Source organism: Brachypodium distachyon, chromosome 4 (assembly GCF_000005505.3).
Source record: "Brachypodium distachyon strain Bd21 chromosome 4, Brachypodium_distachyon_v3.0, whole genome shotgun sequence".
Taxonomy (NCBI): Eukaryota; Viridiplantae; Streptophyta; class Magnoliopsida; order Poales; family Poaceae; genus Brachypodium; species Brachypodium distachyon.
In genome coordinates this window covers 21,169,521-21,240,827 of record NC_016134.3, presented here as the reverse complement: position 1 = coordinate 21,240,827, position 71,307 = coordinate 21,169,521, and the positions used below count along the sequence as shown (strand labels likewise).

General features: G+C 43.0%; 3 protein-coding genes, 2 long non-coding RNA genes and 1 pseudogene across 10 annotated transcripts; all 6 read left to right on the top strand.

The window, feature by feature from the left end:
* Positions 1 to 14,854: 14,854 nt before the first annotated feature.
* On the top strand, positions 14,855 to 18,088 carry LOC100842487 (zinc finger protein 511). The gene is made up of 4 exons (XM_003577504.4): positions 14,855 to 15,180; positions 15,607 to 15,671; positions 16,618 to 16,816; positions 17,101 to 18,088. The coding sequence occupies exons 1-4, from the start codon at positions 15,001 to 15,003 to the stop codon at positions 17,569 to 17,571; spliced, it is 915 nt and encodes a 304-aa protein (XP_003577552.1). The 5' UTR covers positions 14,855 to 15,000; the 3' UTR covers positions 17,572 to 18,088.
* Positions 18,089 to 34,440: 16,352 nt separating this feature from the next.
* Positions 34,441 to 35,736, top strand: LOC100842177 (HVA22-like protein e). Its single transcript, XM_003577503.4, has 4 exons — positions 34,441 to 34,622; positions 34,775 to 34,801; positions 34,907 to 35,029; positions 35,151 to 35,736. The coding sequence occupies exons 1-4, from the start codon at positions 34,576 to 34,578 to the stop codon at positions 35,410 to 35,412; spliced, it is 459 nt and encodes a 152-aa protein (XP_003577551.1). The 5' UTR covers positions 34,441 to 34,575; the 3' UTR covers positions 35,413 to 35,736.
* A 5,036-nt stretch (positions 35,737 to 40,772) lies between these two features.
* On the top strand, positions 40,773 to 48,360 carry LOC104584551. 5 transcript variants are annotated; one of them, XR_001407403.2, is made up of 9 exons: positions 40,773 to 41,020; positions 42,960 to 43,076; positions 45,345 to 45,464; positions 46,384 to 46,581; positions 46,676 to 46,747; positions 46,849 to 47,455; positions 47,559 to 47,616; positions 47,744 to 47,797; positions 47,963 to 48,360. It is a non-coding gene; the product is annotated as an uncharacterized LOC104584551 (long non-coding RNA). The 5 variants fall into 5 exon arrangements; XR_001407404.2 differs by lacking the exons at positions 40,773 to 41,020; positions 42,960 to 43,076 and adding an exon at positions 44,505 to 44,782; XR_002960365.1 differs by lacking the exons at positions 40,773 to 41,020; positions 42,960 to 43,076 and adding an exon at positions 44,505 to 44,800.
* Positions 48,361 to 53,366: 5,006 nt separating this feature from the next.
* LOC112269056 lies at positions 53,367 to 53,465 on the top strand (annotated as a pseudogene).
* A 1,284-nt stretch (positions 53,466 to 54,749) lies between these two features.
* Positions 54,750 to 61,087, top strand: LOC112268796. 2 transcript variants are annotated; one of them, XR_002960267.1, is made up of 3 exons: positions 54,750 to 54,887; positions 55,511 to 55,623; positions 60,961 to 61,087. It is a non-coding gene; the product is annotated as an uncharacterized LOC112268796 (long non-coding RNA). The 2 variants fall into 2 exon arrangements; XR_002960266.1 differs by lacking the exon at positions 60,961 to 61,087 and adding an exon at positions 55,704 to 55,898.
* A 1,515-nt stretch (positions 61,088 to 62,602) lies between these two features.
* On the top strand, positions 62,603 to 66,507 carry LOC100841883 (11-beta-hydroxysteroid dehydrogenase 1B). The gene is made up of 6 exons (XM_003577502.4): positions 62,603 to 62,926; positions 64,467 to 64,659; positions 65,248 to 65,333; positions 65,468 to 65,599; positions 65,770 to 65,934; positions 66,034 to 66,507. Exons 1-6 carry the CDS (start codon positions 62,729 to 62,731, stop codon positions 66,322 to 66,324), a joined length of 1,065 nt encoding a protein of 354 aa, XP_003577550.1. The 5' UTR covers positions 62,603 to 62,728; the 3' UTR covers positions 66,325 to 66,507.
* The last annotated feature ends 4,800 nt before the right edge of the window (positions 66,508 to 71,307 follow it).

Here is a 71,307-nt window from a genome sequence, read left to right as displayed (position 1 = left end):
CTTTTAAAATTTCTTCTTTTAACTCTTCTTTCCATATTTTTGAGGTATCTTCTAATACTTCGTTTTTCTTCAGATCTATATATTCAGAATCTAAAGGATCCACTCCTTTTATTAGGCAGTCTTTGTATGTTTGATATTTAGGAGATTCTTCTTTTACATTCTTTAATATTAATGTTTCTTCTTTTACATTCTTCGTATTTGATGAAGAAAAAATTTCTTCACCTTTGATCTTCTGGATATATTCTTCGGCTTTCGGTTCTATGTAATAATTTTCACCTATCATACTTCTTGTTTTACTCAAGGCTTCATTGACATCAACATATTTCTTCCATGTTATGTCCTCTTTCGTTTTCCTTGCGTCTAGCTTTTCTTTTATTATTTCTTCAAAGGTCATATATATTCTAGGTTTGATTCCATCAAACAGTACATATAATGGCTTATATTCTTGCACTGCAATATTTGCTAATATTGGTAACTTCTTGTTCATCATATTGAAATATTCTGCTAGACTATTCAGAATTGATAGCATATAGCCTTTTTCTTCTCTTTTATTATTATATTGGAACCAGAAATTGTCAAGTATGCATTTTTTGAATTTCATCGAGGGCAGTATGTCCCTTAGATTTGAATTTAAATGTATCCGGGGGAAATATTTTCAGTGTGTTTTCATTTCCAAAGGTAAATACTTCCACCCCATTGGGAAGCAATCCATGCTTCATTCCTGCAAAATTGATGAACGGGAGAATATGTTAGGTAAACAATTATCTTTTCCCTTAATATGCTCAAAAACAACTTTATATCCATTTCCAGTTATGATATCTTCAAATAAAACCCATCTTCTAGTAGAACTTTTCTTACTATTGATTTGATTATAGTATCTACATATTGCTTCACAACCAGTGCGTACTGTAAATTCTTTAAATCCCAAGTATAGCCTAAACACGTTTATTGCATGGACTACCGCGAGGATTTCTCTATCAATATTATTTACTGTTTTTAATTACTTCCTGAGGCATACCTACATATCTTTTCTTCTGCCTTTGGAGAGTACTTATTAGGTTTTTGCTTTAATATAGCACCCCAACCTACTTTAGATGCATCGGTTTTGATTATAAAGTAATAATCTTCTAATGGCAATTCTAAAGGTTTCAAATTTTTGACCTTTTCTTTTATGGCCTTGACTAACTTTATGTCCTCAGAATTAAAATACCTTTGCCCATTCTTTTTTAATTTAGCATATAAAGGTCTAGCTAGTTTTGCTAGATTATCTATATAATTTCTCGCATAATTTACAATTCCTAAGAATTGTTGTGGGACCTTTTTGTCATTCATAGAATCAGGAAATTGTAAAATTTTCTTAGCAATATGCTTTAGCAGGTGTATTTTTCCTTCTCCTATCTCATGCCCGAGAAAATTTATTTTCTCTTTACAAATCTCCATTTTCTTTTTAGATAAGATTAGACCGTTTTATTCTACCTTTCTAAAGAAGACTTCAAGGTGAGCAATATGCTCCTTGTATGATTTTGAGAAAACCAATAAATCATCTACATATACTAATACAAATGCTTGATTCTCATTAAATATATTTTGCATCTTCCTTTGAAATAATGCAGGCGCATTTTTTAATCCTAAGGGCATTACCAGCCATTCATAATGACCTTGAGGGCATGTAAATGCTGTCCAACGAATAGATTCCTCAACCATTTTTACTTGCCAAAACCCGGCCTTTAAATCAAACTTAGAAAAATATTTGCTTCCTTGTATTCTATTAATCCATTCTTGCTTATTGGATATATTGAATGCATCGTCTATTGCATTATCATTAAGTCTCTTGTAATTAATAACCGTTCTAGAATTTTTCCTGACTTCCTCAACGTGATTCCTAACTATAAAGGCAGCTGACCTATGAGGGCTTCTGCTCTCCCTGATGGCTTTTAATTTCAATAACTCTTCAATATGCATTTTGAATTCTTCTATATCCTTGGGAGTAGCTTCTATTGGTCCTGACTTGATTATGTAATCAGGGTTGATAATATTTATCTTGCAGACTATGGAGTTCTTATCCCAATGTTTCATTGGTACTTCTCCAATGATTTGTATGTCTTCTAATTTTTGCACTATTTTGTCTATATCTTTCTTGGTTTTTATATCTCTATACCAATTTGCTGAGAATGATTGTAAACCTATACATTCTGTACATGTATTTTCAATATGGTATTCTTCTACGGCATTACTAAGCTCTTCTTCTTTGCAGATTTCAAGAGGGTCTTCATCGGCACTATATTCTTCATCTATATTAGATATTTCTGCATTTTGTATGGATTTTCTCTGTCTTATAATCTCAGATATGTATGGAACGTTATCTTGATATGGGATGAATGTAACTCCTTCTTCATGTATAATAGTGGTTTGTAAGGATTGTTGTAAAAATCTTAAACCCAGTATCATGTCATCCTTTATTACTGACAAATCTCTAATTGTAATTTCATCTATAATATATTTTGTTCCATTTATGTAAGATTCAATATTATAGGGCAATTGATTATGAATCTTTTGTATTCCTGACATGTCTGTGGAGACTTCAGCTTTATCGTTGTCTATAGTTTTAACTATTTCAGGGCATCTCGCAAAATACTTGTCATGAATGATGTTCTTTGTGCACCCTGTGTCTAATAGTGCTAATATTTTATAGGAAATATTTGGTTTTAATACTATTTTGACTGGGATTCTTATTCCCAAAACCTCCTTAAATGGTAAACGTACTATATATTTGTTTCCAAAACTAGTATTGGCGTCCTTTAGTTGGATAAGCCTGTCACCATTTGATCCTTTAATTCAATATTTTTGTCCATATTATCCTCTTGATATTGATTACCACTACTATTATTTTCTAAATTATATTTTACTTCTTCTAGATCTGCTTCTAGTTTATTTATTATATTCTCTAAATTTCTAACTCTACTAAATAGGATTCGTTCTTCTGGTTCACAATTTATTTCTTGTCTCCAGGCTTGATTTCTAGCCTTTAAACAAGAGGCACAAGCTTGTCTTAAGCATAAACTACATGTAGACCTATTTTCTTGGCTTGGGTAGTATATACAAAATGCACATTTTATATTATAATCTCCTTTACCTCTAATCCAATCGTGTTCACAATCTACTTGATTCATCATTTCAATTTTTAAACCGGCTAAATCATCTATTAGGTCTATTTTATCTTCACTTGATTCTTCTTTTAAAGTATCATTTTCTACTTCATCTGTTTCTATGATAGAGTATATCGACTCATCATCTTTTATTTCTTCATCGCATACTAGGATATTTTCATTAACACTATCTATAATTAACACTATTTCTTACTCTTCATATTTACTAGAGTACATTTTCTGATCTTTATTAGGACAAGTTTTACTTAGGTGATTTGGTGAATTACATATAAAACACCTACATGTTTTATCATAAGTTTTTCTAGGATCATATCTTCTTACATTTCTCTTATGTAGATAAGGAGCTCTATTATCAGATCTTCTTAGAAAATATCTTTTGTTTGTCCTAAAGTTCCTATTATCTCTCCTCTGGGGTTTGTAATATTTTTTATTTTTATGCCTATTTTCTCCGTATGTTAATGGTATTTGAACAATATTATTGCAAAAATTGTAGTCTGCTTTTTTCATAGATCTTTGGGCTTGTATACTCATACATACCTTTCTTAGTTGCTTAAAAACAAAATTAATGGCTTGAGATATATTTGAAACCGAACCCTCTTTTGTTTCTTATATTCCTCGAATATTATAGATCCTAAAGGGTCAGGTAATTTGTTAAAATATCTTTCTACTACCTCTTTATTAAAACCTTGTTTAGCGGTGGTAGCATTATATAAATAATGCTGAGGGAATTCTTTTATACCTTTCCAACTTGTTAATGTTAATTTTTCTATTTCTCGCAACCTCTCATTCTGCAATGTGGTATCTCCTAAATCTGGATCTTCTGCTATGACTATAAGTGATATAATATTAGCGAAGTTATGGGGATTACTTCCAGCTGCTTTTAATTCTTCATATTGACTAGGAAATGTTTCTATCCATTGTTCCCATAAAACTTTTACAGATTCTCCTAAAAAGGTTTCAAGATAGGTTATCATATCTTCCACATTATTGCCTATGCTATGCTGATTTTGTATATATTTTTGAACTATTAAACCTTTCCATATGCTAATTATATTAGGCCAGTCTATTGGGTCATGGGCTGCTAGATTTAATATTGCACCCTCATTCTTATAATTTTGAAATTGTACTGGTTTTTCAAAATCTCTTCTTTTAGTACCCATATATCTATATTGTTCAGAGATGTATGTTGGTTGGAAATCGTCTTTTTCTGGAGGCCATGTTCCGGCTGCCCTTCTTGGTCTTTCTCTCTCTCCTTCTCTTTTTACTGAAGTATCACCGTATGTCCTTCTTCTTTTGTTATTCATTTCTACTTCCATAGCTTCCATTGCATTTTCTAAATTGTGTATTCCTACATTACCTAGAGAGTTTATAAAATCACTATTTTCTTCAGATCCATCAAAAACTTCATCTTCTTTAAGCATATCTTTTATTAATTCTTCTTCTTCTTCAAAACTTTCAGTTAGTATTTTATTATTTATGTCCCTTGCTCCTCTTCACCTATATCTTTATTTTTATAGCTCTGGTCTGTATTATTGGTTTTACTACTACCAACCTTATTTTCTTCTATAGTTATGTTCTTATTTAGTTTGATTGAACTACCAATGGCAGGCTTTTTCTCATTTTTTAATCTTTTAAGTCTTGCAATCTCTCTAATGAAAAACAATTCCTTTTCTCTTATCTTAGGCCAATCTTTTGTCATAGAATTATTATATTCCCATTCTATATGTTTCAATTTTCCTTCATAATGAATTATTTCATCGTGTAAATCTGACTTTTCCATGTATTCAGTCACGCCACTATTTTTATTTTCATTAAACTCTGATTCAGAAGCAAAAGATTCAGTATCATCTATGGTTGCAGATTTATTATTTGTGAATCTAATGCTGCTGGTTCCTTCACAGTTTTGGTAACTTATGTAGTTATTAGGTTGCTTTAATTCCTTCTTTTCAATTAGCTCGCTTATTTTCCACTCTTCTCCAGCTCTTTCTTCAGAACTGATTTTAAGAGGACTCATGAATTTTATACCTTTTGATTGCATGCTTTCAATTACATCGTCTACATTTACTCTATATTTAGAGTTGCTTTTATTAGTTAGTCTTCCTATAAACTCTATACTTACTAATAGATTTGTACCTTTAAATTCTTCATAACCTTTAGTTTGGAACCCAAGACTCATCTTATCAATAAATTCCTTCACAGGCATCATTAAGTCTGGAGCTATATAGGTTATTAATATGTTTTCATTCATATCTCCTTTCATAAAGCCTAATGAAGCTTTATCTACTGATCCCCATCTTTTGTCTAATAATGTTATTAACACCTTTGCTCCTAATTTCTTTCTTGTCATTCCTTTAACTCCTATGATATACATACCTTGATGGATATATTTGTACCCACAATATTTGAGTTCATTTTTTCAATATTCTTACTCACAATTCTTAATTCTACTGGATGTGTTAACACACTTAACTCTACTTCTCTAGATATTCTATATAATCCACCTCTCCCTTCAAACAAACCCATGTGGCATACCTGCTGCGGTTTTATTTTTCTCAATGTATCTTTTTTATACCTTTCCAGATCTCTTTCTAACTCTATAACTTCTTCTAAACTATCGATGTCATCAGCCTTGCTGCATGACATCCTATGCATCATTGTTAGCGGCTTTGAATCTTGTCTTATTAATTGGAGGTTTCTGTCTCTTCTAATGAGGCTTTTAGATAAGTCCATTTTTCTGAATTAATATTCCTTGGTGATGCACTTATTTCAGATGATGCTAACACAATATCTTTGTTACTTTGTTCACTATTTAGCTTATCTAAAATCTGAATTAATAACTGCAGGATTGTATTTTTTGTCTTATTATTATTTTTGAGTCTTCCTTTGGAGAATCGTGGTCAGAAAAGCCAATTGACGGCGTTAAATATTTTTCTACTTCTTTTAATGCTTAGCTATATTCAGTCATACAAATTACGAGAGGATCAAAGTTTTTACCTCTTGTACCAGTCTTTTAATTTCAGTTATATCTTGTCTTGTTCCAGTGCTTGGTAAAGAGTCTTTATTTTTATTTAGACAGTGTCCTATGCTTTTTCCAATGGATAACACTTCTTCTTTAATGTAATCGTTATTCTTACAAACTATACTTTGTTTTGTTTTGGCTTCTTCTAGCTTATGCAGAACTATATCAATTTTATTATTCAAACTATAGTTTTTTCTGCAATTTTTTGGTATTCTTTAAGTATATTATCAAATTAAACTGCCTGAGGCAGGTTCTCGAGAACAATATTCAATCAAATTGAATAAGTCACTATATGGACTAAAACAATCTGGACGAATTTGGTATAATCGTCTCAGTGAATATTTGGCGAAAAAGGGTACAAAAATGATTCTATTTGTTCATGTATATTCAAAAAAAGATCCGGAGCTGAATTTGTGATAATAGTTGTATATGTTGATGATGTAAATCTGATTGTTACATCTCAAGGACCCTCCGAGGCAATGGATTGCTTGAAAAGGGAATTTGAGATGAAAGATCTTGGAAGACCAAATTTTGCCTTGGATTACAAATAGAACATGTCGCACCAGTGGCACCCGGGTACCACCGCCGCATGACGCGTGGGCCACCTCGCTTGCTCCCCGGAAGGATCGCACCCCGGGCAGCACCGCACAAGCTGCCCGGCAAGTCACCAGCCCGGCAGGGCTAGCCGGGCTGCGGGGGTTGCCCTGGAGGGCAGCGAGAGAATTCCTGCCTAGGCGCTCCGACAGAAAGGGGATTCACCATCCAGTCAGCCTACAGTGACTGGTCCGGTGTGAATTCTAGGCACGTAGCGCCCTAGCTGCAGGACTACTCATCATGCATGCAAGCCAGCACACCGAGGGCAAGCTGCCCTAGTTCTTTGCTCGCCACTTGTCACCCATGCACCAAGGCACCCGTGGTATCCCCTTGAGTATAAAAGGAGGACCATTGCCAACGGTCAAGGGGTTGGGTTCGGTTTTCTACTAGTTTTGGCCAGAAATAGCAAGTAGCTCTTAGCAGAAAAGGAGAGAACGCCTGGGAACTCCCCCGGCAACCTGTAAACCCTTGTTCATTGGCTAATAAGAACGCTGAAGTAAGACGTAGGGTTTTACACCTCAGGGTGGCCCGAACTTGGGTAAAAACGATTGTGTGCATCCTCACGCTTGACATTGGCTTCGCCGGCGATCGCCGAAACGATCCCCGACGCCCTATGCTGAACCTAAAAGGGGGTGCCGCTCACCCCCGGTGTCTACGCCCCGGGCTACGACAGAACATCTCAAAGATGGCATTCTTTTGCATCAGACAACTTATACATACAAAATTTTCAAACAATTTTACATGGATAAAGCACATCCATTGAGTACCCCAATGGTTGTCCGGTCACTTGATATAAGGAAAGATCCTTTTAGGCCCTCAGAGGATGACAATGAAGTTCTTGGCCTTGAGGTTCCTTACTTAAGTGCCATTGGAGCATTAATTAATGTATCTTTCTACTCATACACGACCTGATATTGCATTCTCCGTTAATTTGTTAGCAAGATATAGCTCTTGTCCTACAAGGCGACATTGGAACGGTGTGAAGCATATACCACGTTATCTTCAAGGTACAAAGGACATGGGTTTATATTTTTCTAACACAATCAAAGAAGAAATAGTTGGTTTTGCAGATGCAGGATATCTATCTGATCCACATAATGGTCGATCACAAACTGGATATGTCTTTATGTGTGGAGGCACATCAATCTCATGGCATTCAATGAAGCAAACTATAGCTGCAACTTCATCTAACCATGCAGAGATCTTATCAATCCATGAAGCTAGCCGAGAATGTGTGTGGTTGAGGAGTATGTCACATCATATTCGCAAAGAGTGTAACTTACTTTTGGGAAAGGAGGCGCCTGCAGTCATACACGAGGATAATATGGCTTGTATAACCCAACTAAAAGACGGATATATCAAAGGAGACAGAGTGAAGCATATCTCGCCAAAGTTTTTCTTCACTCATGATCTCCAGAAGGATGGTATTATAACAGTGCGGCAAATTCGTTCAAGTGAGAATCTAGCGGACTTGTTCACAAAGGCACTCCCTACTTCAGTATTCAAGAAATTGGTACATGGTATCGAATTGCGACGGCTGAAAGACATCAAGTGATGTTGCCATCAGGGGAGTGAATATGTGTGTACTCTTTTTTCCTTGACCATGGTTTTTTCCCACTAGGTTTTCCCTTGGCAAGGTTTTTAACGAGGCATGCAATTCACATGTTAATGGACATCCAAGGACGAGTGTTATGAAATAATGTGGATGTCCATAACCCCTATACCATCAAAGTTATAACCTTCTAGTTTAATGGCTTAACTCTCCTAGCATCAATGCTTGTAACTCCATCTCACATGTATGGCTATATATATGAGAGCTTATGTATTGGAAAGGCAATAAGAATTTCCAATTTCATCTCTCACTCTCTCCATTCTATATATTCCCTTACATTACAACTAGTTATTTTATAACACTGTGAATATTGTTCAGTACACAAGCTTGTATCTGATCTGAGAACCACAGTGGGTCTACTACACACAACAGGAAAGCATAAATTAGCTTCTTAGCTATCCAAGACAAATGGAAAGCAAAGCAGCATAACTCCGAATTCTTCTCGGAAGGTCAATATTTCCACACGGTCGTCTAGGCCTAAATCCAAATCTAAGAAAGTTAAAACATGAGAGGCATTTTTTGCAATAGCAGAGGTTTTAATGACCTGGCTAAACATCTCACGTTGCGGATTTAGTTAAAGAGCATGACCTGGATTTTATTGCCATTTTAGAAACCAGGAAACATGGGTTTTCTCACACTCACCAAAAAAATTTGGGGGCGGGCTGATATTTCTTATGGAGTTGGACTCCACCTCGAGGCCAATCTGGGGGTATTCTTTTGGGTGTTAACCTGTCGATTTTTTATGTGGCCTCAATTGAGTTGGATACATTCTTCATCAAATTCCGACTCCGTAATAAGGCGGATGGTTTTCAATGGATTTTGGTGGCCATTTATGGTGCAGCTCAGCCCGAATTTAAGCGGGATTTTTTTATCTGAGCTTGTCCGGGCTTGTAACAAGGAGATGCTGCCGCTTTTAGTGGGTGACGACTTCAATATTATTCGGCGTGAGGAGGAGAAAAACAATGATCACTTCAAACCTCATTGGCCTTTTCTTTTCAATGCGGTGATTGATAACCTCAACTTGCGTGAGGTAAATATGTCTGCTCGTCAGTTCATGTGGGCAAACTCGCTGGAGGAACCCACCTTTGAAAAACTCAACCGAGTTCTTATGAGCTCGTACTGGGAACATAAGTTTCCTTTGGTTTCCGTACGAGCTTTAACCCGTTTCCTCTCGGATCACACACCCTTGCTGGTCAATTCAGGGTCGGCCTCCCACTCTGGCAACCAACCTCTATTTCGTTTTGAACTAGCTTGGTTGGAATGCGAAGGTTTCTATGATATGGTTGCCTTTGTTTGGCACATGAAAATCGTGGGTCGTCGGCTGTGGAACGATGGCAGAACAAAATCGCGTGCTGCGGCAGTTTCTTAGGGGCTGGGCAAAAAATTTGCGCGGTAATTATAACAAAAAAAAAACAAAAACTTTTGGCTATCATTGATGATTTGGATATTAAAGCCGAATCCTCCTGTCTTTCTCATTTTCAATGGGGGGTAAAAAGGTGGTGTCAGGAGCGGGTGGCTTAGCTAGCCCGAGAAGAAGAGATTTATTGGCGTCAGAGGGCAAAAGTGCAAGACGTGAAAGAAGGTGATAGCAATACTAAATATTTTCACCTTGTTGCGAATGGTCGTCATCGTAATAAGAAATTTTTTAAACTTGAGCAGGATGAGGGCACCATTGAGGGGGAGGAAGCTCTCAAGTCCTATATTACTTCGTATTATAAAAATTTGTTTGGGCCTCCCGAGGAATGCCATGTATCATTAGATGAGTCTAGGAGGGATGACATTACCCAGGTGTCTCCGGTTGAAAACGCTATTTTAACGGCAGAATTCTCGGAGGACGAGGTGCGCGATGTGATTTTTCAAATGGAGCACAATAAATCCCCAGGCCCAAACAGCTTTCCAACTGAGTTTTATCAGACCTTTTGGGAGGTTATTAAAGAGGACCTCCTTGCACCCTTTGCAGATTTTCATAAGGCCATCTTGCCTCTTCATAGGCTCAATTTTGGATTATCACGCTGTTGCCGAAAGGGTCTGAGGCCACTAGAATTCAGCAGTATCGTCCCATTTGTCTCCTCAATGTGAGCTTTAAAATTTTCACGAAGGTGGCAAAAAATCGTGTTACAGCAGTAGCGCTCAACGTTATTCAACCCACTCAGACGGCATTTTTGCCAGGACGGTACATCATGGAGGGGGTCGTTATTCTTCACGAAACCATCCATGAGATGCACTCTCAAAAGCTTGATGGGGTTATTCTTAAAATAGATTTTGAAAAAGCTAATGACAAAGTAAGATGGCCTTTTTTGCCACAAACTTTAAAGCTAAAAGGCTTCTCCTCGGTGTGGTGCACCTGGGTTGAAAATTTTGTTAAAAAGGGTAGTGTTGGGATTAAGGTAAATGATAACGTTGGCCCTTTTTTTCAGACAAACAAGGGAGTGCGGCAAGGGAACCTTTATCCCCAATTATTTTTAACTCTGTCGCTGATATGCTGGCCACTCTCGTTAATAGAGCCAAAGCTGAGCGTCTGGTCGCTGGTGTTATCCCACATTTAGTAGACAATGGGTTGTCAATCCTTCAGTATGCGGATGATACGATCCTTTTTTTGGATCATGATTTGGCTAAGGCAGTAAACTTAAAACTTATCCTTTGTGTGTTCGAGCAACTCTCAGGGCTAAAAAATAATTTTCATAAAAGTGAGTTGTACTGTTTTGGTAATGCGAAAGATTTTGAAGATGATTATACTAGGTTGTTTGGCTGCGAAGTGGGTTCTTTCCCCTTTAAATACCTAGGCATTCCTATCCATTATCGTAAGCTTCGCAATCGAGATTGGAAATGTATAGAAGACCAATTTGAGAAACGACTGAGCAGTTGGCGTTCCAACAATCTTTTGTATGGGAGTCGTTTGGTACTCATTAACTCTGTCTTGAGTAGCCTCCCTATTTTCATGTTGTCCTTCTTAGAAATTCCAAAAGGGGTCAGGAAACGACTGGATTTTTATAGATCTCGTTTTTTTTGGCAATCTGACCAGCACAAAAAGAAATATAGGTTAGCGAAGTGGTGTATTTTGTGCCAACCTCGAGATCAAGGAGGTCTTGGCATAGTGGACCTTGAGGCTAAGAACCAGTGTCTTCTGAGCAAATGGTTGTTTAAACTGACTGAGGATGGTGTTTGGCAATCGCTTTTACGTATCAAATACCTCTTTCCCTAGTTAAATGTCGTCCTACGGATTCCCATTTCTGGAAGGGGCTAATGTGGGTCAAAAACACTTTTCTTCAATTTGGCGAGTTTAAGGTTGGTAATGGTGAATTGGTCCGTTTTTGGGAGGACACGTGGATTGGGGACATGCCTTTATGCAACAAGTACCCACGTTTGTTTAATATTGTGCGGAACAAGCATGTCTCGGTGGCTTCAGTTCTTGGAGCAACTATGTTGAATGTTGATTTTCGGCGGTCCTTGTTAGGACATCATCGTGAGGCTTGGAATGCCATTGTTGACTCTATCGCGTCTGTTACATTGTCGACAGAGCCAGACTCTTTTCATTGGAGTCTTCTTCCTAGTGGGATTTTTTCAGTTAAATCAATGTATTCAGCTCTTATGGATTCCTGAGTTCGAGTTAGATCGAGACTTCTTTGGCGACTCAATTTTCCACTCAAAATAAAAGTTTTTCTTTGGTTCCTTTGTAAGGGGGTCATTCTTACTAAGGATAATCTGCTCAAACGAAGTTGGCAAGGGGATACACGTTGTGCCTTCTGTTCTGAGCACGAATCGATTCAACATCTTTTTTTGATTGTGCAATGGGTAGACTTATGTGGACAACAATTCATTTGGCATTTAATATTTCGCCTCCAAATAATATGGCCCATATTTTTGGGGCATGGTTGCAGGGGGTTGACAAGACTTTGCGTCCTCTCATTTTAGTAGGGGCGGCGGCAGTTTTCTGGTCTATTTGGTTATGCCGTAATGACATTGTTTTTATAAAAAGAAAATGCACTCGATCATGTATGCAGGTTTTGCTCTTATGTACCAATTGGCTGCGATTATGGGCATTGCCACAAGGTGCAGCACAAGGAACCGATGGAGTCTGGCGCCAAGCGACTAGAGCGGATCACCAGGGAGTTTATGTCCCGGTTTGGGTGGCGTGCTAGCTCTAGACTTCTTACTTTGTAGATCGGTTCTCCGTGTGGCCTCTCACACTTGTGAATGTGGTCATGTTTTTTCAATTGTTGAGAATAATGTACGACTTTAGGCTGTATGCATTCTGAATGCAGAGGCCGGAGGTAATAAAGCTTCCATTATCTTAAAAAACTTAACCCGTCAATTCAAAGGGGGCATCGGCGGTCCTAAGCCTTGATTTGATTACGTTCACATGATGGAACTCTTCATGCTTTGTATTTTGGAGCAATTGTCGGATTTAAAAATTATTTTTTTGAGCAAACTATTTTCTTTCGCCTAGGTATTGACCTCTGCTCCGCGATATTCTGAGTTAGTTCGGTTGCGCGATTGGGACTTGCCCATTATTTACCTTGGCATCCCAATCTATCATCGAAAATTGCTTAATTCCGAATGTAATGGGCTGAAAGAGCGCCTTTAGAAAGACGATGGCACTGCTGCGCAGCGCTTGCTCACAAAGGTGGGGGCTGAGCTCCCCGCGGCGGTGATTCATATGGTGGTGGCACTGCAGGCTATGGCCGGGGGTGCGTGAAGTTGAGCGCCAGATTTGCTGCTGGATGGTGATGGCGTCGGCGTTCTCCGGAGGGTACACGGATTGTTCTCCTTGTCTTCCCGAATTGCGATGGCTGATCTGGGTCTCGGCCTTTGGCGATGCCAACATGTTTGTTTGTGTTCGTTGTGGGCGGGGACTTTGTCAAGAGGAGGTTGATATGGACATGCTAACTTTGAATACGACCTTTGGTACCCTCAATTCTATAATATTTGACAAGATTTATAATCAGGTGAATTCAAGTAATAATTGTTTTCATTGTCATATTTATGAAGTAATAATTCAAGATAGTACTACTATCTTGTCTCGTTTTATTACGTAGGCATCTTATTGAATTTTACAAGTCCAAAGTGAAGATGAAGTGTGATATCTGCAAAGGAAGATTCAAAGTGAAGCCTATCAAGTATACTTTCCAACAAATCAAATGACACATGATTCGGAGCTTACTAGAGAAAGATATCACGAATTAAAGTTGAATCCGATTCGGGTCCCAGGTGTCAGGAGACCCGAATTTGTTTTAGTCACTCAGGCCGCATCCGGAGTCCAAATTAAGCACATAAGTACTTGTTGGAAAGATAATTTCGAGATCTTTCCAAAGGATCCGGCCCCACCAGAAGATTCGACGCGAGCTGACCGTGACGGACAAAACAAGCTGACAGATATGTTTTTCTGTTTCCTAAAGAGTTGTTGTTTTGTTAGGAAACTTAGAGATAGAGTTGGATTTCGGCCCCATGCCCAAGTTGGCCGAAAATTCATCTTTCTCCTCCTTTATATACCTCATGAGCCCCCTTAAGGAGCCTTGAGTTTTGTTTAGTTAAAAGTTAGCCATCGCTACTACTTCGTGTAATCGCCTGTGTCGGTTAGACCACCTGCTTTACCGCTTTCAGAACCCCAACTTATCGTCTCATTGAGACATTGGTTTGATATAGTATATTCGCAATTTCAGATTGCATCCGCTATTTATCTTGTTCTTGCTTGTTCTTCGATTGCTTGCAGGAACAAAGACCTTCGTGGTCAGGTTGATCGTGCCCCGCTTGATTAATAACCCTTTGGAGTTGGTGTATCGATTGCTAAGGCGCTGCCTCTTAGGCTGTAGTTGGATCGTCAACGTCACCTCCTACCCAAATCGAGAGCTATCAATCTCATCGAAAGATCGGGCCACCCCGACCAACATCAGAGATGCTACGTACGACGACTCATGGTGAGGCACCAAGTTATGCAAGTTGCTGCTGGTCCGTAAGCGATATTTTGATGATGATTGCGCACTCCATTGAAAACACTTGATTTCAAGTTAGGCAATATCGTCGCGTGACTTCGTCGTGCCCTTGTTGAAGGTGGTGGATTGAAGTTTGGATTTGGGGATTAAAACCCCCTGTTCAATGTAAGGTCATTCGTCATCACCGGCACACGTGCGACGTTCCTTATTGAAGCCTTTGCTTAAGAAATGTGTTTTTTTTTTCTTTGCTTCGGCTTATACCATACGCATGGTGGATTCACTGTTTTGTCTTTTTTGATACATTTTGTTCGATTTTCTTGTCTGACTTTAATAAATAATATTTTCCTGTCCCACGTAGATTTGTATATGAATCTATACAAATCCATGTTTGGTGCAAGGACCGGGAGTTATACTCCATTTGGAAAAACCTACTGCAGTCAGCATGGGCTTGTGAAGGAGGGAATAGCGTAGCTGGGCCTGGGCTGCAGAACACATCACCTTCCCTGGGCCCATCCGTTGATTCCCCATATGAGCTGCATCTGCATCGCGGAATCCGACCATCCTTGTGAATTCGAATCGCCATTCCCCACCTCTGTCTCACGCTCTCTCCGGAAGAGGACGACACGGGAATCGACGCGGCGAGCGCAGCTGACCGATCGGCGGATCTAGAAGGGCAGGATGCAGCAGAAGCCGGCCGAGGCCATGGAGGTCTGCGCGCGGGGTGACGATGGGGAGACCGAGGCCCCTAAAGCGCTGGGGACGTCGCTAGGTTTTTGGGCGGGCACACGGCGGCGATTGGCTCCCGACGACCCCTTCTTCGCTGCCGGCGACATGGAACGCGAACTGCTCGCTAAACACGTATGCCCCCCCCCCCCCTCCCTCCCTCCCTCCTTGTAGGTTCCCCTATTTGACCCGGAAGATCTTCGCGATTTTTTTTTTTGACGGGCGATCTTCGCGATTTTGGAGAAACCTCAAGTTGAATTTACCTTTAAAAGTTGGTGCCTAATACTGCGTGGCACCTTCTTACTTGCAGGAACCATTCTTAAGTTTGTTCCTACAGTGTCCAATTATTTGTGCTGCCACTGAATTTACATAAAGAACCGCGATACAACTTAGAGTAGTTTGTATGTACTGAAACTTAGTGGATTTCTGTCTGTCCCAGACTCCCAGTTAGCATGCGTCTTCTGTACCTCGTTTTTTTTTCTTTGCGGGGGAGTCTTCTGTACTCGTTAACTGTATACTGTGCAAAATCGTACCCTCAAGTGTTTGTGTGGATGTTTGTAGGTTGCGCTGGATCTCTCAGATGATGACCGGTATCAACTTGAGAAGATGGATGTGGCAAGCGTGAGGTGGTTAATGATCTTTGGATGTCATTTACTGGTCATGGCGATTTGTTTTTAGATTATACATCATATCATTTCTTGTCATTTTGTATGTGCTGATGTTACTGTGCTAGTGACCTATAACCAGGATAATATTTGCAATTGCCTTAAGTCTTTTTCTGTTGTCCATTTCACAACACCAGACTTACCCTTCTCTCATATAGAGGAGGTTCAACATTAATCTGATAGTGAGAGGCAAATTGAAATTGGTTATTCAAATCAACAAGGGCCCTTGCCGTGCGAGCAATTTCTCATCTATCCACAAAATTAGTGTGATTCTGCATTGCTTCGCTCAGAAGGCTACATGGAAATTGTAAGCCATATGATGGAACTGGGTGACGTTGGATTAGAATAGAAGATAATCATGTGGAGCTATTTGGTATATTTTGATTTCTATCCTATATAGGTACTCCACAATACAGTTCTGACAGGTATGAGTCGTCTCATATGCACTGCAATATCTACTGGATATAGAAAAATCTAGTTAAACTAACACTATATTCTTGTCTTCATTATGACTGTGTCTTGTAGATCAAAAATGGAATGTGTGCATTATATATCTATTTATTTGCATGTCAGACACATAAATTCGTTGCGTGCAATAATTGTAAATGTTTGAGCAAATGACAATTGGGCATCTACAAACTTAACTCTCCTAGGTTCATACCCCCTCCGATCCATAAAAAGTGTCGCTCACTTAGTACAAAATTTATACTTAGTACAAAATGGGCGACACTTTTTATGGATCGGAGGGAGTACTTCACAATTCCTCAAAAAAAAAAGGTTCATACTTCACAATGATAGGTGTGTGTTTTATCCTGATAGCTGCTAATACTGCAGTTCCTGTCTTCATGTTATGAACTATATTTGGTATTGTTCCTTTGATTCATCACGTGTGTAAAAATTCCTGCAGCACGGTGTGTTGTCCAATTGCTGGTTGCGGTGCCCATCTAGATTGCTTGGAAGACTTTGAAGACCACTACAGCACTCGGCATACTGCTTCATGCTCTGTATGTTCAAGAGTATATCCAACTTCAAGGTTGCTGAGTATTCATATTTCTGAGGCACATGATTCCTTCTTCGAAGCAAAAGTTGCTCATGGTTTTCCAATGGTAATAGCATCTACTCCTTTGCCGCACAAGTAATTGTTGACATATTAATTTAATTGGACAATGGTAGATTTGACACAAACTCGATATTTCCAGTATAATGTGTTTTTGGAAGGTTATCTTAAAATTATTTTTAGTTATCAGTTGCGGCATCCATTAGCATTCACATAGTTATGTTGTCCTTTTCAGCTATTTGAGCATATACCTGCATTTCACACTTCTGCAAATTTACCGATATGACTTTGGACTACCCTTTATATGCTGAAATTATGCTTTTTTTTAAACAGTATGAGTGTTTGGTGGAGGGTTGTGTGGTGAAGTTGAAGACCTACAAAAGTCGGCAGCAGCACCTTATTGATAAGCATCAGTTTCCCAAGTCATTTGAATTCTTTAAAAAGGCGCAACCTTCCCAGCGCCATCGTCAGAAGTACCATTGGAGGTACAAGGGAGAAGAGACGCGGGATACTTTGATGGATGTTGATGGAAAGAGCCCAAGGCAAACGAAATGGAGATATCGACCCAAGCAACACGACCATAAGGAGTCAATAGAAAACAAACATCACCATAAGGAGGCCAAGGATAATGATATGGAGGTCGAACAGAAGATGGATGAGCTTACCTCAGCTGTATCAAAGCTGAGCACCGCAGATTCGACTCCTTCAAGCATCACCTTCGGCCACCGTCGTTCTCGTGGTCTTACTTTTGTCCCGAGGTCAATTAAGCAGAACAAGCAGGTCTCCCAGCCAGAAGCAAAATGACGACACTTGCTGCCACTCTCTTTATTATGACAGCCTGACTATTTGCAAGTATCATTTTTTGTACGGACAAATATTCTTCAGGGCACAAGCGCAAATTGGCAGGCGCTGGAGCATATTCTGCTGCTGCTAGAAGCCAGATCCATGCAGACTCCAAGGTTGCTCTCGCGTTGAAGAGGAGGAAGGCTGTTTCAATGCCAATGTGTGCTTGTCAGGGTCTACAGGCTCAATCCCTGAAGGACGCCTCTGCTGCAAGTGAATGGTCCACTCCTGAAGGCTGTCCTATTCTTGCTATACTCTGAGGTTGGCTGGATGCCGAGAAGCTGGAAGTTTGCTGTCTGTCTATTGCAGTTTCTCTGCTCATTTTGGGCTGTAATAACGTTTAGCTTTTGCGAATTGAACTAGATGCTTTTTGGCTTGTCGGTTGCGCTACAAACCGTCTAAACTGGATATTGTTTCATTTATCGAGATGAATGGAACGGGGGCGAGGCCCTTTTGCTCTAAAAAAAAATATTCTTCAGGGTGCACTTGTGTCTGGACGTTCAAAGTTTCCGGTGTCACTGATATACTTGCATCACGCGACTTGTACCCATTTGGTCTTCAAGCTGCTACCATCTTTGCATATGGATGAAACTAAGTTTGCCATGACGCTACTGACGCAGAACAAATTGTTTTGGAGCTGAACGCATGGCGATGATGTAGGCGTTACTCGTTAGCCGCCTTGAACTAGTATAGTACTCCGTGGATGTGCGCTGTGGTTGCTGGTCGCCGGTCGGCACCATTTTACACATCCATTGGTAGAAAAAGGGAGCAAAAGTGGTACCCAGTATTCTTCACACCAGATTAACAATTCATGCGACGTATTGGTTTAGCAATGCTGGTAAGCAAAGGATCAGCCAAGTCATCTTCAGATCATTTGGTGTTAGGTAGTTGTGTACCCTGAAGATAGAATTATCGTTTCCTTTTCATTATGTGGAAACACTGTAACAGATCCACTAGGTTGGATTCGAAAGCTGATGACATGAATCTCTAGGATGGTGATGGCTTTGATAATGAACTAAACTTTTTCTGTATTTCAATTTTCCATCCCTTAACTTTTTTCCTAGTTCTACCTTTGTGGGGGAAATAAACTCTAATCGGGAAATCCCTTTTCTTCGTACGCACAACCAAGACACACATCCACGGAGCATAACAGTTGATGTAGACCGAGGACAAATTTAGGAATCTCATCAATACATTATGAGGAAATTGCATGCTGGGTAGATTAACTTGGCAGGATGTTCACTTTCATCCATAAACCAACAAATTTGAAAAGCGGATCCATGAACTTGGCCGAGACGTTCGCTTTAGTCCAAATGGTCAAATTCATGCATAAATTAGCGACACATGCTGCCGACGTTGACATGCAGGGTGTTAATCATAATTTTGCGTGCGATGGAACTTCGCATTTACCTTCCCTGCCAAACCTAGGTCGTCTATCTGTGGTTCAGCCAGACACGTCGTTCAAAACTTTTGCCGTAATACCCTTCTCTTCAGTTGTTGTCCACCATCGGATTCCTCTTCCTCCTCTGTTCCACCGCCTTGAGGAGACAAAGTGACGCAAGGCGATCGTCGATGAACACTCGACCACGGCATCGACTACCTGCACATGAACTGTTGGAAATATGCCCTAGAGGCAATAATAAATTTGTTATTATTCATATTTCCGTGTTCTTGATAAAGCTTTATTATCCATGCTATAATTGTATTAACAAGAAACTAAATACATGTGTGGATAAATAAACAAATACCGTGTCCCTAATACGCCTCTACTAGATTAGCTCGTTGATTAAAAGATGGTTAACGTTTCCTAACCATAGACATGTGTTGTCATTTAATAACGAGATCATATCATTATGAGTGATGTGATGGACAGACCCAAACCTAAGCATAGCTTTTGATCGTGTCATTTAAATTTAAATTGCTAATGCTTTTATTATGTCAAGTATCGTTTCCTTAGACCATGAGATCATGCCACTCCCTGGTACCAGAAGAATACTTTGTGGACATCAACCGTCATCTCGTAACTGGGTGATCATAAAGGTGTTCTTCAGGTATCTCGGAAGGTGCTTGTTGGGTTGTATGGATCAAGATTGGGATTTGTCACACCATGTGACGTAGAGATATCTATGGGCCCTCTCGGTAATATAACATCCTAATGAGCTTGCAAGCATGTGACTAATGTGTTTAGTCACAGGATATTATATTGTAGTACGAGTAAAGAGAACTTGGCGGTAACGAGATTGAACTAGGTATGGTGATACCGACGATCAAATCTCAGGCAAGTAATATATCGCGAGAAAAGAGAATAGAATACCGGATTAATTGAATCCTCAACATCGTGGTTCAACCGATGAGATCTTCGTGGAATATGTGGGAATCATTATGCACATCCAGGTCCCGCTATTGGTTATTGATCGGAGAGGTGTCTCGGTCATGTCCACATGTTCTCGAACCCGTAGGGTCACACACTTAACGCTTAATGTCGCTAGGGTTTGATGAGATAATAAATGGTGATATCAAATATTGATTCGGAGTCTCGGATGGGATCCAGGACATCATGAGGAGCTTCAGAATGGTCCGGAGATAAAGAATTATATATGGGAAAGCTGTTTCAGGGTTTCAGAAAAGTTTGGGATATTTTCCGGTATCGACGGGGAATGTTCTAGAAGGTTCCGAAAGTTCCCAAAAGGTTCTGGAATGCTCCAGAATATTTCTGAGAATTTAATTGGGCCTTTATATTAATTAATTAGAGCAATCTAATTAGTTATCCCCTAATGGGCCTAGACCCATTAGGGGGAAAGGGGAGGAACAACTCCACCGTACCGTGGAGAACTGTACGTGGGGGAGGAGTTCGTGGGGAGGGAGTCCTCCCGGGGACTCCTTTCCCCCCCCCCCCCCGGCCGGTCCTACCTCTTTCTTGGAGGAGGGGCAAACCCTGGCCACCACCCCCTATATAAATAGAGGTGAGGGGCGGAGGAGAGAACACACCAAGCCCTCAGCTGGATCTCTCTCCCCTGAGCCACTCTCCTCCTCTCTCGCGCGCAGCAAAGCCTGCCCGTGGAGCTCTCCACCATAGCCACCATCACGTCGTCGTGATGCTGGAATCTCATCGACCTCTTCCCCTCGCTTGCTGGATCAAGAAGGAGGAGACGACGTGAAGCTGAACGTATGGATACCAAGGAGGTGTCGTCGGTTCTGCACTGAGATTGATCTCATCGAAAGTTCCACTACGCCTACAACGATCCCGTGATCGTAACGCTTTGTGGTCTATGAGGGTATGATGCTCATAATTCCTCTCGTTGCTTACATCTAGTATATATGATCTTGGGTTTCTTCCACACTTCTCGTAGGAAAATTTTTGTTTTCCATGCACCGAACCCATCAATGGTATCAGAGCTAAATCTATGCGTAGATGTTTTGTACGAGTAGAACACAACTTGGTTGTGGGCGTTGATGTTCATGTTGCTACCTCTTTGTGCACTTCAGATTTTGCGGGATAGTGGGATGAAACGGCTCGGACCAACCTTACTTGTCATCGCACAAGAGACCGGTTCCACAATTGACATGCAACTTGTATTGCATATGCGGCTAGTGGGTGTCTGTCTCTCCCACTATAGTTGAAATCTGATTTGCAATGGGAGGCCTATATGGTTAATAAGCAATTTGTATATCACCGTTGTGACTTTTGCGTAAGTAAGAACGGTTCTTTTAGTGCAGCCCCTAAAGCCACGTAAAACATGCAACAACAAAGTAGAAGCGTCTAACTTGTTTTTGCAGGGGCATGCGATGTGGTATGGCCAAGATATGATATGATATATTTGATGTATGAGATGATCATGTTTTGTAATATTTCACGACTTGCATGTCGATGAGTTTGGCAACCGGCAGGAGCCGTAGGTTGTCTCATTAATTATTGTATGACCTTCGTGTCAATGTTTTTATCGCCATGCAATTGCTTTACTTTATCGCTAGTAGTAGCAATAGTTGTAGTAGCAATAGTTGGTGGAGGCAACTATACTTGACGCCCGAGGACCTAGGCGACAGGCTGGTGATGATGGAGATCATGCTCGTGCTTTGGAGATGGAGATCAAAGGCACATGAAGAAAGGCCATATCATGTCACATTATTTATGCATGTGATGTTTATCCCTTTTATGCATCTTATTTTGCTTAGTTGACGACGGTAGCATTATAAGTTGATCCCTCATTATTAATATCAAGATAATAATGTGTTCTCCCTTAGTATGCACCGTTGCAAAAGTTCATCGTTTTGAAGCACCACGTGATGATCGAGTGTTATAAACTCTACGTTCACATACAATGGGTGTAAGCCAGTTTTACACATGCAGAAATACTTTGGTTAACTTGACGAGCCTAGCATGTACAGACATGGCCTCGGAACACAAGGAACCAAAAGGTTAAACATGAGTCATATGAATGATATGATCAACATGTTGATGTTCGCCATTGAAGCTACTCCATCTCACGTGATGATCGGACTTGGTGTAGTGGATTTGGATCATGTGTCACTAAACAACCCGAGGGATGTTGATTTTCGTGGGAGTTCATAAGTAATTTGATTAGCTTGAACTAATTATCATGAACATAGTCTAATTGTCTTTGCAAATATGTTGTAGATCAATGGATCGTACTACGTTCAATATGAATACTCTCCTAGAGAAAGATAAACTAAAGTCCAATGGAAGCAACTTTACGGACTGGTTTCGTAATGTGAGGATTATCCTTGAAGCTGACAAAAAGGTCTATGTTTTTGATGCAGCACTTGGTGCAGAACCCGCAGCAATTGAGTCTGCTGACGTTAGGAATGTCTGGCTGACTCAATCTGAGGACCACAATGCAGTTAGGTGCGGCCTCTTGCTTGGTATGGAACCTGAGCTTCAAAAGCGTTTTGAGCACCACACGGCATTTGCTATGATTGGGGAAATGAAAACTTTGTTTCAGACCCAAGCCCGTGCGGAGAGGTATGAAGCCTCCAAAAAATTCTTTAACTGCAAGATGGAGGAGAACAGCTCCGTTAGCGAGCACGTGCTCAGAATGTCTGGGTACGCCGACCGCTTGAAACATCTGGGAATTGTGATTCCTAATGAATTAGGCATTGACCGGGTTCTTCAGTCACTACCACCTAGCTATAAAAGCTTTGTGGTGAACTACAATATGCAAGGGATGCATAGGACACTTCCTGAGCTCCTCACGATGTTAAAAACCGCAGAGGTGGAAATCAAGAAGGAGCATCAAGTGTTGATGGTCAATAAAACCACCAGTTTCAAGAAGGCAAAGGAAAAGAAGGGAAACTTCAAGAAGGGTGGCAAAACTGTTGCCACTCCCGCGAAGAAGCCCAAAGCTGGACCTAAACCGGACACTGAGTGCTTCTACTACAAGGGGACTGGTCACTGGAAGCGTAACTGCCCCAAGTACTTGGCAGATAAGAAGGCTGGCAACGTCAAAGGTATATTTGATATACATGTTACTGATGTGTACCTTACTAGTACTCGTAGTAGCTCCTGGGTATTTGATACTGGTTCAGTTGCTCACATTTATAACTCGAAACAAGAGCTACAGAATAAACGAAAACTAGCACGAGATGAGGTGACCATGCACGTCGGGAATGAATCAAAAGTTGATGTGATTGCCGTCGGCACGCTTCCTCTACATTTACCTTCGGGATTAGTTTTAAACCTTAATAATTGTTATTTGGTGCCTGCGTCGAGCATGAACATTATATCAGGATCTTGTTTAATGTGAGACGGTTATTCATTTAAGTCAGAGAATAATGGTTGTTCGATTTATATGAGTAATATCTTTTATGGTCATGCACCAGTTGTGAATAGTTTATTTCTATTAAGTCTCGATAGTAGTGATACATTTCATCATGTTAATGCCAAAAGGTGCAAAGTGGATAATGATAGTTCCACATATTTGTGGCACTGCCGTCTAGGTCATATTGGTATAAAACGCATGAAAAAAAACTCCATTCTGATGGACTACTTGAATCACTTGATTTTGAATCATTTGATACATGTGAACTATGCCTCATGGGTAAGATGACTAGAACCCCGTTTTCAGGCATAATGGAACCGGCGAGTGACTTGTTGGAAATCATACATACTGATGTGTGCGGACCAATGAGTGTTACAACGCGCGGTGGATATCGTTCTTTCCTAACCTTCACAGATGACTTAAGTAGATATGGGTATATTTACTTAATGAAACACAAGTCTGAAACATTTGAAAAGTTCAAGAAATTTCAGAATGAAGTGGAGAACCATCGTAACAAGAAAATTAAATTTCTACGATCGGATCGTGGAGGTGAATATTTGAGTTACGAGTTTGGCACGCATTTAAGACAATGTGAAATTGTTTCACAACTTACGCCGCCTGGAACACCACAATGTAATGGTGTGTCCAAACGTCGTAATCGTACTTTATTAGATATGGTACGGTCTATGATGTCTCTTACTGATTTGCCACTGTCGTTTTGGGGTTATGCATTAGAGAGAGCCGCATTCACTTTAAAAGGGCACCATCTAAATCCGTTGAAATAACACCGTATGAATTATGGTTTGGCAAGAAACCTAAGCTGTCATTTCTTAAAGTTTGGGGATGCGACGCTTATGTCAAAAGGTTACAACCTGATAAGCTCGAACCCAAGTCAGAAAGATGCATCTTCATAGGATACCCTAAAGAAACAATTGGGTACACCTTCTATCACAGATCCGAAGGCAAAGTGTTTGTCGCTAAGAACGGTCCTTTCTAGGGAAGGAGTTTCTTTAGAAAGAAGTGAGTGGGAGGAAAGTAGAACTCGACGAGGTTCTTGAACCTTCTCTCGAATTTGAGAGTAGCGCAGCGCCATAAAATGTTCCCGTGCAGCCTACGCCAGCTAGAGAGGAAGCAAATGATAATGATCATGAAGCTTCAAACGAGACTACTACAAAACTTCGCAGGTCGACAAGAACATGTACCACTCCTGAGTGGCAAATGATCATGTCATGAATGTTATGTTGTTAGACAATGATGAACTTACGAATTATGAGGAAGCGATGATGAGCCCAGACTCCGAAAAATGGTTAGCCGCCATGAAATCCGAAATGGGATCCATGTACAAAAACCAAGTATGGACTTTGGTAGACTTACCCAATGACCGAAAGGCCGTTGAGAACAAATGGATTTTCAAGAAGAAAACAGACGTTGATGGTAATATTACCGTCTATAAAGCTCGACTTGTCACCCGTAGCGATGCTAAAGTCTGTTCGGATTATGTTAGCAATTGCTGCATTTTTCAATTACAAAATCTGGTAGATGGATGTCAAAACCGCGTTCCTTAATTGTCACATTGAGGAAGAGTTGTACATAGTGCAACCCAAAGGTTTTTTCGATCCTAAGGATGCTAATAAGGTCTGCAAACTTCAGCGTTCCAGTTATTGGCTGAAGCAGCATCTCGGAGTTGGAATCTCCGTTTTGATGAGGTGATCAAACGGTTTGGATTGTCCAAACTCATGGAGAAGTTTGTATTTACAAGAAAATAAGTAGGAGCTCTGTAGCATTTCTGATACTGTATGTGGATGACATATTGTTGATCGGAAATGATATAGAACTTCTTAAAAGTGTTAAAGGCTATTCGAATAAAAGTTTTTCAATGAAAGACCTTGGTGAGGCAGCTTATATATTAGGCATCAACATTTATAGAGATATATCAAGACGCCTGATAGGGCTTACACAAAGTACATACCTTGACAAAGTTCTGAAAAAGTTCAGAATGGATCAAGCAAAGGAAGGGTTCTTGCCCATGTTGCAAGGTAAGATATTGAGTAAGACTCAGTGTCCAGCTACGGCAGAAGATAGAGAAAAGATGAATAGTATCCCCTATGCTTCAGCCATAGGCTCTATTATGTATGCTATGCTGTGTAGTAGACCGGACATGTCTCATGCTGTTAGTTTGACTAGCAGGTACCAAAGTGATTCAGGAAAGGAGCACTGGACAGTGGTTAAGAATATCCTTAAGTACCTAAAGAGGACTAAGGAAATGTTTCTCGTTTATGGAGGTGACGAACAGCTCGTCGTAAAGGGTTACGTCGATGTTAGTTTTGACACTGATCCGGATGACTCTAAGTCTCAATCTGGATACGTATTTATTTTGAATGGTGGTGCTGTTAGCTGGAGGAGTTCCAAACAGAGCGTTGTGGCAACATCAACAACTGAGGCGGAATATATGGCTGCTTCAGAAGCGGCGCAGGAAGGGGTTTGGATGGAGGAGTTCATATCCGAACTAGATGTGGTTCCGAGTGCGTTGGATCCTATGGACATCTACTATGACAACACTAGTGCCATAGCCAACGCCAAGGAGCCAAGGTCTCACAAGAATTCCAAGCATATTAAACGCCGGTTTCACACTATTCGTGAATATGTCAAGGATGGTGACATAAAGATTTGCAAAGTACATATGGATCTGAATGTCGCAGACCCATTGGCTAAACCTCTTCCACGAGCAAAACATGATCAGCACGAAGACTCCATGGGTGTTAGATTTATTACAATGTAAACTAGATTATTGACTCTAGTGCAAGTGGGAAACTGTTGAAAATATGCCCTAGAGGCAATAATAAATTTGTTATTATTCATATTTCCTTGTTCTTGATAAAGGTTTATTATCCATGCTATAATTGTATTAACAGGAAACTAAATACATGTGTGGATAAATAAACAAATACCGTGTCCCTAATACGCCTCTACTAGATTAGCTCATTGATTAAAAGATGGTTAAGGTTTCCTAACCATAGACATGTGTTGTCATTTAATAACGAGGTCATATCATTAGGAGAATGATGTGATGGACAGACCTAAATCTAAGCATAACTTTTGACCGTGTCACTTAAGTTTAAATTGCTAATGCTTTTATGATGTCAAGTATCGTTTCCTTAGACCATGAGATCATGCCACTCCCTGGTACTAGAAGAATACTTTGTGGACATCAACCGTCATCTCGTAACTGGGTGATCATAAAGGTGTTCTTCAGGTACCTCGGAAGGTGCTTGTTGGGTTGTATGAATCAAGATTGGGATTTGTCACACCATGTGACGGAGAGATATCTATTGGCCCTCTCGGTAATATAACATCCTAATGAGTTTGCAAGCATGTGACTAATGTGTTTAGTCACAGGATATTATATTGCAGTACGAGTAAAGAGAACTTGGCGGTAACGAGATTGAACTAGGTATGGTGATACCGACGATCAAATCTCAGGCAAGTAATATATCGCGAGACAAAGAGAATAGAATACCGGTTTAATTGAATCCTCGACATCGTGGTTCAACCGATGAGATCTTCGTGGAATATGTGGGAACCATAATGGACATCTAGGTCCCGCTATTGGTTATTGATCGGAGAGGTGTCTCGGTCATGTCCACATGTTCTCGAACCCGTAGGGTCACACACTTAACGCTTAATGTCGCTAGGGTTTGATGAGATAATAAATGGTGATATCGAATATTGATTCGGAGTCTCGGATGGGATCCAAGACATCACAAGGAGCTTCGGAATGGTCCGGAGATAAAGAATTATATATGGGAAAGCTGTTTCAGGGTTTCAGAAAAGTTTGGGATATTTTCCAGTATCGACGGGGAATGTTCTAGAAGGTTCCAAAAGTTCTCAAAAGGTTTTGGAATGTTCCAGAATATTTCTGAGAATTTAATCGGGTCTTTATATTAAGTAATTAGAGCAATCTAATTAGTTATCCCCTAATGGGCCTAGACCCTTCTCTTCAGTTGTTGTCCACCATCAGATCCCTCTTCCTCCTCTGTTCCACCGCCTTGAGGAGACAAAGTGACGCAAGGCGATCGTCGATGAACACTCGACCACGGCGTCGACAACCTGCACATGAACCTCCGGATTTAGGTAGGTTCGATTCTCTCGTCCTCTCGGTTTCAACATCCATGGTTGGGGTTTTTTTATTTGAGGTTTCCTATGATCAGAGAGTGGTGGATGTTCATGTGGTAGATTACATGGTTCATTACCGTTCTTGGCCCAAATTACTTAGGTATTCACTGGTTTTTGTTTTGTTAGACTAGCACTTGCATTAGGGATTTAGGGTTTTGGTGGTTTTCAAATTTGCAAAGTTAAGATATTTTAGAAGAGAAAAAGAGCCTGTTTTGTTGATGTGCTCTTGAGAAGTACTCCCTCCATTCCACAATATAACTCATATAGATTTTTCTCATATGTTCCATAATACAACTCATTTTTGTCTTGATATCCGCACCCGGCCAATAACTACTCAAATCTATTTAATATTAATCCAATATGAGTGATCAGGCACTAGAAACGAAGATTGTCTTGATCCAAGTGCACAAATCTATATGAGGTGTACTATATTTTGGAATGGAGGGAGTATCAAAGGACTCCCTTTTTCCCAATTTAAACGTCGTTTTAGTTTTTTTTTCATACAAAATGTCGTGTTAGCCGTAATTAAGTTTGGCCAGCATGCAAATGCTTTGATTCCTCCTCATCGTTTTAAATACTACTCAAATGGCGCTGCATGCAGTCCGTCGGGCTTGTGCTAGGCCCATCCCTTCCCCGCATGCATGCTGATCCTTTATTAGTAGAGGTTTTCGATGCCATTGGAGGTATTAATCAGGTACTAGTCCTATGTGGAGGAGAGAGATCTCAAAATAGATAATACTAGTTACTTGCAGAAATAACAACTTGTGCACAGGTACCAAGAATGGATAGAGGATGACACGTGAGTCCACTAGAAGAAAGAAGGAAATAAAAAAAAGTAAGAGGAAAGAGAAGCCATGAGATGAAAGTTAGTATCGACTTCCATTGAAGTTGCACTAATGCCTTGTTCAGCTAATCTAGTGATGCCCAGCAACTTCCTTATATCTCAGAAATGTCTAAAATGACGTTTAAATTGGGAAGGAGGGAGTAATCCATAAGTGGCGATAATCTGGTGCATTGCATGGCAATCAAGTCTTCGACGGTGATGGCTTCGCCTGTGCAGCCGGCAGCAGTTGCTTCGGGAGAAAGAGGATGCGAAAAGATTTGGGAATTTGGGATTTTGTGTCCCTAGGGTTAGGGACTTAAGGTTTTGGTAGGATGGGCCGCGGGTTGGGTACCAGGAGTTTTCGGGGGTTACATGCAAAATTGTAGAACCAGAAAATAGCGAAAAGACCCCTCTCGAGCTAGGCCAACTCCACGTCGGTTGCCAGCTTGGGTGAGTTTGGACCGAATTCGTCAATTTGGACTAATTTGACCAATTTGCCAAGGTCATGGATCTGCTTTTCAACTCTACAAGTTAATGGATAAAAATGAACATCATTGCCTAGTTAAACAACCCAACATGGAATTTCTTCAAACTTTACTAATCACTCGTATGTAAATGTAGCATAAGGAGTTGAATTGTTTGGTGGAATGAGGAGTGTTGAAAATTGGTTTCTTAAAACCGTGAAAAACATGTCACATTTTCCTATTCATTTTCTGAACTAAGCCAAAATGCCAAACTGGTCAATATACGTTTGTGTTCTACCGTACATGCTGCTAGAGTTGGACAGTTTTTCTAGCAGTACAAACTGCCAAGTTGGACGTTTTCCGCTGACCCATTTTCTAACACTCTTAAGTGAAAATATACTTTGATTCCCAAGAATTTTAAAGCGCATAAATGAAAAATAGAAAAAATCTTTTTAGGACGTCACATTTTAATTTCTCTTTTTTCGTACTCCCCCAATTCATAATTAGTGTCATTGATTTTGTAAGGATGAAACAAGATGCCGAATTCACCTTAGGGCAACTCCAGCCATGCGACCCAAACGGACCGCTTTTTGTGGTCGTTTTCGTCTGTTTGGGTCGTAGGTCGTGCTCCGCCGTTGTCGCACCAGTGGCACCCGGGGTACCGCCGCCGCGCGACGCGTGGGCCCCGTCTCCGAGTTCCCGGAAGGACTACGTCCCGGGCAGCAGCTACGAGCAGCCCAGCAAGCCACCAGCCCGGAAGGGCTAGCGGGGCTTCGGGGAATATTCCCGCCTGGGCACCTCCCGGGAAGCCACTTCCCGGGAGGGGGGTTCGCAGGTGCGTTGGGTCTGGGCGCTTCTCGGGGAGCGACTTGCCGGGAGAAGGGGATCCCGGGCGCAGGCTCCTGCCTCAAGGGTGGAGCCCAGCGAGCAGAGCAATAGCGCCACGCGGACGCGTGGCGGGCGTCGGTTGCGCGGCCTCACCAGGGCGAGGAGTGAGGCGCACGGCTCCTTAAATGAGCCGACAGGAGGAGCGTTACCCGTCCAAATCAGGTGAACAGTGGCTGTCCAATCCTACCCTAGGGTTTTAGACCCCTAGTAGCGGACGTGGCGCCCATGCGTGCCACCAGCTCACCGAGAGGGAGTTGTATGCCTCCCCGTTCGACACTTGTAATGCATGCACCGTGGCACCTGTGGTATCCCCTTGGTTATAAAAGGAGGACCCCCGCCAACGGTCAAAGAGTTGGTTGGACGATCACAAGGTTTGACGGATTCACAGTTCACAACTAGCCCTAGTCCAAGGATAGCAAGTAGCACTTAGCAAGAAAGGAGAGAGGGCCCGGGGACCCTCCCCCGGCAAGCTGTAAACACTTGATCCATAATCAATACTAGTTCAGACAGGCAGGACGTAGGGTTTTACACCTTCGGGTGGCCCGAACCTGGGTAAAAACTTGCGTGCATGCGTACTTGGTTTGCGCACCCCGGGTACATCACTTCGCCGGTCGCGAAGGACCATCGGCCACGCCGGCGATCGCCGGGGCGATCCCCGACGCCCCTGCCGAACCTAAAAGTGGGCCGTGACCGCACGCCCCCGGTGTCGGAGCCCCGTGCGACGACAGCCGTGAACCATGCGTCCCAGTAGGGGGACTCCTCCGCAAAGTCGGGATCATCGCGGAGGTCGTCGGGGAGGTTCTGGCGGCGGCGGTTGATCTCCATCCGGCGAGCTCACCCGCTCGCCGGGACGGGGGGCACCGGAACCCACTCGGGGCTGAGGTGCCACCCGTGGGGCAGGTGCATGTCGCACCACGGCACTGGGATGTCGTGCTTCCAGAATACTCCGCCAAGTGGACGTCGACGTACTGCCGACGCTCCAGGCGGGACGGTGGCGTGATGCAGAACAGCGTCGTCGGAGGAGGAAGGGAACAGGGAGGAGGAGGAAGCGCACGGTGATGAGGGTTGCGGGCTCCCGAGGAAGAGCCCGCCTCGTGGTCATGGCGCCTCGCCAGCGGCCGTTGCCTCTTGGGCGCCATCACTTGGGGGGCGAGCTCGGCGGTGGTCGGTGGTTTTGGGAGGAGGCGAGTGAGTGTGTGGGGATGGGGACGGGTGGCAATTTAATACGACCGCGGACACGTGTTCTTTGGATGCTGCCATGTGGAAACGGGGAGGCGAAAAGATTTGACCGAACGGACGTGCGGACGGAGCCGGCGTTCCGTTTCCCCGTCCGTGGGGACGCAAATCCGGCGCAGATTTGCGTCCGGAACGTGTCTTCGCGGATAGAAAAACGGACGCCCGCTCAAATACTGCGTCCCGTTGGACCGTGCATTTGGTCCGTTTAGCGCAAACGGATCCGGTCCAAATGGGTCGCCCATCCCACCTGTGGAGGAACGCAGGCCGGCTCGGGGGGCTTGGACTGGTACAGCCGCGTTTGGACCTTTCTTGTTATGGCATGCCATCCATGTTAAATGCCCATAGTTTGGTCTTTATCCGTTAATTTTGGCTTTTAATTATCTGGTTGATGTGGTTGGTCTAGTCCAAATTTGCTATAATCTGACATCAGGGCACGAGAATCCTCTTTCTGCATCATGAAAACGAAATTCTCCATTTTTCTCTGATTTCAAACTGCTCCCCTACTATGGCTGGCCGGCCAAGGAGAAAAATAACACTATGGCTGCTGGGCTGCTGGCCGGCCCGGTAGTATGCCCGATGCCTGGTGAGTGGATGCACGGTGCAGGTCTCTCCACGAGACACGCAGCTCCCAGTGCCACCCGCGGCGCTATGTGGTCGACTCGATCTGCACTGCCTTCTCGACAGCAGGTTCCGCGGCCGTCCGCGTGGCCACCGCGTGCAGGCGGGCGTGACGAGACGTGGTGCTGATCTGATCTGGCCGCCAAGCGCCGACCTGACGCCTTCTTTTAACGTCGCTCGCGGGGCCCGAGGCCTCCGTAGCCTCGTTCGTAGGTGCCGCTGCGCGAGCGTGCTGCTCGTCCGGCGCAGCAGTGCGTGCCACGGTTTCCTTCGTGGGCCCCATCCGTACGCTTTGCACCCCACAGAGTGTTTCTCACGGGCTAATAAGTGAGGTGATATGATCGTGATTTCCACGGAAGGTATGGTTTTAGCTTAGTGCTAACTCCACCTCCGCACGGCCCTTAATAACCAGCTACTCTTTCGATCCGAACCCACGCACCCTTAGCGCGCAAGACATAATTAGATTCACAGTATCAGCGCGAGAGATACACCAGAACACGAGGGAATAAATTCCCGGTGAGATGCGCACAAATCGCCCCAACCGAGGATCGATCCTGGGCGGGCTGCCTACACGACGGCAGAGCAAGCCACCCGAGCTTGCAACGATGAGTGGCAACGATGCTTTTAGGAGGTGGATAACTTAAGTCAACGCTAGTCTGGGTTGGCGCTGCTGGCATCTCCATGAGTAAACATTTTCACCATCTGTATTTTCGAAAATAAATCAAAAATTGCAAACTTGCGATAGCAAGGGCTTCTCCTAAACGGAGAATTCCGCATGTCACGTGTTATTCGTCAGGTTTCTCACAAGAAAATCAAAAGATTGAAAATTTTAATTTTATAAGAGAGATCATTGTAGATCGGTTTGCAGTCACAAACAAGATGAATCCTTACGAATATCGTTGATATCTTTTTTTAAGGAAATTGAACATGAAGTCCTTTTGGTCACGAAGCAACATAATTCCTCATGTTGGCAACTGATATCTTATCCCAATCATGTATCCTTTGTTTTCTTATGTTTTATTTCCTTTAAACAGAATAAGCAATTACGGGATGGGAAAGAGTGAATTTTCCGTTCTGATCCCCATCCTGGATGAACAAAATTCACAAATCATAAATGACTATTTGTCCCTTTTTTCCCTAGAAAAACTATTTCTGTTTAACCTTCTTTCCAGAAATAAGCGAAGGAGGAGCATCGACCCCTGACACTCCCTGCTAGTGAGCCCATGGGTTCCCCTCCTCTATGCTAGCATCTCCTACGATGAGAGGAAGGGGAAACCCTAGTGCCTCGTCTTTGACAAGGTAGGATTAGGGTTCGTGGCGGTGGCAACGTCTGCGTCAACACATGTGTTTGCCATGGCAGTCTTGTGGTGATTATAGAGCTATGACGCCAAAGAATAGTCTTGGTGTAGAGTTGACGATAGTGTAGAAAACAATGTCAAAATCCATTGATATTGCGAATTGAGTCTAACTCAGGTGGCCTGATTCCTTGTGATGGAACCAACCTACACAGTTCAAGTTTTAGACTTGACATGGATGCCCACACTTATCTTGATTTATTTCATGATTTAACCGACACTATTTTTCAATGGTAGGTGACGTACCCGTCAACAACGAAACGCCTATTGTGACTTGTCGGTTCAGTCTCTTGGAGATGCTCATAGGAATAGGGTGTGCGTGTTTGAGTTCATAGGAGTGAGTGTACGACTGTACATGCATGTCTGTTAGCATCTGCGTTTGTACTGTGTTTCTAAAAAATCATTTGATATAATTTTTGCTGACTCTTAACTATCAAGATTATTATCCTTCGAGCGTGGAGTTTTATGGCAAGCCGGAGTTTTTCATTAAGTGGTCAAAGTTATATCGAACTCGTAGAAAGCTTTGTCCCCATTCTTTGTCAATCCAATGAATAAAGTCACACTATCCATCCTACATTGCACATAAAAAACGGCAACCATTGAATTATACAGTTCAAACCAGTCTCAATTTATAAAATCTAATTACCTCTGAACCAACACAACCAAGATATCTCCTGCCAATATTAGTTCCTTCAAATGACACCCTTCTTAGCATAAGGAATCCATGAATGCAAGTAATTCTAAGCTCCACATCAATACCATCGAAATCTCATCGGACAACCAAGCAGACCCCTCTCATGGAGACCAACCCTATCTCCATGAGCAATCCCGATCACCTCACTTCGAAAACACCAAAATACATGAACCTAACTAGAAGCAGACATACGAACTTACCTAATCCCATTATCCCCATGCTATTCGCGAGTGAAGCTGCCAAAAATGATAGACTTATCGTCCAAAAAACCATGAGGTTTGCTATTAGCAAGCAAAGCCATTTCCAGCGGTAGCCACGTCATCAGGAAAGAAGTGGCATGATTGGTAGGCCTGTCGTGTTAGAAATGTGTTTACATATGAGATTCAACAATTTGGGTTGGCGGTAATTCGTCACAATAAATTTATAAGTCCTTGTTTTAGATAACTTACTTCATTTTGAAATTTAAATGGTGAAGGTCGATCGATGTCAATAACATAATGCACATCTTATAAAAAAAGCAAATTGTGGGGCGGGAAGAATCTGTGACTTTTGACCTGCTCGCTGCCTCGCTGTCTCCTAGATCTCTCGTAAATTAAAAACATATTAAAAAAACAGGTAATATATTTTGATTCATCAAAGTACCTGACCTGCGGACCTGCCGACCTGGTCGGTGCTACGCCATGTAGCCACGTGTGCAAGTTCCCTTCTATCTCCATCAAAGCCGAGACAAAAGAATCCCTCTTCCAATGGCATTGCGCCAGGCCCTCCCTCCTAGCCACAATGTTCCTTCTTTATATATTGTCCCCCGCTTTCCTCCCCTTCCCTGGAACGAAACTTCAAAATCCAAACAAATAAGCATTGGTGTGTTCACTGATCTGTCCGCCACTTCCACTCGAGACAGCAGAATCAGACACAACAAGAAGAAGAAGCGTCGAAGATGAGCAAGCTCTGGACAATCCTCACCCATCTCCATTCGCTCGCAGGGTACGCGCAAACTTAATCACCTGCCATCGCTTCCATTTTTTTAGATGAAATCGCTTCCTTTTTTTCTTGGGTAATATTGCCGCAGTTCTTATCAGTTCAGTTCAGCCCGATTGACGTTTGCAACGATTTGCTGTTGTTCTTTGTTGCTGCAGACCTGGCGTGATGCTCCTGTACCCCCTGTAAGTTTTTCCTGAAGGAAATTCGCTCCTCCTCTCCTTGTTTAGTTTCGTTTTGGGAATTTTCTTTCCATATGCTGAAACCACGTTTTGCTTTTGCTCATGCAGGTATGCGTCAGTGCAAGCGATGGAGAGCCCGTCGAAGCTGGACGACGAGCAGTGGCTCGCCTACTGGATCCTCTACTCCTTCGTCACCCTCGTGGAGATGGTGCTCGAGTCCCTCATCTACTGGTAAACACTACTACCATAACAACCAATAAACAGGCACAACGCAAGTTCGTTCATGGCGTTTTACTTGATTAATTTCTTTCTGCAAAGATTTTTAAAGTTGTGATTCTTTTTTGTTTCGTAGGATACCGATCTGGTACGAACTGAAGCTACTGTTCCTGGCGTGGCTGGCGCTGCCCAACTTCAGGGGAGCGGCGTTCATCTACGACAGGTTCGTGAGGGAGCAGCTCAGGAAGCACGGGTTGACCAACCACGCCGGCAGCGGCATAAGCAAGAAAGAGAAGGGCGACAAGGACAACAAGTCGCCCTCGCCTTCGCCCAAGGAGAAGGAGAACGCCAAGAGCAGGTTCCTCTCCTTCGCCAGTGCCAAGAAGGAAGGATCATGAAGCACAATGAGGCAGTCATTCAGAGATGCCCTGCCTGCCCTGCAGCTTGCTTGTGCTCTGTTCTAGTAGTGTTCAGTTCTGGTTTTTTCTTTTGCTTCTCTTTTCACTCACAAGGCAGTACTGGTTACCCCTCAATCTTGTACGATGTGTGAAAGTGTGAACAAACACCATTGGAGTGTCAGGCTGATAGCACGGAGCTTCCTTGCTCTTGTTGAGTGGTGCTTTGGGTTGATATTAGCCTCTAGACGAAAATTTTAGTACTTCCTTCGACTATAAATTTTTGTCGTGATTTTAGTACAAATTAGTAAGAATTTAAAATCGGAATGAGCATCTCCGATGGCAGTGTTCTGGGAGTCCCTTTCTTAGCTAGAGTAAATACTCATCTGCCTTCTGATATGCGGACAGAATCTGGCATGTACACGATGAGATCACTCATGCAAAACCAGCCCCACCAATCGAAGCTTACGAGAAGATTCCTGGGAAGCTGCATTACGACCCTCCTGCTATGCAAACAACACCCGGTTACTGAGACCTGCAAAGGAAAACAAGTTGTAAATCTCACTGGCCATAAGGAGAGAAGATTGAAAGCAAATGAACCGAGACTGATGGAATCCTCCTGGGTTGGGCACCACAAAGCTGAACGTCGATGGTTCGTTCGTCATGGAAACTGAGAAAGCGGGGACAGGGATGATCCTACGTGACCATAACGGACAACCAATCATGGCGGCCTGTCGCGCTCTCAAACGCTGCGTCGACCCTCTTGAGGCCGAGCTTGAAGCCTGTGCGGAAGGGCTGCATTTTGCCAAACAGCCCGAGCTTGAAGCCTGTGCGCCTGTGCGGAAGGGCTGCATTTTGCCAAACAGCGCACTGATCTGCCAATTTGCCTGGAGACTGATAGTGCAGAGGCAATTGCCCTCATTCAGAACAAGGAGAAGGACGTGTCCAGATACCGTAACGTGCTGTTGAGGATTAAGGACATGATGACTGGTGAGCAACAGATCTGCGTTAACAAAATCTCGAGGTACAAAAATGAGGCAAGTCACTTCCTAGCTAGTTACGGTAGGAAGAATGGCAGGAAGAATGATATCACCTGCTGCTGGCTGGGTGGTTACCCAGTTGAGCTTGTAAATGTGTTGAACAATGATTGTAAGCCAAATGATAAATATATAACATTTACCTTGCAAAAAAAAAATACTCATCAGCCTTCTTCTTATGTGAAACACAAATAGTAAGGGTCTTATACTTTATTTTTCTGAAAACCTCGAAACAGGAAACATAAGAAATTGCATAGTACTGTGACGGTTGTGCAGAGACCGAAAAGTCGAAAAGACTATATATAGACATTTTCTTTTTCTAGAAAGAAGAAGACTACAGCAGTTTACAACAGATATCTCGGATTCTCGGTCTGATTTGTTTGAGGCGGCTGAACAACAGCAGTTTACAGCTTGTACAAGGTAACATTGGCAATTTTGGAAGAGTACTTTATTTAGCACTAGTAGTATTACCTATGCTTTTGTTTTTGGATGTTAACCTTGGATTTGCACCGGCCATGTGCATCGATTTATGTACAATTATTTGGTTGGCAAAAAAGATAGTCATTCTTTGTCATCGTCCAAATTTATAAATTCTATAAAGTTGAAACCCACTAAATGCAATTAATTTAGCAAGCTGCACATGCAGCCTGTCCACATCAGCATCCCATCTTCTAATTCCATCCCTATCTCCAGTTATGTTACGGCGTTGCGTGTTCCTGCGAACCGCGCTCAACGCGTCGCTATGGGCTTTGCCTGGGCTGACTTCGAAGCCCACAAATAGGGAAGAAAAGATCCTCGACCGATGTGGCCTGTGCAGCAATACTGGACGCAGCCAATTAATTGTCAATTAATTAATGAATGGAAACCGTCCCACTAATTAAGGAATGGAAACTGTGCCGGACGTTTCACTTCCTCTGCCTCTATCTTTCCCAATTCCGACTCAACAATTTCCCACGACCCTTGCATGCAGATCGAGTGGGCTATATGAGAAGAAAGCCGCAGACGGGGCTGGAGCGCTGCCATGGGAGAAGGGTGATGGCGTGGGCAGCAAGGGCGAGCTCAAGCCTCAAGGACAAAGGTCGCCGAATTTGTCCTGTGACCCTGTCCAACCTCTTCTCGCCGTAGCTGTCTCGCCGGCCGGCGGCAGGTGCACCACCTGCAAGTCAGCAATGGCAGCGGCGGCGGGAAACATACCCGTTCATCGACTAGGGCGAGGTCGCCGATCGCATCATCTCCATAGTGAAGAACTTCCAGAAGATTGAGGTTGCATTGGCGCATCCAATTCCTCTTTTCGTAACTTTCCCAGACTCTCCCCCTCCCAATTCTACGTATATGCATGTGCCCCATCTGATCTATCTCCTCAGTGTGGATTTATTTTTTCTTTGCAAGGAGCAACCTCGATGCTGTCTCTCAAAGCAACAGCAGACTGGCCACACGGGGATGCTTAGTTACGCCTCTTACTGCTTCCCATCCTTTCTTTCCTAAGGGACGATGGGAGGTCATGTTCTTTCTCTCCATTCACGGTAAAACAGAAATAGCATTAGTTTGGCTCTTACAATTCCATGCATCAAGGGACAGTTTTACACTATTATCCGTACTTGATTGTCGTTCTTTGGCAGGCCTATGTTGCAGGCTACTGATCTCATGTACAATTCTAGGAGTCAATTGCAGTTATAATTTGGTAAGAATGTTTTCTTGCAAGAGGAACTCAAATCTAAATTATTAATTTCTACCAATGGTTCAAGCCTTTAATTCTGTTCAGGTTTTTGGATTGGTGTGACTGAATGGTTAGTGATGACTGATGGCTTTGCATCTTTGCTTGGAGTTCTGTTCCAGATTTTGCTCTGTTTATGTTTTCTTATTTTCCTTGATTCCTTCAGTTTTGAGTTGTGACCCAATATATGTAGATTAAAATCTGAGCTGTACATTTGCTCAGAACAACATTGAGTTTATTTGAAAATTTGATATAATTGTTGTTAATGAAATTGTATGTACCATTAGCAGCCACCTAAGGTTCTCTCGGCATTATTCTTAATGTATATTGTATAAATTCTGCAGTGTATGTACCGTTAGCAGTGACCTTGCAGTAATTGCCCTGTACATGTGTTGAACTATGCTACTAAGCCATATATCAAGGCATAATGTGTTTAGTTTCATGTTGTCAATACGATGAGCTACAATACTCATCTTTATTAGACACAGCCATTCTCAAAATAAAATAAAAATAGATGCAACCTGCCGGCTAAGGTGAATATGGATAGCCAGTTATATATTAGACACTGAGAGGTCATCAATTACTGCATCTAGCTAATGAAAGGAAAATTTGCTCTAAGATCGGCGTATTTTAGATCAGTATTTTTTTTTTCATATTTTAGATCGTGGCATTCTTCCTTGCACCTGTGCCAATGCTATGGATTTGGTTTCAAGCATAAAACATAGAATCCACTGTATATATCTCTAATTTTGCAAGGTTTTTATTTGGACCCAACACAACTCATAGACCTTTTTACTCAATAACTAGCAATTTGCACAAATATCTTAAATATTTTCGCAGCAGCACGCGGGGTTTCATCTAGTTCCAAACAACACACATAGGTCATACCGTCCATTAGCCATGCTTAAACAGATATTGCTAGGGCAACTCCAGCGGCACGATCCAAACTGACAGTTTTTTGTGTCCGGTTTGGTCCGTTTGGGTCGCGGGACGGACAAAGGCCCCAGACCGGCCTTCGTCCGTTTGGGTCGGACTAGGCATCCAGCGGGGGATGCAAAATGTGAATAAAACGAAATTTATTTGGGAAGTACACAACAAAATTTCTTCATCGCTTAAATTTGAAACATAGGATAGATACAAATCGCTAAAGCATGCTTTTCATCGCCTTCGTACACCGGGGGCTTCGGGGAGGGGAAACAGGAGTACAATAGTTATAACAAAATGGGTTTGTTTCCAAAATGGTTCACAAACCACTCCAGTAAAAACTATTACAGTCCTCTATGCACACACGAAAGCCCCTGGTGTTCGAGGACGACGAAATGCATGTACTGATTGTCCTCGTCAACATGGGGGAGTACCTCCAACGGCTCGTTGAGGGAGTACCGGAGGAGCGGCGCCAGCCCCTGGTCCGCAAGCCATGCCCGCCGGTTGAGCTCGAACGCACGGTCCGCTGCCATCCCCCATGCCATCTCGGCGTCGTCCAAGGCTTTCCGGTGGGCATCGTCCTTCGCACCGTGCTCCGATGAGGCCTTCTTCGGGAAGAAGATGAGGCGCTCCTCCTCTTCCTCGGGAGTCCCGAGAACCCGGAAGCCGGATCCAGGGGGATGCGGCATTGCTGCAGGAAGAGCCGACGCTTCCTCCTCATTCTCCATCGCTTCTAGTTCCGACGCCGCTTCTTCTGCCCAGTGCTCCATCTTGGGCACCAAGAGTACGCCTCCGCCGCCGCCGCGCCTCGGGGCAAGCCTCGTGCGACGACCTTCTCCATGAATGGCTGGTAAAGCATCCCGGCGACGGCGCATGTTTCGTCGAGAAGGCGGACGGAGGAGACGCCGACGGATTCATATCGGCGGCAGGAGAGTTAGGGTTTTTGGGATGTGGTGGGGTGGGGAAATGGGGACGACTCGGTCCCATTAAAAAGGACCGGGGTTGGGTTGTGGGGCCACCTAGGCGGACGACTCGGTCCCATTAAAAAGGACCGGGGTTGGGTTCTCTTCCCCAGTCCGGAGAGACGCAAACCCGCCCCAGATTTGGGGCCGGAATGGGTCGATGCGGACCGAAATCCGGACCGCCGCGCAAATCGTTCGCCCCGCTAGGAACACGTTTTGTCCGTTTCGGCCTGAGCGGACCACGCAATGCCAAATGTGTCGCCACGCTGAAGTTGCCCTAAGCTAATGAAATTGAGAGCACATAGGAACGAAAAGCATTCGCTCCATAATCTTGTCACGGGCTAAAATTGTCGTTGAACTAAAGTTATCACCTCCACGGGAGTTGGATTCGATTTACGGACTCTGCATAACAGCGTTCGATGCATTAGAATAGACCAACGGAGTCCACGGGATTACCATCGCACATGAATAGTAACTTGAAGCGTTGCATGTACTATCTCTGTTTCATATTAAGTGCCGATACATGTATCTAAAAGTATTCTAACAGTCCATACGATCCATATTAATTGGCTCAAATTAGTCCAAATATGATGTATCTGTTCTAAAAAGCTTATATATACACATAATATTGGATCGGAGGAAGCATATTTTGGGACAATTTTTTAAGACAAATTCGATTCACTCAATACGTATACGTGGGACCGAGGGAGCAGTATTTTCGCGAATGAAAAATTGACGCAACACCTCCTGCTGTCCTGCACCTCCTAGGCAGGCTTCTCCCCACCGCCGTCCGCCGTGCGTCCAGCCCACCGTGATGTCGTCGCCGCCTTACCCCGGCGGTCAAACACCGGCCCGCTCGACCTGTCCGCCGATCGGCGGGGCTCGAACCCTAGATCTGCTGCCCAACCTGCGCAGGCGGATCCCCTCGCCACGCCATGTTCTGGCGCATGACCGGCTTCTCCGCGGCCTCTTCTGTGAGTTCCTCGTGCTTCTCTGATCGCTTCAGGGGAATGGAATAGGATGGGATGTCTGGGTCGTCCAACCATTCCGGGCCTGGGGTTGCTTGCTCAGCGACCGTGCGTATGTCGAATTCATTCATTCTTCCTCGCTGTCTCGGGAATTGTTATTACTACGTCTCCCTGTCCGCGCGTGTTCGGTGTTTCTGGGCTCTTCGCCTCCCTGCCTCCGTGCGTGCGAGTAATGCAGCAATCCGGGAGAACTAAGCATTGGCGTGCGTTCATTGCCTGCCTCTATCAGCAGGCAGGCGTACCTCGTGGTCTGAAGAGAGATAAACAGAGAGACACGTTTTTATGCTTTGTTAAGTTTATGCTTTGTTTGGATTTTTTTCTTTAAATCTCCGCTACCCAGAAGGCCAGAACTGTAATTTAGTTCTTGCATTGTTCTCTTCATCTTATGTAGTTATGTACTCATTTCTAAGTAATTACTGTACTTGTGTCTTGTGTTGGTTAAGCATGATTGCTGGCATGAATTGATTATCTAGACAAGAAGAATTTCACATCAAAAGAGCTTGATGAGGATGAAATTATTCAGGAGTGCAAAGCGTAAATAACTGTCTTATAAATTTGTGAGCCCCTTTCTCATCTGCTGTTTATTTAATCCACTTATGTTCTAAGCTCAAATTATTATAGATTTCTGAATTTTATGGAACACGCTGTTATAAGTTAGTGGGACCATATATTCAATTTAGAATCAATAATTAAATCTTGTTGCATTGTCTAATGGACTAACGGCATTGCTGATTGTCATTTCTAGATTTCACATATTATGAACAGGCAAAATAAACTTTTCTTCAATGCATAAGCTATTCAGTACGTCTTATGATATGTGTGCATCTTTTTCCCCCTAATGGTTCCTGTTGTAAAGGTGTTGCAAGAAGCTTCATATTGCAACCCAGCAGCACTAGGAAAACATTTTGTAACCCGTCAAGATCTCTGTGCTTTCTAGCGTGGTCATTTATTTGTATTTGCTCTCGCTTTTGTCTATTTTGGGTAGTGTCAGCTGCCAAAAACTGATGATAGTGTCTATGGAAAACTGGAATGCCTATTTAAACTTGTTCTCATGTTAAGAAGGAACGAGTGTACATATTTACTTACATATGTCCTATTTCAGAAGGAAGGAACAGCTAACTATGTCACTCAATGGAAAGTATAATATAGCCTTTTCTTATTCGGCAGTTTCATCGGAAGTTGTTTCTTTCGTCGGAAGTTGTTTCCAGCATGCGGGATAAGGCCCAAGTGGAGCAATTGCTTTGTTAAGAGGGATTTAGATTGTTGCTAATATGTATCCGTTCTCAGTCATTACTGCGTAATCTCAACCTTGACATGTTTTTGTTGCATTGCATTCACTTCCAATTTTTTGTTTGACTAATTGAAGCATGCTGAACTAAAAGTGGCTGAATCCTGATGGATTATTATCTCATTTGGGTATAACTAACCAGTATATGAGCATGCTTGCTTGACATTGCTGACTGGAGCTTGAAGTCTGTAGTATTTTGATTTTCAGTAAGTAATTTTGTAAGTGCATCATAGGTAATGCTATATAATGAATAAACAACAATTGACAGTTCTCTTTTCTTCGTTATGTCTACTCCACCCAGTGTGCCCACTATACTTTTCTTTGTACACATTCTGTTGTCTTCATCCTAGTTCCACTGATCAGATGCATTTTTCTTTTACTTGTTAAGTTCTATATAGCTTGTACTCGAGTAGTTATTTGTGGATTTTACAATCTATTTTTTTCTTCTGTAAGAGCATTCTCACATTGTTGTCCAACTTGTGATTCATTAGCATCGCATCAATAATGGAGGTCAACTATTACTAAATCTATGCCCAATCTATTTTGGTGGTGTAGTGCATTTGATTAAAGTTGTTAATGAAACTCTTTGTATAACAGGTGCTGATCAGATTAATTGGTGCTGACGAAACCATATACTCACATTATGCTGATGCATTGCAGTGGTTAGAAAATGTAGACATCCTGGAAATGATTATGGAAAGATTTAGCTCATCTGTAAGTTCTGAAGCTTGATTAATCATTAATGTAGTTCCTATTCCCTCCGATCCATAATAAGTGTCTTGGATTGAGTATCCATAATAAGAATTTAGTACTAAATCCAAGACATTTATTATGGATCGGAGGGAGTAGTTAGTCTTTATTGCATATTAGTAGGGATGTTTTTTTTTATATTTTCTCAGTAGAATAGATCTATACATTTATTTGCAATAAATTTATCGAAATGTTCTCTACGAAAAGAGCTTCCATTTTACATGTATCCTTAACCTCCCCCGTTTCGGCAGAACATGATTTCTCCCCGATTACCAACTTGTGACCCATGGATTACCAGTAGAATAGATTGTTGCCTCTGTCCAGCAATGGATGTTCCAGAACACAGATCGTGTTATGCTCCTGCTATGTGCTGCCTCTTTCTCCCCACCTCCTCTTCGTCGTCTTCCACCTCCACACCAGCTGCAATAGCTCCGGTTAGCAACAACGCTAGCTTCCCTCGAATACCTGCAGCAATGGAGCCAACCGCATCGCTTCCTCTATAGCAGTAGCAGCGTCCACTAGCTATCCTGTCGGATTTTCTTGCCCTCCTGCAGAAATGCCACTTCAACCTTGTTGGTATGGAGTTGTAGCCAAAATCCAGCTACCATCATCGAGATCCTTAATCTTTCCATCTATCTGCTCTCCTCGATTCTCTTCTCCTCCTGCTGTCCAGCTGGAGCACTATGCCATCGTGAAGCAAATGGCGTACCTCGTGAGCTAGCTAGGCTGGTTAGGATTTTCCGTACTTCCCTTTGGGTGGATGAACCACACCTCCTAGTATAATACCTCTTTTGACTGAGGATGTAATTTTGTTTGAGAAGTAATAAAGGGGTCCTAGTGCTGTAAAATGAATGCCCTCCTAGCGACCTGCCCGTATAGGTGGCAATCGGGCCCGGGTCCAACAAAAAGCCTGAAAGCCCAGCGTGCCAGGCCTGACTCGGCTGGGCCCGGCACATTCTTAATTGGGCCGGGTCAGCCCATGGACCGGCCGGTGCTGCGCCTGGGCCTCGTCCTCAAGCCCACGGGATGGCCCAATTATCTTTTTGTTTTTAGATTTCCTTCATTTGGCCCATCAACTCTCGAAAATCTGGCTCAACCCAACTCATTTTTACATCTGGCCCATCATATCAACCAGTTTTGGTCCATCAACTCAACTAGTTTTGGCTCAAATCCAACCTTTTTTATTTTTTGTACATTTGACCTGAGGGGCCTTGCTAGGCCGCCAGGCTTGCCCGGCCCGCTGGGGCTTCTGGCTGTGCCTGGGCCGGCAGGAGGCATTTTGGGGCCGGCCCGGCCCCTTTATAACCGGGATATGCCCGTTTAATTGGGGCCACGCCTGCCCGTGGCCGGTGGCCACCTATACCTGCCCGCCGCTCCCCCCCCCCCCCCCACCCACCCCCTGCACCTCTAAAATTTGCCCCTCATTTTGTTGTGTGCTTACGGTCGAAAGGCCGGTGAGCTCGACGGGGCTCCATGGACGGCGCACCGAGGCGAGGAAGAGAAAGTACGCTCTGTGTCCCCTTGGACAGCGAGCCAACAGGCTGTTTGTGGACAGGCCACGAGGATGGGTGGATCCAGGTGTGTGGTGCATGGACCTCGCCGCGGCGCCGGCAGCTGCGGGAGATGGCGGCGAGGACACGCCCATGTTCAAGGGGTTCCTGTCATGGGAGGTGTGCAGCCGCATGCCGGTGCTCTCCTTGGTCATGATGTCATACAGCGAGAAAATAACTCGTTTCCTTGTTCGCCCCTAGCAGTTTTGTTTTTCATCAACTGCTTTAAGCAAATGGAAAATCTGCAGTAGATTGAAAGGACGGTGTGCTGAATCCGGCAATAGCACCAACAGCCCTTATTAGTTACTCAGAACTGAAAGCAAAGAATGCTGTGTTGCGCTGTGGTAAAATAACTAGCAGCCCTTATTACAACTGAAAGCAAAGGATTTTGCCCAGTCACTCACTCATTCATCCTCCAGTTCGACTTCTATCATATATTCATATGAAAAGAGTTAGCTGATGAATTGCTCAATTTACATTTCAGATTATACAAATCAGACTTGTTCCATTTATGTCTATTTTTCCCATGATTGAAAAAATAATTCATTTATCAAACATTGGGGTAAACAATGCTTCCCATGACCTTAATTGAGTTGCAGTCCATGTGCAAAGCATTTGTTCCTTAGACTTCTGTTTTGTTGTTGAATCTAGGATGATAAACCTACTGTGCCTTGTTTCTCAGAACTGAAGAACGAAACAAATTCGGTGAAGCCAGGACCATCTGTAGGAACTACTGCTATTGGTGGTTCATTCATTCTTCTAATTCGTGATGGGAAATCTGTTACTAAAAAGGATTTCTTGGGTAAATGTACACTGCTTTATTTTTGGTTCATACACTGCCCTGACATATTTTAAATGAACTCCAGAAGATGGCTGCTGCTATTCCATAAAATCAATACATGAATTCGATCTTGCTTCCGGCAGAACTGTTCACGCACTGAGTTTTTCACAAATCCTGTTATGCCTGCTTTTCTCAAGCTGATGGTCTTTTGTTGGTGTAATGAAGCACTTTTATTACCACGGATAGCCTGAAAAAACTGGCGCTGTATGAAAAGTATATGCTATTACCCCATCAATTTGTACACTAGTGAGTATGTCTTAAAGGCCCTGTTTGGTTAGGCTTAAATGTGGCTTTTGGTTTTTGGCTTATAACCCACAAAAGCACCTATGTGCTTTTAGCTTTGGCTTTTGGCTTCGGACTTGATATTAGATGACGGTATAAGCAAAAGGCCAATGCAAAAAAAATCCTAATAAATAGGTGCTTTTGTGGCTTATAAGCCAAAAGTCAAATACCACATTTAAGCCTAACCAAACATGTCCTAAATAGTGTGGTTGGTAGCTTGAGTACTTATTTGAATTAGTTGGATCTATTTGCCCTTACTGAAGCCCAATGTCACTATATTTGATTCAAAAGAACCATCTGAACTCTGTCAGGCCAAATAGCTCCCCATACCCAGATATCATGCACGCTCGAAATATATTCTTAGAACCCCAACCAGCATTAAGATGCTATAATTACGAATCTACGATGTTTGTTACTGTTTCATCATTTCTTTTAGCTCCAAGTAAATCTGTACTCAGCTCTTGTGCAACACATAATTTGACACAGTAAAGTTTCAAGACAAGTTTTCAAAACCACAATAAGAGATGTAATGATGTTCTTGTTTATCCGATATTTGGATGCTTTCTATGGTTATCATCTCAAACTTTGCTTGTTTCAGACGAAAGGATAAAACTAGAAATCTTGCCAGTATTCGTCTTAGTTTATCCTGAAGAGACATTAGTTGAGCATAAAGGTATCTAATGGTAATGGAGGATGGCCCATTTCGTCTACTTAAGGACATACTCTAAGAGGTGTCTTTCAATTCTCTAGAACAGAAAGGGTCAAGTACTCCAGGAGTTTGGTGTTACTCTAAGAGGTTGGTGTCTACAGGTTTCTGCAAAGTTTGTTTGGTTCTATTATCAGGAAATCTCAGTTGCTCAGCCTAAAATTTATTGGTTCGTATGTAACAGTGATCTTCAGGAAATATATATAATGAAGATGCCTTGTATGCTTCTGACAGAATATGTATTCAGTCCAAATCAGTAAGTTTTCCCCCTTTTATGCAACATCTGCAGTGTATTATGCAATGCAAGATTCCTTCTGTTGTCTCTCTAATAATTTCACCTTCGGATGTTGTTTCTAGGATGACATAAAATCTATGGCAAAGAGTGGTAGAAGAAACCATGTCAAACAACTGGAGCAGCACATAACACCTTGGGGAAAGAGGTAATCACTGTAAATGCTATTGACTACTCATCTTTGAGGCTTCGTGGACTTCCATTTTTCATTAAAATAACTTGTAGAAATTGTCCTACGTCACACGTCGATATCGTGATACAACAAGACCTTTTGAGTGGGATGCACTGCTAACAGGATCCCCCAATCAGCATGAATTCAATTGAAATTTCAATTTTGAAATAACCGTCTAGTCCGTCCTGCTACTCCGGTGATCTCTTGCTCCGTCTGTGGAGATAATCTCCCGTACGGGAGCAGCAACAAGCGCCTTGGCTGCCCAGCAGCAGTGAAGAAGCGCCTCAGGACGGGCGGCACGGAGGCGATGTCTCTCAGCGCAGGCAAACACTTCCTGCCCCCAGGCACAAGGTAGAGGCCACTTCTTCCAGAAGTAGCGGGGACATGGATGGGTCATCCTCCAAAGTTAGAGGTGATGCACAACCTGACAACCATGAGAACCATGGCCAGCCATCAGCTTGGGGCCTCCTCGGACATCAGCCATGACCACCACGGCAACGGTATAGGGCCGGCTGGATCGTATATAATTGTTTGGCCTGCTATTCGTTTTTCAGCTCACTTTTGTGCTGTATGAGACTGACGTGAAGGTTTATTGTGCCACAGCTGCTACTTGCATCAAATTTTAGTCCAAACACCTGTGTGAGGAATCAAAACAGATATGGTAAGAATAAAAAGTGTCTCCATACTTCATTGGTTGATTATTTGTTTTGTGCACAAAAAAAAATGTTTGCGGGGATGCTTCCACCCGATGTCTCTATCTAACTACAGTGCACACGTCTTTTCTGCAGATCAGTTCGGTCTTATCAATGGGTAAGAGCAGAAATATTCACATGTTTATCCAGGTATTATTAAGTTTATGATGTTTTTAATTCCTACAATTTTTAACTTGGACTTCTTTTTGCATTTTTCACGTCAACTTTTTGAAAAACTTCATGCACTAGCCAACGCAACCAAAAGAGACAATCAACTTATACTTCAATACTCCCTCTCACGTGTGGCTCTCGCAGGCCTCAATGTGGACCGAAACAGCCAGGTACCAAGAGAACTCTTGGCTATGATCATGAAGAACTTCATGCGCTAGCAAATGCAACCAAAAGACCGATCTGATAGAAAAGCTATGTAATCCACTTATACTTAACACTTTACACAAGGCGGGTAGCCTGAGTCAGATGATACTACAAGCTCCATCTCCAAAATCACGTAACTGTGAATTGTGTAATAAGTATTGGATCTGGAGTTTTCAAGATGTATTGAGATTTAATAATTTTAGAGATAGATCTTGTATAAAGGAAAATAAGTACTCTCTCCCATCCAAAATAAGTGTATTTGTTTTAGTACAATTTTGTATTAAATCAACGAAACTTGTTATGAATCGGAGAGAAATGTTACTTTTCCAGAATGTGAACACGAAAGTTTCATTTGGATTAAACATAAAAAAGGACGGGATTTTATGCGGTTCATTAGTATCTGAATGAGGGAACAAAGCGATAGGCTTAGGGCAGGTTCAGCATTGATCGTCCATCAGTAGCTAGGTCTTTCAATTAAAATGGTGGTTGGATACTCTGATCGTGCAGTTCATCACTCAAAATCAGACCTCCCATTGACCAACTTTGAGATGTCAAAACGTGGTCGGCCGGGTCCGGTGGTCCTACATACAGGTTGCCCACTGGTATTATTAGAGTTTTCTGGTATCCTCTTGGCAACTTATTATTGTGTGTGCCACTAACCGGAAGAACTTAATTTCTGAGGGAAGTCGTGTGCGTCCATACTTGAACTAGATGCTCATGCAATTCGTATCTCGTAAACAAATGGACCTATGGACCTCCCAGTGGCAGATTCAGAATTGTCTAAAGACTAGGGCTAAACTAGGCTAATATGGAAACCAAGGGCTAATCCATTGTTAATTATAGATTATTTTGCCAAATCATCGTTACAATATACATATGTCTTAGATGGCTCACACTTAGGGCTAGAGCCCTAGTTGCCCTAGGTGTAATTCCGCCCTGGGGCCTCCTATTTTTACTAGGGTTGAAATGTACTTCAACCAAATATTGTTCCATACACCTGTTGTTTTTTGAGTGTCCGATGGTGCATTTAGTTTGGAGAACTATTTTTGTGACTTTTAATCTCCCACCTTCTTCTTGTATCGCGAACATGTTTGGATGCTGGTTTAATGGGATGGGGAAATCTCTTAATCGCTCATACTTGTTGGTTCTTGTGCGATTTGTTGGTTCATTTGAAATTGTGTTAATGATTTGGTGTTTAACAAAAAGAAAGTTCCTAATTTCTTGCAGGTTATTTTTCGACTAACACACTGGCTCCGTGCCTACTACTTCCGATAGTGTCCAGGGAGTTTATAGAGAATCTGGTTGCAGCCGTATGGAGATGGTAGCACAAGAGTTTTACAGCCAGTTTGGGTGGCATGCGGGGCTTAGACTTGAGGCTGACTGATTTGTCGGTCTCTTGTTATCTTTTTGAGATGTAACTTTGGAGGATGATATCATGCTGAATTTTAATAAGACCAGAGGCCGGCCGGAGGGTTTCACTCCTTCTCGAAAAATAATAATCGTTGTTAATGTATGCTCCTATTATTTTTGTTGTTGCTAATTCCATATTTACGAATGGATGATTTTGATCATGAACTTGATTATCACTTGCCCATCAAAGCCATGATACATGGAATAGATAGCTCGCCAAGAGACTTGCCATATATTCCCTCCGTTTCATAATTCTTGTCTCAAATTTGACCAAATATGGATGTATGTATTTTTAAAAAGGAACGGAGTGAGTATGTAAGAACTATTGGCCATTAATAGAGGATGGGGGCTAACGATGACTTGATCGAGCTAGAGTCTCCGTGAAACTCTAATTAGTCAAGACAAAGACAACTGATTAATTGTATACATCATGGGCCGCCATGTTTCCAGTGATCAAATGGACCACGAAGACCAATTAACTATGGACCTCGACGTTAATTCATCGTTACTGGCCAATGCACAAGTGAAAATTCATATAAACTAGCTCTGATGAAATCTATATAACAATGATACGTGCAGTACGTGACATTAAATCAGTACTCCCTCCGTTTCTTTATAAAGCGTATAAATTCTAGCACTGATATTAACGCAAGCTGCCGGACTTACCGAACTGTGATCGATGGAAGCCTGCCCCTTGTTGACTCCCATGGCAACTGATCCTTTTGTACTCCCGCATGGCTACTGTCCGTTTTTGGCTGCCTACTTTTTTTCTACGGGAGCAACCGCGCGTGCGATTTTTGAGTTAGCGGCCAAACCGTTCGATCACGTGAGACCGGTGGATAATTGGGAAATCCCGCCAGCGCGTGGATGGGCAGTTGCCCGCCTTATATTTAGAAAAACGATTGAAAATTTTATACGTCCTATATAAAAAAACGAAGGGAGTATAAAAAATTAAAACTTACTAAGGCTGCTCGTAGTGAGAGTAATTTAAGTAGTAATATAAGATGCCATCTAGGCATTTTGGTGACATGACATGTTATTAAATGAAGAAACAGAGAGATGTGGTAACTAGATATGTTAGCATAACATAACACAAATCAAGGCAAGATGAGTCTACAACCTAATAAATAACACAATGCATGACACCGCATATATGCTACTACCCACTACGGAGATAGTAACTTAGACTAGTAACATCGGCGGATCCATAGGGTGGCCATGGACCACCCTGGAAATACAGCACGTATACGTATACGCTACTGTATCTTAAAACCATCAAAAAAGAAAAATCAGCGAGAGCAAATAACCCATATTTTCGGCCAGTTCTCATTTTCTTTCTGTTGTGTAGTGCACGCATCACCACATCAGATCGGGCCTTGTAGCAGCCTGGCGATCGATCACGAGCAGTTGGCATCGTATCTATTTTTGCAGAGCAGACGAGCATGAGCAGCTAACATCGCATCGTATTTCTCGTCATCATCGTCGTTGACTGCCAGCGGATGGCAAACATACGTTTCGTCACCGCGAGCATGCGACGGGGTAGCAGTTTACACGGAGCCGGTGACATTTTTCTCGGTCTTTCATTGAGTCGAATTAACATTTGCTCATTGATCGAATTGAAATTATCGCAAAATTGTTTCAATGCCGGTTTTTTCTCTTCCCAAATTCAATACTAGCAGTATATTTGAGGTAAAAAATTGCTGGTTATAATTTATATTGAGATAAAAATTTATACATTGGACCACCCTATCTTAAAAACCTAGATCCGCCACTGACCAGTAACATATGCATGTTACTGCTCTAAGTTAGTTTCCATTACGACCGGTCTAAGTCTTGAAAAGCCACTGGCCGATAATCTTTAGACTAACGATATGTTGTTCTTGTACTCCGTCCGAGTAATGTTTTTCTTTATTTTCACGTCGTGCAGTCAACCAGTAATGTTTGCCCAAAGTTTTCCTTGCATGCATTAAACCGAGTAGCTTCCGTGGATATTTGCCCAAAGTTAATTTTCGCAATCTCAGAAATATGCATGATCCCGAATTTTGTTGGTCGCTGTTAGTTACTCCTCATTAAGTGCACCCGATTAAGAACTTCGCCATCATCAGCGTGTGATATTAGTATTGATCTTCCTCTGCCCACAGTACAGCATGGATTAACGAAGCGGCCGGTCAAACTTCTTCTCCAGACCTATTCTAATTCGCCGTGTGCACATCCATGGGCAGGTCACGACGTTTATCCCCCTCCCGTCAGGGTCAAATATGCTCTCCCGATCCATCGAGGTCCGTACGACATCGGCGCGACAGCGCAAGTCACTTCCCGTACTCTCTACATGTCCTTATCTTGCCACGTACACATAGCACTTGACTGCAAACGCTGACACGGTAGCTTTAGAGTAGGTACTTTACAAAAGAAGAATACCACTTCACTTACACTGCGAGGTTAGTTCGCTGCGGTAATTAATTAAAAGTTGTTAAACAGCAGGTGGTCGTAGCAAGAGGTCAATGCTTACCCCGCTACTCATCTGTGTTTGCAGGTGCAATTCAAGGCGTTGCATTCAATACGCCACCTTTCTGGAGCTAAGCTATAGCTCTGCGCAGCCGTCTGATCCACGCCGTCTCGCTGGGAGCGGGATTAGGAAATTGCTGGGGACCTCGGGTCAGCTGATTTCATCCTGCAGACTCTGCATGCGCATGACCGTCCCATGGGCCATGTCTCCTGTGGTCGCCCACGAGTGTTTGGAAAGCAGCACTCTACAAAATCATATAGTAGTACGTATCAAATTGCAATGGAGCCAAATTTGCATGAGAGGACACGTGAATTGCTACGAAATGAAAACTATGTATTTGCATGAGACATAGATTTTTTTTTTTAGATGGCTTCTTTGGGCTTCAGCCCTTGTACGTACTTTTCCTATTTTTAATGTATTTGACTTTCTTACAGTACCGAAAACTAATTTGGATTATCCATTTTCACTCTAAGAACTCAGATTAGTTTGTATTTCTTAATACTCTAATTTAGATGTGTTAAGTATCATAACGGAGTTTCAAGAAGGAAGGGCAAAAAATGTAATCTAACCTAATCGAGAAAAAAAAACTGATATCAACAGGCAGTCTGGAGAAGGAGGACGGGGCAACATACCTTGGAAGGTGTGTTGAAGTATCTACATCAGATCACACCGAACTCCTCTATCTCAACCTCTCAACCACCGAAGTCTATCTTCAGGAGTCGTGTAGATGTTTAACTCTCGTCTAGATAGATCTTCTTGTTTAAATCAACATTGTAACCAAACTATGTATCTAGCCTAGCCAAGGCGGTAACTGGCTCCTATAAATATATCTCACGCGTCTCCCATTGGGAGTAGGAACGCTTCTACCAAATCTTTCATGGTATCAGAGCCACCTCTTCTCCACACATCTTTCTTCTCCGATTAGATCCAATCCACCAAAACTTGCGATGGCTTCTTCTTCAAGTCCGACCGTCGTAAGCCTCACCACCACTGTCTCGGAGAAGCTTACCCGGGAGAACTTTCTCCTATGAAAGGCTCAAGTTCTTCCTGCCATACGTGGCGCCCGGCTCTTTGGTTACCTAGATGGAACTACCAAGTGTCCGTCAGAGACGCTCACCATTGAGAAGCCAGACAAGACGGAGGCGACCGTCGATAACCCAGCCTTTGCGTTCTGAGTTGCTCAAGATCAGCAGATCCTCTCATATCTGCTGAACTCTCTGTCCAAAGAGGTGTTGACTCAGGTCATCAACCTAGAGACATCCACAGAATTGTTGACCGCACAGGAATCGATGTTCTCGTCCCAGTCACGCTCGCGGGTCAACAACATCCGCATCCAGCTTGCCAATGCTCAGAAGGGCAACATGTCCGCAGCGGCATATTTCTCCAAGATGAAAAATCTCGGCGATGAACTTGCATCAGCCAGGAAAAACTCTGGAGGAAGATGAGATGGTCTCATACATATTAGCAGGTCTCGACTTCGACTATAACCCGCTAGTATCTGCCATTGAGGCAAAGACCGAATCCATCACGCTGGCAAGCTTCGACACGCGCCAGCAGCTCCTGCACGGCTCCAACCAAGGCGGCTTCCAGACTTCTGCCAACGCCTCCATGCGCGGATGTGGTGGTCCATCACAGCGTGGCCGCGGTGGACGTGGACGTGGCCGTAGCAATAACAGTAGCGGCCGTAACAATGGCCAGAACCAAGGAGGACGCGGCAACTACAACAACGACGCCAACAACACCAGCGAAATCAAGCTCTCCCCACATGCCAAATCTGTTTCAAACAGGGGCATACTCACTTGAGTGCTGGTGGCGCTTCGATGAAGATTATCAGCAGGAACGGAAGTCAGCCAACATGGCATACGACTCCAACAGCAACTACGACACCGACACCAACTGGTACACCGAAGGTGCAGATCACATCACTAGTGAGCTAGATAAGCTCACGATCCGTGACAAATACCATGGCCAAGATCAAGTCCACGGTGCAAACAGAAAAGGTATGGACATTATGCATATTGGTAGTACCACTGTTCATACCCCTAGTCGTGATCTACATCTAAAAATGTCTTGCATGTTCCTAGAGCGACAAAAAATCTTCTTTCTGTGCATCGTCTTACTACTGACAATGAAACTTTTATGGAGTATCATCCTAATTATTTTCTCCTAAAGGACCGGCAAACGAGGAAAATTCGTCTGCACGGATGGTAGAGAGGAGGTCTATATCCCCTTAGGCCCCAATCTCCAAGGTCAAGAAGACAAGTTTTTTCTGCCACCAAGCCTTCGTTTGCAAAGTGGCATAGTCGCTTAGGTCATCCAGCTTCTACTATCATTCAACATGTTCTTAGGAATAATGAGCTTCCCTTCTCTAGTGAATCCAGTGAGTTAGTTTGTGATCCATGTCAAGAAGAAAAAAGTCATCAATTACCTTACTCTAGATCCCTTAGTCGATCCGCGGCACCTCTAGAGCTTATATTTTCTGATGTTTGGGGACCAGCACCCGGATCCATTGATAGATTTACCTACTATGTAAGATTTATTAATGACTATAGCAAATATATATAAATATATCTCATCTATTATATACTAAAAGTACATGACGGAGCAACCACAAAAAAGATAGATCTCTAGAAAATCCAAAAAAAAAGCAAAATTTCTGACCTTTGATTTTAGGTACCTCCGTTAATCAATGGATGAGATCTAATTGACAACCCACCCTCCCGCAGGTCTCTGCGCGTGCCGTACGGCTGCCGTCGATCGATACCTTAATATCCGGATCGCTCCACCCTTCCTCTCCTCCCGATTCCTCAATCGTCCGTTCTTCTCTCTGCGAGCCCCCATTGCTTTCGAGGTCTAGCCGCCGTAGCTAAGGACAGACAATCTGCTCCAAGTATGGAGCATGGCTATAGATGTGAAGACAGGAAGGATCTTACGGCAAAGCAAGCAAAGGTTTGTTTGCTCCCGTTCTGTTTGCTGAACCCGTAATGGTGAACCTTTTCACCCCCCTGAAACAGATTAGTCACGTGATGAACAAACAATCCTTCTGCATACAGGGAAAGAGTTTCATGTGTGCTTCTGATGTGTTAGACTTCCAACTTAGTCGTCAAAATTTCCAGCAAGTGGACTAAAACATCGTATCTCTGTCTGGTCAACAATTTTCCACGTCTCTGATCATAAAACGGTGGAGTTATATTTTTGGGGGAAGGGGAAATATATTACTCAGGACTCAGGAGACAGATTACAGTCGTCCTTGCAGAATTCGACAGAAACTGCAGGCCCCCAACCAAACTAAACAAACATGCAGGATTTAGTCCGTCCAAAATTGGCCAAGCTATGACTAACTTAGCTCTCCATTGCTTCACTTCTTGGAAAAACGACGAGTCCGAGCAGATCCTATTTGTCTGGTACTTAAATTAGTACTAATATTATGAGAAGACCATGATTGTGCATCATTTTTTTTGTCTCATCATGTCTTGATACTTGCACACATATTGTTACTCAAGCCTGGATTTACCAAATAACAACATCATGTCATCATCGGTAAGGATAATATCACTGTAATGATTCCATAGGACCATTCTTGCTCCTGCCATTCCTTCATCTACGGAGAAGGAACCAAACCACCTGGTGACTTCGCCGAGCGCGTCGGAGGAGCTTTAGGGTGTCCACCTGGGTGTTCAATCAGGTAAAAAAAATGATTTTAGTTTTTACTTTATCATTTATCCAATGTTTGTGACGAACTCTTTATCAAAGTTTTCATTGCAGTTTTAAGTGATTGAGCACTGTAGAAATGCAATTGATATACCCAAAGGCCCCCAATCTAATTTACAGTTATGGTGCGATGGAGCACTGTAGAAATGCAATTGATGTTGTAGTTTTATTTTGTTTTGGTGGGGATAATTGAATTACATGGTAGTGAAACTACCTTATTTAAATAAAAAATCAGGCTACTTCTGGATATAGCACAAGCTCTCAAGGAGCATTATGGTCTTAAAGTCCATAGTGACACACCGAAATTAGTAATATGTTTTGGTGAGAAGACGGTGTTTGTGCATTCTTTTTTTTATCTTGTACACTGATTTTTATTCAAATTAGGAGTTACCTTCCCAGAAGTGAAGAGAACTACATCACTCATGAATTTTTATCACATATAGTAATGAGATTCCTAAGCTACTGCTGCTACAAAAGCCCAGTTTTGGTAGTGCAAGTAGATCAATGAAGCATATATCTTTGCGTATCCTTCTGTAGATTTTTTTTTGCGGAATCAACAGGGGGAGTCTCCCCACCTGAATTTCATAACTCAAAGAGAAGTGTTAACAGATTCGCGAGTCGCGAGGATAGGTAGTTCCGCCAAGATTCGGCGTCTACCTTTAGATCGGCCTTCTTTAGCCGATGCGCCCAAAGGGTTGAGACATCTAAGATGTTCTTAAGAATTACATTAAGAGGTAATAGCAGCACGGAAGACTATGCTGTTTCTTGAATCCCAAATTAGCCACAAAATGGATAGCAAGATTCCTTGCCAAACTGAGGTCGGAAGCTGAGGCGGTGGCAGCACAGTCCAACTTTACGACGACGCCACAAAAATGATGCCGATAGCAGACCAGAGTGTTCTTAAGGGAGTAGGAAAGACCTGACAAGAAAAAGACAATTGTGTGGCTAACCAGCTGGCTCAGCATGCCATGAAAATATGTCTGTGTTGTTGCAAAGGCCGGAGTATTTCCTCCTTTTCAAAAAAAGGTGTGTGCTGGTCATTGAAGCGTCAAACCTATCTGATTCTTTTGGAAGCTATTTTAATTGAGCAATCAATGGAGCCAAAATATAGTTTTGAATTTTTTATGCTAAAATGTCACTTTCTGAATCATAGTATTTTGAAAGTGTATACAAAGGCTAGGATATTATTCCGTAGTAACTATCGATACATTGTGATCAACTGACCATTACATAAGTTTTACAAAAAGAAGAGCTGAAGAGCGTACATACGCAAGTATATATGAAACCGTAAATCAGTTTAATTTCCAACACACTACAGACGATGCCCTCGCATTTGTGAGGGCCACCTTGCTAGTTAGAAAGAAATCAGATGTTTTTCAAGTCTTCTTGAGCTTTCAGAATCTTGTTGAACGTAAACTTGGGCAGAAAATCATCATTGTACAATCCGATTGGGGAGGAGAATATGAAAGGCTGAATTCGTTTTTCCAGAAAATAGGTGTAGTACATCATGTGTCTTGTCCACACGCACACCAGCAAAACGGATCTGCCGAACACAAATATCGTCATATTGTTGATGTAGGTATCTCTCTCTGCTCGCAGCCGCTTCTATGCCCTTAAAGTTTTGGGATTAGGCTTTTCTCACTGCCACCAAATTAATCAATCTTTTGCTGACTAAAGTCATTGACATGGAAACTCCAATTGAGAAGCTTTTTCATGAGAAACCAGACTATAAGTCTTTGCGTATATTTGGTTCCGCTTGCTGGCCAAACCTTTGACCATACAACACCAGGAAACTAGTGTTTCGGTCAAAACAGTGCACGTTCCTTGGCTACAGTGCACTCCACAAAAGATTCAAATGTCTAGATGTCTCTACATGACAAGTTTATATTTCTGGCGATGTAGTCTTTGATGAATCTGTGTTTCCTTTTGCTAATCTTCATCCCAATGCCGGCAAGCTCCTTCAAAAAGAAATCTTGTTACTTCCGGAGCATCTTCAACATTCCACACCATTAGATCACGGGGGAGTCTAATGATGTTCCACCTACCTGTGATTTTGAAGTGCAGAATAATCGTGGAGGGTCAAGCACCGTGGCTGGAGAGAATTCTGCGCAACAGATGCGACAGAATCAGGCACAAACAGTTTTGGCGCCAAATCCGCTAAACGACACAGGCACTGATTTTGGTGCTGATCCGATCTGCACCAATCCCGACGAAGATCACCTGACGGCATCCCCCGCGCAGACAGCAGCGACATCAGCATCAGAATCCTCCTCGCCAGGATCTTCTGCGGCAACAACCACTCCATCCACGGCCACAGGCGGATCCGGCGGATCTCCTGCGGTGCGATCTGCATCGGGCTCTGCAATGAACGGATCTTCTGTGGCGTCTTCTGCTTCTCCCGGATCTCCTGTGGCATCTGAACACGAAGCAGCACCTGAACCCGAAAATCGTGTTTGCACCAGACTTTAAGAAACCCGAAGATATGGAGAGATGGTTTGATACCATATTGCTATGGTTAGTCATGTGTTACAGGAGAACCGAAGAATCTACATGAAGCATTAGAAGATAAGAAGTGGAAATTGGCCATGAATGAGGAATATGAAGCCTTGATAAAAAATGAGACATGGCAACTTGTTCCTCCTAAACAAGGCAAGAACATTATAAACTGCAAGTGGGTCTATAAAATCAAGAGAAAGGCACAATTGACAGATACAAAGCAAGATTAGTAGCAAAAGGATTTAAACAAAGGTATGTAATTGATTATGAAGATACCTTTAGTCCCGTTGTTAAAATTGCCACTATCAGACTTGTACTGTCGATAGTTGTCTCTAAGGGATGGTTCTTAAGGCAACTTGATGTGAAGAACGCGTTCTTACATGGTGTTCTAGAAGAGGAGGTCTATATGAGGCAACCACCAGGTTATGAAGACCCAATGCACCATCACACATATGCAAGTTAGACAAGGCACTATATGCACCATCACACATATGCAAGTTAGACAAGGCACTATATGGGCTGAAGCAAGCCCCAAGAGCTTGGTATTCCAGGCTAAGCACCAAGCTACAAGCACTTGGCTTTGTTCCCTCAAAATCAGATACATCTTTATTTATCTTGAAAAGGGAGGGCATACATATATTTGTTCTTATCTATGTGGATGACATCATCGTTACAAGTTAATCAGAGAAGGCCATTGCAGCTCTTCTCCAAGATTTGAGAATAGATTTTGCCCTAAAAGACCATGGTGATCTTCATTTCTTCTTGGGAATTGAACTCAAGCGAACTAAGGAAGGAATATTTATTTCCCAAGAGAAATATGCAGCTGATCTTCTAGCACGTGTTAACATGAAGGACTGCAAACCATCGCCGACTCCTTTATCAGCATCTGAGAAATTATCTGCACATGAAGGGGAGTTGCTAGGGCCTGACGATAGTACAAGGTATAGAAGCATCGTTGGAGCTCTACAGTACTTAACACTAACCCGGCCAGATTTAGCGTTCTCAGTTAACAAAATCTGCCAGTACCTGCATGCACCAACTACGGTACATTGGACAGCAGCTAAGCGATTCCTCAGATATGTGCAAGGCAGCCTAAGCATTGGACTAAAATTTCAGAAATCTCCGGATCTGTCAATTAGAGATTTCACAGATGCTGACTGGGCAGGATGTCTCGATGATCGAAGATCAACAGGAGGATTTATAGTTTTCATAGGACTGAATCTCATATCATGGAGCGCAAGGAAGCAAGCGACTGTTTCCAGGTCGAGCACTGAAGCAGAGTACAAGGCGCTCGCTAATGCTACAACAGAAGTAATTTGGCTTGAGCCACTCATGGCTGAACTTGGCATCTCCAGAAAACACATTTCATCTCTATGGTGTGACAATCTGGAAGCTACATACTTGTCAGCAAATCCTGTGTTCCATGCAAGAGCAAAGCACATTGAGATTGACTTCCATTTTGTTCGTGAACGTGTGGCGTGCAAGCAGCTAGAGATTCAGTTCCTTCCCTCAAGAGATAAGTTGGCATATGGACTCACGAAGGCACTTCCAGTCCGAGCTTTCGAAGAGTTCAAACACAATCTCAACTTGGTGAAGTTGTGATTGAGGGAGGGTGTTGAAGTATCTACATCAGATCATACCGAACTCCTCTATCTCAACCTCTCAACCACCGAAGTCTATCTTCAGGAGTCGTATAGATGTTTAACTCTCATCTAGATAGATCTTCTTGTTTAAATCAACATTGTAACTGAACTATGTATCTGGCCTAGCCAAGGCGGTAACTGGCTCCTATAAATATATCTCAGGCGGCTCCCATTGGGAGTAGGAACGCTTCTACCAAATCTTTCAAGGTGGGCAGCGGAGCGACCTGGGAGGCGGGCGGCGCGGCCGGGAAGGAAGGCGACACCATTAATTCCGGTCTTGAACCGCCTCATATGAGCCCTTCCTAGCGAAGCACCGAACCCCGGGCTGTAGCCCTGACCTCCTCTCCCATTGTCCACATGGAATTGAGTCCGGGAGCTCAATTTCGAGCAACGCCGCCCGCCACTACATTGAGTAATTGCCGCCGGAGGAAGCTACAATTAACATCACCAACGAGGCAGACACGTTTGACCTGCCACCGCAAGCAAAGGAGACCATCACCTGGACCACAACGGCGACTGGAGCGCCCCGTTATCAACCCGAGGCCTCTGACCCCCTAAGCTCACTGCCGGCCACCTTCGACGCTCCCCAAGGCGATCTTGAGCCCAGTCTAACTCCCCTATGTCCAGTCTTCATTCCCAGATTCCAGAGCACCGTCTCTCACGAGCGCGCATCCATCGGAATAATACACTTTTGTTTTAATTTCTTCACTCATGTAAAATGTCTCTATTGCCCTTCCATAATACTCCACTTAATTTATATGGAGTATTAGGTGCACTAGAAAATCTTATGTTTTTTATATTATTTGTTGAAATGTTTTTTTGAATAGGGGAGAGAAATCCCCGGTCTCTGCATCAATAGATGCACACAATCATCTTTATTGCAAAGTTTAGAAGAAACAAGTCATATAATTCACCGATCAGCGATCGTGGAAACAAGGATAAGCCAGCAAGCGAAGTAAAGCGCACAAAAAATGATGCACCACATGCAAGGGGACAAGAGAGAACAAGATGATGTACAGTCTCATCAGACTCGCAAAAACAACACTTTAAACTCCCTTCCCAATTTTGTTTCGCAAGATTATCTTTTGTTAAGAAAACTTGGCCATCGAGGAACCACATAAAAATTGACTTTTGATGGTATTTTTAACTTCCAAAGGTATTTCCCATGACAGACCGTTTGCCCATCGACATAGTGGGCGTACAAATACTTCACAGAAAAGACGCCCGAGGAAGTAAGACTACGGACAAAACTATCAAGTTTGTGCGAGAGGTTAACCATCATCAAATGCTGAACCAAATGTAACCATCTTGTCCAATTGGCCTTGATTAGGTTCCGTGTAAAAAATATATTTAGAGGAATCATCGCAAAGACGGTGGCAACCGAAACATTTTTGTGTTATTCTTGAAATGTATTTGATTTATATATTCTAATTCTTTTTTACATAAAAAATAAAGATCTTGATACGTACTGAGATAAATGGGGTGACAAGTTGGTGGTTTCTCGAAAAGCTGAAGAGAAGTTTTGGAAGAGTGGACTGACAACCACCAACTCAAATCTGTACAAATGTAAACCAGCTCTTTGGATGAAAAAGAGCGATCCATTGATGCTTTATATTCACATTCCTCATAAATCATTATTACGAGCAAGTTTTAACAAACATTGTTTTTGACGGTTGCTTATCGACTTAAACCACGACCTTTGCACGGATTTGCAACCCTGTCGAAGATTTGGAATTGACGACCTATTCTAACCGAAGACATGGAAGAAATAAAGCAGAGGCGAGACGCTGCACGTAATTTTCTCATCAATTAATAACTTTGTTGCATATCCCATCATTTGATTCGGATGGTTTCCTGTTGGGGCTGAAAGTTACAGCAACCAATGATATTCATGGATCCATCTAACTGACGGGAACATCAATCTGCAACCAATAGTAGCAGCTAGGAAGGGCCTCATTTTAATTTTTAAACCCCGAACGACCATGGCTCTGTAAAACATGCATGTAAGCCAGGTCAACGCTTGTACTTAATTGTTAACAGTCGTCAGAAGCATGCATTAATCCACAAACTTCCCCTCGCCGTGCCAACCAACTGTTTGGCGAAGTTCATAAATTCCAGCGCCTGGAGTATGTTGGGCAAAGTGTAGACTCGGCAATAGTTTTTGCGCGACAGAGAAAGAGTGATTCGTTGTTGTGAGATGCCGAAATCTAGTCGGTTGAAATAATGTTTTATTGTACTAATACCATTAAAGTAGGCCCTCCAAATCAAGCATAAGTATATCGGTTCTAAAATGTGCTACTCCAACTAGGCAAGTATTGCCTCTTTCGTGGCGTAGACTTGTGTTTCATACTACTCCAAGCTTTTAGGCGCAGTGGTATCTTCCGTCCTGAATTAAGTTGTGACCAAGTCGTCTCCAAGGTTACTCACTTGGCTTTGCTTTGCTTTGAAGGGAAGCCAATGCAACCCTAGCTGGACATGGCCACCGGGGGTGGAATTAACTCCGATCATCATTTCCTGCCTCTTCCTGGTCTCAACACTAGACCAATCTGGACGTACGGCGACCCATTTCTTGCACCACCAACCCACACAACGCAAATGCACACAAGAGCGCTAGTACTACGGACGGACACGCCTCACCTCTGAGACCACGGCACAAATAAATGAAATACGAACAAGAAAATCTTATACGTATGGCTCTGTATAGACCGGCCGGGCAGCTAGCGACCCCCACCCACCCATCAATTCGATCCCCCGTCTCCACAGTCCACACGCGCAGACACACCCGGCCGGAGCCATACATGCATAAATACACGCGCAGACCGGGCCACAAAGCTCCTCATCTCTCCCCGTGCCTGAGATAGAGCCAGCAAACGTTTTTGCTTGCCTCAGGATTACAGGAGGAGCAACAAGGAGAGGGAGAGCAAGCCTAGGCCGGCCGGCATGGCGAGGCAAGCCCTGACCAACGGGTTCCTGAGCTGCTTCATGCACGTGGGGCTGGCGCTGGTGCTCATCGTCTACCTCCCCGTCGCCTTCCTCTGCCGCCTCGTCCACAGGCTGCTGGTCAGGCCATTCTCCGCCGGCGAGGACCTCCGCGGCAAGGTCGTGCTCATCACCGGCGCCTCCTCCGGCATCGGCGAGGTCAGTCAGCTCTCTCATCTGTGCTGTAATCGAACGTTTTTTTCTTTCTTCAATTTTTTAGTCTCTTGATCCCCATGCATGTATACCTACGTATGGGGTTCATGGTACGCGCGTAGATGATCATTTGATTGTTTTGGTACTGGCCACCCTTTCTGATGAACTTCCATTACTTAAACGATCGAGCTCGACGTGCATCCTGTTCCATTGCTTAATTAGTGGCATGGTGGACTATTGGTGGTTGAACTGAAAACTTGAATAGTAGGACTGACTTTTTTTTTAAAGTGTGGATTGGGCCTTGTCAATTTAAATGGTTTGGTTGGCCTTTTGTTGGTGTGATTTAGTGATATTTGGGCAGGACGATGAAAGCTAGCCATTTGGCTCTGTCCCCATTTAGTTTTGACGTATTGCTGAATTATGTGAAATGGTATATGAACATGCATGATTACCTTTTTTTCTTTCTTACTCCCTCCGATCATAATTTTTTGTCGAAATATTACATGTATCTAAGACGCTTTTTAAGAATAAATACATTCATATTTGGACAAATTTGAGTCAAGAATTTAGAATCAGAAGTGTGAAATGATATTTACATTACTAGTGAAAATACTTCACGAGAGAAACATCGGAACGAACAGTCAATTTTACGCTAATTAAGAAAGTATTTTGGGAGTATATGCTATTTTCCATCACATAAAACACTGTTACTCTTTCTCAGTATGTGCAACTAATTTCCATGTTCCCAAATAAACTTCATTTACAGTGACATTTCATAACAACTTTTTGTAGCACACAAGATACTGACAAAAATGGGTCCGTAGCCAAGAGCACCGCTGAGTCAACAAAACCATTCATTTATCGGTGATGCCATTTAAAGAGATTTTTTTTAATATCTAAATAAATTAAGATTGGATATACTGCCCCTAAAATTAATTTGGAACCAAATACGAGAAATCCTCGCTCATGGACATAACACATGATGCATCAGTTGCTGCCGCAGAGAGTATGTATCATGGACTCCTATCAAGATCAACCGCTGGATATACATATTCCCTTGCGAAAGCACTACTAGGGAGTATTAAATTCTCACCGTCCAGCCCTTAAATCCGGAGAGCATGCATGGGCTCCCATCTCCTGGAAACTTGCGGCAGATCTCATGCATGCTGCCGCAGATGTGCTCCAGCTCCATGTGGTTCTGCAGTCACCGGAGTAAATACGCACCGCAATCAATTATGCGACGGTGGCCATGAATTCCTTGACGTGAACGTGGAGTACATGTGTGTGTTTGCACTGGCAGAGGCGATGATGCATTGTTTCCAGAGGAGTACTATTCTTTGACATCTTTTTTATTGTTAAATTTGTGCGTGCGTGTGTTTGAAGAAAGCACACATATAACGCTAGTGTAGTAGTACCAGCTATATATAGCGTCGACGAGAGTGACCTCTCATCGAATTTTCCATAAGTTGTTGCAAAAATTAATTAGCCCTGAAAAGAAGCTGTTGCAAAAATGATACTGATGTTTTTTGTTTTGTTTCACTTGCAGCACCTGGTTTACGAGTACGCCAAGAAGGGCGCGTGCGTGGCGCTGGTGGCGCGGACAGAGATAGCCCTGCGCGCCGTGGCGAAGGCGGCGCGCGAGCTCGGCGCGGCGGACACGCTCGTCGTGCCGGCGGACATCACCAACGTGGATGAGGCCAAGCGGGCCGTCGAGGAGACCGTCGCTCACTTCGGCAAATGTGAGTATGAGCTACTACTAGCAGTTAATTAGGAGTACTAGCTATCCAGGCCTCTGTTAATTAATCTCGAGGGTAACACTGATAATACTTTGCTTAAAAAAGATACTCGTAATACTTTGCTCCTAGATAAGGACAGGTATACATATCGGACAGGGGAGAGATCCCGGGTTGAAACATACTACTGTACCATAATATATGTGTATGCTCGTGAGGAAAAGCAACACACTTTGGAGAGCAGCGATGTGAAGTTTGTTTCGTGTCCATCCAGTCCGGCAGATAGCTGATTGCAATGCTACCCAGCTAACTTACAATTCTTTGTCTGAGTGGTCCTATGTGTTGCCATCTTTTAACGTGTACATCAACACGTACTGTAGTTAAGATGGTTGTACTGACAGTATAGCGGCATGGTCACGAAATTACCGGCCGGAGTATGTACTATGCACGCTTCTTAATTTTTGTATAGCAGCTAGTAGCTTTTATAGAGTTGTCGTTTACTAGAAGTGAGACTATTCGAAGTTAACAGACAAAACTATTTTCACATGATTCAGAGATACGAGTATAGCACTAATTCCTCCCTCGTTTCTGCAGTGAATCACCTGGTGGCCAACGCAGGAGTGTGGTCCAGCTGCTTCTTCGAGGAGATCACCAACATAGCCGCCTTCCATGACGTGATTGTAAGAAAGCAACACTTTGACACTCACAAACAAAAAAAGAAAGTGTATTCGATCTGTATTACTAGTACTATTAGTTCCCCAGCAATCAGACAAAACCATTTACATCCCACTATACGTATACGTACGTACTCCAGGATCTCAACTTCTGGGGAGCCGTGTACCCGACCTACTTCGCCCTGCCCTACCTCAAAGCCAGCCGCGGCAACATCGTCGTCACGTCCTCGGTCGCCGGGAGAGTCCCGACGGCCAGGATGAGCTTCTACAACGTACGTAAGCCAAAATTATTCAGTATTGCAAACAACGAATTCGATCAGCCTGCTCTCTCACCAAACCACTTTATTGTTGAGCTTGGTCGATGGAACCATGGATCCATACGTGCCAAAGGAAATTTCGTTATTTGTGTTCCCTGACATGATGGAACCAATTGTACGTACAGGCGAGCAAAGGCGCGGTGATACGGTTCTACGAGACGCTTCGCGCGGAGCTGGGGTCGCACGTCCGGGTCACCATCCTGGTGCCGGGTTACGTGGTGTCCAACCTCACAATGGGCAAGGGCATCCAGAAGGATGGCAACGTCGGCTTCGACGAGGAGGCCCGCGACGTATAACATCTTCTTCTTTCCAACCAGTAAAGACTACTGGTCCTCCGTCACGTATTAAGTGATTCAGCTGAAAACGGATGGATATATGAATGTTCGCAGATAAACGTGGGGCCGCTGCCGGTGGGGAAGACGGAGACGCTGGCGAAGGTGGTGGTGGCGAGCGTGCGGCGGGGGGACTCCTACGTGACGTGGCCCGGGTGGTACTGGCCGTTCCACATGGTGATGTGCGCCGCGCCGGAGCTCGTCGACTGGTTCTCGAGGGCCTTCTACGTCACCAAGTCCAGCGACAAGGACGGCCAGGCACTCAGCAAGAAGATCCTCATGGCCGTCGGCGGCAAGAAGTTCCTCTACCCCAAAACTATCCGCTCCCAAGTCATGACTCAAAACTAGCTATACAGCCATACCAAATCAACGTGTGCATCTGGTTGTGAGATCCATCGGTGCGCGCATTCAATTTCCGTCACAGCGTATATTTAATCTGGGTCTTCTTTTCTTGACATTTAGTCTCTATGCGGAAGGGATGTATATTCGGGTACACCTTCATGGCGTTACAAATCGGAAGGGACTTTGATCCGCAGGAAGGATCCACTGCAGAAAACTCTTCCCGTGATTCCCCTCCGGTGACGGTTAAAACGGACCAAAAAATCTACCGCCACCAGAGGCCTCTCGGGGCATCCACGAGCAGCACCAGTGACGGTGATTATCCACCATCAGTGGCGGTGAGGAGCTGCCCATGGAAACCTTAAAAACCACCAGTGGCAGTCGAAAAAAAAACCGCGACTGGTGGATCTCCCGATATATGATGGTACTTCTCAGTCTCAGTGACCTTCATTGAACCCATTAAGCACCGCACAATCATTAGTTTACTATTCAAGCGGAACGAGAACTCATTGAGCACTGAGAAATAACCACCGATAGGTGGGACGGCCGAATCATTTTTATGCTGGACAAAACGCACGTAAACAAGCAAGGTGGGGCTAATGCTTGATAACCATCAAAGTAAATCTTCCAGTACGAAGGGACTCGATATTCTCATGGTCTAAGGATGTGAGTATACGATAACAATATTATGATAATACTAACGAGAAGTTACGAAACGATCTTGTAGTATATCATGTTCAGCACCCTTGTTCTTCTAACAATGTGCTCTCACTGTCATAAGCATCCTTGTTACTATGACTATGCCATGATCAGGAAAACATGATCATCATATGACACATGAGCTAGTCTTAGAGGCAGGACTAGGAACAACTTGGTGTTTATCTCTCTACACGTGCTTATGAGTTTTCTTTCGAATCTCATATTCAAGAATCATAGCAGTTATAGCATAAAGAAATAAACATTAATAATGAACATGGAAATAAATAATACTTTTATTATTGCCTTTAGGGCATATTTCCTTCACAACATAGCACGACGAAGCATATTGAGATTCATCATCATTTCATTCGAGAGCACGTGGCCCGTGGTGATATGGATCTCTCTTATGTTGCCACCGGTAAGCAACTAGCGGATATTTTCACGAAGCTACTTGATGAAGAAAGATTTCGAGAGTTAAGGCATGAGCTAAATATCTTAGATTCTAATGTTGTGCTATGATAAACTTGCTCCCGTACCCATGGTCGACATTTGTCTAATTTAGTTGTGCGCATGGATGTAGGGGGAGCATAGCTCAATTCATGGGCAAATGCTACCCTTACTATGCTAACATCAATTTCATACATTGAGCTTCAATGTGAGTTTTGAGTCTTGAGCCCAAGAATCTATATTCGCGGTGTCAAGCTCATATATACTCAAATATGGGGGGTTTCTTTTTGAGGGTTGGTTTCTTTTTCATTGCAAATCTTTGTATACTCAAATCTGACATTATATGCCTATCTATGGAAATGCACATAGAATTGGTCGTTTTGAATTTGCATCTTGCAATTTGAGTGTATAATGCCATAATATAATTCCAATTTTGTGTGATCCAACCCAAGTCTTCCTTATCTTGAAACAAGTCTATTCTATAAGGTCAAAATTGCCCATGCATTGAAACTGTGTTCTGCTTCTGGGTTTGCCGGAACTTTCGGCCTCCGAGCGGAACTTCCGGTTGTTTCAGCGGAACTTACGGTCAGGGAAAATCTATTAAAATGTGGGGGGCCGACCGAGTGTGTGTGTGTCGGGGGGGGGGGGGGCATCCCCTCCACTTCAGCCCAACCCCCTTTCTCTCTTTTCCTCTCCTCAAACCCTACGAACCAAAATCCCAAGCAATGCCTGGATCCGGCTGGTGAAGTTCTGACTTCGGCAATGCCCTTGTTGAGGGGTTTTTGTGTTTAGGGAGAGCGACATGCGTGTGTGTTGGTGATCTTGTCGGCTAACAAGGACACATGAGACACAGTTTTACCTAGGTTCGGAGCCCTCGGAAGGTAATACCCCTACGTCCTGCTTGTCTGATCTGGTATTGATGGAGAGATTACAATGTTGCCGTAGAGGTTATGGTGCGCAGATCGGATCTAGCGTGTATGAGAGACGAGATCTGTCTCGGTGGAGAGGGTTGTGAGTTGAGTTGTTGATATGGACATGCTAACCATGGATACGACCTTTGGTGCCCTCAATTCTATAATATTTGACAAGATTTATAATCAGGTGAATTCAAGTAGTAATTGTTTTCATTGTCATACTTATGAAGAGGCGGAGCTACTACTATCTTGTCTCGTTTTATTACGTAGGCATCTTGTCGAGCTTTTCAAGTCCAAGGTGAAGATGAGATACGATGGAGGCGAACGGGAGGGTCAACAAGAATCAAGCATTCATACAGCTGAGAGGGAAGGATTTCAAGTGTACTTTGCAACAAATCAAACGGCACATGATTCGGAGCTTGCTAGAGAAAGATATCACGAATTAAAGTTGAATCCGATTCGGGTCCGAGCTGCCAGGAGACCCGAATTTGTTTTAATCACCCAGGCCGCATCCGGAGTCCAAATCAAGCAAACAAGTACTTGTTGGAAAGGTAATTACAAGACCTTTCCAACGGATCTGGCCCCATCAAGAGATTCGACTCGTGCTGACCGTGGCGGACAAAACAAGCTGACGGATCTGTTTTTCTGTTTCCTAAAGAGTTGTAGTTTGTTAGGAAAGTTAGAGATAGAGTTGGATTTCGGACTCCTTATTCAAGGTGGACGAAAATATCTCTCCCTCCTCCTTTATATACCCCATGAGCCCCCCTAAGGAGCCTTGGGTTTTGATTAGATAAAGTTTAGCCATCTTTGCTACTTTCGTGTAATCGCGTGTGTCGGTTAGACCACCTGTTTTACCGTCGTCAAGACTCCAACTTATCGTCTCGTTGAGACATTGGTTTGATATATTATACTCGCAATTTTAGATTGCATCCGCTATTTATCTTGTTCTTGCTTGTTCTTCGATTGCTTGCAGGAACAAAGACCTTCGTGGTCAGGTTGATCGTGCCCCCGCGTGATCAATAACCCTCTGGAGTTGGTGTATCGATTGCTAAGGCGCTGCCTCCTAGGCCGTAGTCGGATCGTCAACGTCACCTCCTACCCCAAATCGAGAGTTATCAATCTCATCGAAAGATCGGGCCACCCCGACCCATATCACGTGGTATCAGAGCTTAAGGTTGCTCGGTGAGATTTTTCCAGTTTATCCGTAGTTTAGATCTGTTTTTACCTATCGTCCAGAAAAAGCCAAACAAAATTAGAATTAGTAACCTTGTCCTAGAACCAATCTGAGCCTTGCAATTTTCACTTTAGTATTTGCATTGTTGAATCTTTGCTGCATTAATCGTGTCGAGTTGCTGGATTAGATTGGATCGTTTTTCAGACTTTTTCTACTAGATCAAACTTGCTTTTGGTTTTCCTGTTATTCGTGTGACGCAGGTTTCCTTCATCAATTTTCCGCCGCCAAACTTCCTGCCACACCACCGCCATAATCTCCCGCCGCCACCATATCTTCCACCGAGTCTCTCTTCGAGTCCTACACCGAGTCCCTCTTGGAGTCCTACATCGAGTCGGCAAGTTATAGTTTTCAGCCGCGAGTTCGAGTCCGAGTCCAATCAAGAGTGCTTTTGGAAAGTTTTCATAATAGATCGAATTTTGTTTAGAGATCAAGTTGTTCGGAAAGTTGTCAAAAAAAAAGAAAGGAAAGAAAAAAAAAGGAAAGAAAGAAAAAAAAACGAAAAAAGAAAGAGAAAGAGTTCGAGTTAGTTTCGGACCCGAATCCGAGTAGAATTTTAGTTTCGGTTGGGTTTGACCCGTGTTCAGTAAAACGGGCGTATCTTTTGCGTACCAACTCGGATTTGGACGTTCTTGGACTTTTTGGAAAGCTCACAACGAGGCGCATCAGGAAATATCCAGGGTATTGCCCTGCACTTTGACCCTCAAATTCGGTTTGTAAGGTGGACTTTTGGAGCTTCCAAGTTTCTGCATCCGTTTTCCGACGTCGCTGCAGCCCGGTGTTTCTCAGTTTTCTCCACCGTCCGACATCCGTTTTGAGTGATCTTGCCCTTGCTGGAAAGCTTGTGTCGATACCCTTCTAACCTATATTTTTCCATATTTTTCTGAATTTTTCTTACTGCAGCCTTTGCTGTTCTTCGACAGACCGACGTACAGTTTTCCGGTCCGTCTTTTGTGTGAGTTTGTGGGGTTAAAAAAGAAAAAAAGAAGAAAAGAATAAGAAGCCAAACAGAAGGCCACAAAAAGAAAAAAAAAAGAAAAAAAATCCCAGGGATTTACTTGTCGTGCCATCTTTCTATCGTACCTTCTTCAGTATCTAGGCTTAGATTATTTCTGTAATTCGTTCTTATCGACTCCAGCAGCTAGGACTAGCATTATTGAGCATATTTTCAACTTTGCATTGCTGATTTGATTATTTGCTATTGCTTGCTACTCACAAAAGCCTCCAAGCTCCACAGATTCTATACCTAGGTTGGTTTGTTACCGAGGCATCGATACATTTAATATTCGGAGGGCTTGGTCATGCCGCTGGCCATCACCTGCCTGTTTTGCATGGTAAGAACTTGTAAGAATTTGATTTTTAGCTTGAGAGTTGAGCGAATTGTAGCCACATCCTAGTAGTTGATAGGAACATATTACTGTGATTTGTTTCTTGTTTTCTACTAACCATGACAGGACTTACACGAAGCATGGCAACTAGACCGATGCTATCCCGTGAGCGCGATGAGTGCTTTTCACCACGGCCATCCTCCACGTCTCTTGTTGATAATGCCACGGCAACGGTACAAAACAATCATTCTAATACAATTAAATTGTGTGTACCTTTCTTTGAGGGGGAAAATGATGCTGAAACGTATATAGATTGGGAGCTAGCTTTAACTGAACAATTCACATGCTTCCATGTACTAGATAGTCGTAAGGT

Bases quoted from the DNA above. Each gene is read 5' to 3' on its own strand.
- LOC100842177 (XM_003577503.4), top strand. From the start codon at position 34,576: ATGAGCAAGCTCTGGACAATCCTCACCCATCTCCATTCGCTCGCAGG. The intron at 34,802-34,906 runs GTAAGTTTTTCC...TTGCTCATGCAG, and splicing joins GTGATGCTCCTGTACCCCCT to GTATGCGTCAGTGCAAGCGA. The intron at 35,030-35,150 runs GTAAACACTACT...TTTGTTTCGTAG, and splicing joins CTCGAGTCCCTCATCTACTG to GATACCGATCTGGTACGAAC.
- LOC100842487 (XM_003577504.4), top strand. From the start codon at position 15,001: ATGCAGCAGAAGCCGGCCGAGGCCATGGAGGTCTGCGCGCGGGGTGAC. The intron at 15,672-16,617 runs GTGGTTAATGAT...AAATTCCTGCAG, and splicing joins ATGGATGTGGCAAGCGTGAG to CACGGTGTGTTGTCCAATTG. The intron at 16,817-17,100 runs GTAATAGCATCT...TTTTTTAAACAG, and splicing joins TTGCTCATGGTTTTCCAATG to TATGAGTGTTTGGTGGAGGG.
- LOC100841883 (XM_003577502.4), top strand. From the start codon at position 62,729: ATGGCGAGGCAAGCCCTGACCAACGGGTTCCTGAGCTGCTTCATGCAC. The intron at 65,334-65,467 runs GTAAGAAAGCAA...TACGTACTCCAG, and splicing joins CCGCCTTCCATGACGTGATT to GATCTCAACTTCTGGGGAGC. The intron at 65,600-65,769 runs GTACGTAAGCCA...TTGTACGTACAG, and splicing joins CCAGGATGAGCTTCTACAAC to GCGAGCAAAGGCGCGGTGAT.